This window comes from Lactuca virosa, chromosome 5, assembly GCF_052849685.1.
Source record: "Lactuca virosa cultivar CGN04683 chromosome 5, Lactuca_virosa_CGN04683_v6, whole genome shotgun sequence".
Taxonomy (NCBI): Eukaryota; Viridiplantae; Streptophyta; class Magnoliopsida; order Asterales; family Asteraceae; genus Lactuca; species Lactuca virosa.
The window spans coordinates 356,701,584-356,773,672 of record NC_136430.1 but is presented as its reverse complement, the minus strand read 5'-3'; the positions used below and the strand labels follow the sequence as shown (position 1 = coordinate 356,773,672).

At 35.3% G+C, this 72,089-nt stretch overlaps 2 protein-coding genes across 3 annotated transcripts; one reads left to right on the top strand and one right to left on the bottom strand.

Annotated features, from left to right (window-relative positions):
• Positions 1 to 30,164: 30,164 nt before the first annotated feature.
• LOC145116606 (protein ANTI-SILENCING 1-like) lies at positions 30,165 to 37,271 on the top strand. Of its 2 annotated transcripts, XR_013712218.1 has the most exons (13): positions 30,165 to 30,567; positions 30,973 to 31,055; positions 31,152 to 31,516; positions 31,603 to 31,771; positions 31,874 to 32,020; positions 32,093 to 32,199; positions 32,316 to 32,342; positions 32,494 to 32,586; positions 32,691 to 32,769; positions 32,843 to 32,933; positions 33,028 to 33,133; positions 33,258 to 33,374; positions 36,768 to 37,271. XR_013712218.1 is itself a non-coding variant. In XM_079052936.1 (11 exons), exons 3-11 carry the CDS (start codon positions 31,154 to 31,156, stop codon positions 33,050 to 33,052), a joined length of 1,101 nt encoding a protein of 366 aa, XP_078909062.1. In that variant the 5' UTR covers positions 30,165 to 30,567; positions 30,973 to 31,055; positions 31,152 to 31,153; the 3' UTR covers positions 33,053 to 33,340. The 2 variants fall into 2 exon arrangements, 1 of the variants encoding a protein (XP_078909062.1); XM_079052936.1 differs by lacking the exon at positions 36,768 to 37,271 and having other exon boundaries at positions 33,028 to 33,340.
• LOC145116607 (putative histone H2A variant 3) lies at positions 33,506 to 34,344 on the bottom strand. The gene is made up of 2 exons (XM_079052937.1): positions 34,084 to 34,344; positions 33,506 to 33,945 (listed from the first exon to the last, which is right to left on the bottom strand). Exons 1-2 carry the CDS (start codon positions 34,192 to 34,194, stop codon positions 33,649 to 33,651), a joined length of 408 nt encoding a protein of 135 aa, XP_078909063.1. The 5' UTR covers positions 34,195 to 34,344; the 3' UTR covers positions 33,506 to 33,648.
• Positions 37,272 to 72,089: the final 34,818 nt, after the last annotated feature.

Here is a 72,089-nt window from a genome sequence, read left to right as displayed (position 1 = left end):
AACTTCGACTCAATGCTCGCCTATACCTACTCATCAAATCACACACAACAATATGTTTTATAACACCAAGTTACTGATGCGTTTACATATTATCAATGTGCAACCAACTTGCAGAATACAACTCACACGTCTCGGTTTCAAGAATATAAGATATTATCGTCTCACCAATCACACGTGATAAAATCCATGAAGCGATCCAAGTGAGCGTGGGTTTAATCCAATGCTCAAATCTTAATTCATAAGCACTCATGAACGTTGTAGCAAACTTTTGCTATGTCTAATACACTTTAGACAATCTACAAACCAATTCATGACAATCTTATTTCATACCTACTCCCAAAGTATGAGCGACTGTGGAACGTTTGAATAATCTTATTATTCGGGAAGTCAAAACATGCAAAGTGAAACACAAGAATAATCGAATCCAATATGGCCCCAAACTTTTGAGTATAAATAAAACCCCTTTTATTTAGTCACCATATTGATTACACATTATTCATTGTATAATGTTTCGGATAATCAACTTATTACTTGAATTATAACAACAGTTGTCCCATGCCTTAAGCATGCACACTATGTTTACCTATGGTCCTTACTTTGTGAAACAGATCAATTGAAAACATTTCTAACGATGCTCATTTCACAATCCCTAATCCTTATCGTTAGTGTAAGAACACAAAATTCTCGCCACTACTAGAATATGTTAGATTCCAACATTTTATGCAATAATCATTTTGTAATCTTATTGCACAAAAGTCACCAAGACTTTGCCAACGAAATTACAAAGTGTTCTATCGGAGATTGTTACAAGGCAATTCCATAGATACGAAGTCTCACATTCAAAGTACATTCCTTTGAACATCCTTCTTACATAAAAGTTTCTAATCTAGACATGGATTCTCAATATCTAACTCCCAATATGGAAACATTTCCATATCTGCCATATGACAACTCATTATTAATAGAATCATATCTATTCATAATAATGTCATTATGGTTCATTCATTACTATACTTCCAACTGCTCACAAGCGACCAATCCTTAGCGAACCTTAGATTGTCCTTGACAGTTGTTTAATTATTTTAGTCAAATTCGGTTCTAGTCCTTTTTCCCTATTGATGCCCTAGGCATTTGGAAAATTTTAGAACGGTCGAATATTACAGCATATGCAATCGATCCTATACCCGAAGCGTATGGGACACGATTCATAATGAAAAACGTGATACTTTACCAGTTCCTTGCTATAATATTGTCGTATATAGAATCCTTTTAAGTTGAATATTTTTTAACATAACATCCATAAATGTCCTTTGACTAAATTTGATTAAAATTTCTCGATCCAAACTTTTAGATTTTGAAACGAAGTATAATATTCTCTCCCTTAATTATAGCAAAACAACTTTTCAACCCCTGCAACTTTGCAATGTGAACCTTTTGTTTTCTATAATTAACATTGCTAACTTGCAACACTTAAAATAATAATCATGCTCCCACTAACATGATGATTATATCCATACCAGCATAACATTTATGCTCCCACTAGCTTTGACACGTATTCAGAAAACCATTGGACTTCTAGAAGGCAATACTTATTGACTTCCAAAGTTCATATTTCTAATACGATATGCTTCGATAAGCCTTTATCTAAGCTTCTAGAAAACAACTTATACACCTTTCCTTAGATAGCTCACATGTGTGTCTAAACAATTCTAGAACTTATATCAAAAAGTCTCGAATGTTCAAACTAATTGCCAAATCTCACAATTCAAACTATGAAGAGGGATGCCGTAGTCATAATCGAATTTGAGAATGCAATTTACATAATCTCTATCTTATTAAAATCTTCATAGTAAAAGCGTTTCCTCACAATCATTTTCATGAAGGAGAGAAACCTTATGACACTTAGATTTTATGGTGTATGTGTTCCTATCCATGTGAATTTGTCATGACCATAATCATAAGATAATGTTTGTGACAAATCCAAACTCTTATGAACAGAACTTGTTCATTCTTAATTTCTTTCCATCAAGGGTCCTACCATTGCTTCCAAGTTATTTAGCAGCTCACCTATACTAGTAAATTCACTTTCATTGAACAAGGTGCTAGCCTATATGCAGTCAATTGAGAACTCGTAGAACTCATATGCATAAGTAGCTTTACTGGAATGGCATAGAAACAAAATGTGTCAACACGATAGGTTACAAACCTCAAGTCGTGTGCTAGTGATTAACAATAGGTTTACTCTTGATTAGTTCTTGAAACCTTTCAAGATCATTTATACTCCCACTGACCTCTTGACATATAAGATTCTCTTGTCAAGAAACATTTATTGACAAACAAATATTCAAGAGTTAGTGCGGATTCTTATCAAGACAAACCACTACACACAATTGGTCTTAGTTGGTCTTTGTCTTACCCAAGACATCACAACTTACCAATTTCAAACGTACAAGAGTAAGAAAAACAATTTTTTCTACTCTACATTTTATGAGTGTGTTAAAACTTCTTAAGATATGTCACTCAAGTCACAATCTTGGAGTATGACTCTAAGACTTGATTTTGGAACGAAGTATGATTCACCTATTGATTTAACCATTTCAACAATTTCCGATTCCTCTTCTTAGCCATACTAGTGCACTAAGATTTACTTAGAGGATTAGTTGTGATATGGTTTCACAATCATTAATACAATCATAAAAATAGGATACAAAAGCACTCTCCCTTCTTTCCAGATTGGAGAAACTTTTATCTTTCTGCCTAATTGATTCTTCTTATTCGTTCTACTATTATTGAAACTTTTCAATGATTCAGAATTACACTTAATCTTGTAAGCATAACCATGTTTACTAAATCATGACAAGTATTTCATCGTTCTTTGTGGTGGACTTGACCAGTGCGCAACATTGTGTACCAGCTCTCCCAGTCCTTCACTTGACTCTTTGTCAAGGAATTAGTCTCAATTTTCCAAATATGAAGGTTATCATTCATCATACAATACAAGTTGTATGATTCCAAGTTTATGTCTAATTGAAACTCGGGCGACAGGAATCTTTCCTTATTTGGAACATAACTAAGAATCATATCCATTTCAACATTGCTAAAAATAGAAACACTCAAACACCAATTTTCATAAAATCCATCGCAAGGAAACATAAATAAGACAAAATCAAAATTTATTTTATTGCGGAAAAATCTTGTCCTTACAATGCGATTTCAAATGAAAACTATGTAAATATTATTTAGCAATCTATCAGAACTCTAAAGTAGTAGCTAAAAATCCGATCTTTGAATCATGTGATCGAAATCCATTTCTTCATGACTAGATTCAACTTACTTCTTTCTTTTAGGCTTCCTTTCTTTTTTTTTTCTTCGATCCTACAAAACACCAAATGTAAACATATCACATTATGTATTAAGAATCTAAAAAGGAACTTAACAGAGTTAGATAGTGGATTTTACCTGAAGCAGAGTCATACATCTTGACTCTCCCATCTCTTAGATCTCTCAGGTAGTTAGGGAAGCTTCGGGACCAACGCCCATTCTCTTGGCAGTTGAAACACACAGATTATTTGGGAATGGCACAAGGGACTATCTCAGACTTAGCCTTTCTCTTGCGTAGAGAAAACTTTTCTGGACTTCCAATGTTGCCATTGTCCATAGAAGGTTGAGACATTGATTTACAAGACAAATTTGCTCGACTAGTACACCAAATCATTTCTGATTAAGCAGTAATAAGCAAATAAGTCAAATCAATGAGGGTCACGTCGTGGTCCATCATATAGTATTCTCTAACGAACTTACTATATGATTCGGGAAGTGACTGAAGAACCAAGTCAACAGCCAACTTCCCCGAGACATCGACACCCAACATTCCCAATCTATCAATATGCAACTTCATATCCAAGACATGAGCTCATACCGACTTTCCATCTTCGTGTCTTTTCGCCAATAGGGCTTGAGTGACCTTGAACTTTTCAAGTCTTAGAACACATGGGTCAGGGAGAATTATTGGAGGAGGTGGAGGAAGTGAAACATGATTTCCATTTCCAAAATCCAATCGTGGAACATCATCTTCATGTGAAAAACTTTTTCCTAAGGATTCGGGAAGACCATATTTGTTAGACTTTGACATCTACAAAACGGGAGAAATTCAAGTTAGTTGATTGAGTCGTTAATAAAACACCCAAATGAGATATTAAGGCTAGGACCCAACACAATATTCTACAAATTGGAAGAGGGATGCCGTAATCCAAATCGCAGAACATTTGAAGGTAGGTAAATGACGATTTACCAATTTCCACCATGAAAAACGAAAATTGAAGGTTTAATTTTTAAATGAATCGAAACTCCTAGATCTTTTGAGATTCATTGAACTTTTCAATGGCATGTTTAATCTCGATTATGCCCTTCATTTGTGACTGGGATGCCGAGGATCACAAATAAGGTGTGAATAACCATGCGAATGTACGAGGTGCCCTCAATGTTGCAGTCACCTGATCGACGTGCCGGTTAACCACACACGCTCTGTCGATCTATGACAAACATCGAGTCACCCTTTGCTACCAATGCCAATCCCAACTTAATATGCTGGTTAACCACACATGCTCCACTAACTGTCTCGGCAAGGGTACAAAGTGTAATTCCATGGAATTGCATCAAATTCACTTTTCCTAAAGTAACTAAGATTTGGGATTTTATAAAAGCGTTTAGTTACTTCGTATTTCATTATACTTATAATGGAAGGGTGTGTCCTATCCTACCCGTTCGGCTAACGACCCTCCACTAGTCAAGAGTGCGGTGGGTAAGAGTGGATACCCATTCAATCGCCATTTTATAGGCAATTTCCTTAAACACCCCTTAGAGACCAGCTTTGTGAATGAGGCCTACTAACGGTAAGACTGACTCTTTACTCATACATATATAATATGTTAAACTTTGAAATGTTATATAGTATAAGGTGTATTTTACACTTTTAAAATACTATGTGGTCTAATTTAATAAATTATACTTTTAATTTAATTAAATGTAAACCAAGTTATTATGGATTTATTAACTCTCTTTTAATTATACACTTAATTAACTTAATAAAACCGTTATGGTGTAATTTGAACTTTTCAAAAAACTAGGGTTTTAGAATTTAATATTTCAAAATTAAACTTTTTAATCAAAATTTTAAATTCCAAAACTTGAGGGCAAGTTTTAAACTTTTCAAAACATTAGGGTTTAGAATTTAAATATTTCGAACTTAAACTTTTTTAATAAAAATTTAAATTTCAAAACTTGAGGGCAAGTTTTGAAACTTTTCAAAACAATCTAGTTCAAATTACAAATAATTAAATTAATCAAATAATTGGTAATTATCTAAATTTGACCTAATTCAATTTCTTACAAGATAATTCAAAACAAAATTACAAATAATTAATATTTATCTTATAAAACAAGTAATTATTTTAATTTTGACAATTATCTTCTATTTTGGTAAGGATAATCACCAAATATTGATAAAATTCGGATTTTATTAATGAAAAACATTTTTGGTAATTATCCCACAGTAAAATAGGTCAAAATCCCACAAAATCAGCCATCTGCGACTTTGAATCGTCGAGTCAGCACTGGACTCGTCGAGTTCCCAGTGAACTCGGCGAGTTCAGACATGGACTCGGCGAGTCTAGCCCCTAGAAAGCAGAATTTTGTGATTCTAAGCTTGAATGATTATGAAATACATCAAATACATTATACAAACAACCTAGGCTCTAATACCACTGATGGGTTTTGAGCACTACATCAGTCCTATGGTGTACATGCAAACCCTAAAGCTTTGGATCTAGTTTTTCTAATGAACATGCAATAATCATCCAAAGCCATAAACCCTAGATCTAACATACAATAATCAAATTAACATATGAATTAGGGTTTAGATCTTACCTTGATTGTTATGTAGCAATAACAATATCAATTCGTCCTTGTAATTGACTTCTGAAAGCTTAGTGTCACAAGTATCACGCCTCTAATGGCTCACAAACACCAAGAGCAAGAGGATGACTTAGGAGAAGAGAAGGAGGCACCAAAAAACGTCCAAGAACCCTTAGGGATTGCTTCTACACGTTTTGGGTGCCTTAGGGGTTCCTTATATAGTAAGGCTATTAGGGTTTTGAACTAGGAAACCCTAATTTGACTGCTTAGGCTCTAAGCAACCCATGGACTCCCTCCTTAGAGGCCTTGGACGAATTCTCATGGGTTTCCCCATAGATTTCGTCCACTCCAACCTCTATGGAGTCCATTAGCCTAATATCCAGCTATCATACAATTGACAGTTCTAGTCCCATTTATTTAATTAATGTCTTTTAGCCACAAAATTTATTAATTCTTGACTAATATTAATTAAACAATATGATTTCTCTTTTAATATATTATTCATATAATATATTAATAAATCATAATTAATCTCTTTCTCCACATATCATCCTATCAAGTTGCTTTGGTGAAGGCAACCCAAAAGGACCATGCTCACAATCGGGTCAAGTACATACCAAAATAGTTTTGGGCTTAGACACCTAATCCAACAATCACAACATAAACCAAGAAAATCACACATAACATGCACTAATACATAGACCTACACATATGTACTTGTATTCCCCCCACCCAAAACAAAGTAAAACCGAAAACAAGGGGGTATGAACTCACTTTGAGGTTTGGATTCGGTTTTGATGAAGAATGAAGTGAAGATCTCGGCCCTAGCAAGCTCCTTGAGGGGGTTTTCGAACTCTATGAAGTTTAAGAGTATAGATCATGAAATATTATGGGTTAAGAAGAGATTTTTGAAGAAATCAAGAAGCTAAACCATAGATCCAAGTAAGAACTTACCAAAGATGATGATCTTGATGTAAAACCTTCTTGAAAATACCCACAAATCTCGAAAAATTTAGAAGAAGGATGAGAAGTTCTTGAGAGTGTTTGAAAGAAATAATGGAGGTGGTGTGGTGGGGGTTTCGGCTGAGGGTAATAAGAAAAGAGGGGAGAGAGATTGAGGTGATGTTTGCATGGAAAACCACCATGCAAACATGAGGTGTCACAAGCACAAAATTCCTCATTTTCCCCTTTTTTTGTCTAATAACCCTATTGGGCCGAGAATTTGGGCTAGAGGAATGAAAATGATTTGGTTTGGGCCCATTCTTGGTCTTGTTCGAATTTATGAAGCCCAAAATTATTTTTCAGCCCATTGGGCCCTTATGAGGGTTCACGGCCCAACGAAGCCTAATTAAAATGGTTTACGGCCCATTAGAAATAAGAAGGATCATTATAGGCCCACATGGCCCATAATTCTAAAATCTTAGGAATGTGGGTCAACTTAGGGCCCAATTAGGGTTCCTAGGCCCAAAATAGTCAAGTTGGAGGTTTATTGGTCCATTAGGCCCAATAGGAGAATCCTAGTTCATAATAAACTTGAACCGGAATTTCTAGGGTTTCAACCCATAGTTGACTATAAGAGATGTATCGTATAAGATTTTGAGCTTTACTGAAGAATGTTGATGAAGTTTGTTGTCATTGAATGAGCATACTATATAATATCAAATTAGGGTTACAAGTATCATAGTAGATGGTGTTTACATGAGACTAGAATTTCCTGGCCAAAATGCTAGTTGTGACAATATTCTTATAAATGAATAATTATATTCCATGTCTTTTGTCTAGGGATATCTAGCAGAACGAAGGATTATATGATCACTTATCTTAGGACACGTAACTGACTGGGTCAGAGTTCGGCAGCAGCTTTTGGAAGCTACAATTTGTTGGTCGAATTTAGAAGGCATACTAGCAATTATAGTTACAGACTTATCCAAGTGGGAGACTGTTGGATTAGGTGTCTAAGCCCATAACTATAATTGGTATGTACTTGAATTGATAGCAGCACAGTCCTTTTGGGTTGCCATCAACCTAGCAACTGGACAAGGAAATTATGAAAGGAGATATATTAATTTATAAGATTAATAAATTAATATAAATGATTTATTAATATGTTAAAAGATTAATATATTAATTAGAAATCATTATGTTTAATTAATAGTTAGCCAGAAATTAATCAGAATTAATTTTGGGGTTAAAAGTATTAATTATAAAGTGCAGGGACTAGTTTGCAATTATCAGATAGTTGACTGGAAGGCTCCAGAACCTCCTTGGAAGGAGGTGGACGAAATTTATAGGGGAAACCCTAAGGATTTCGTCCAAGGGGGCTTTGGATAAGGCCCTTGGGTTTGCTTAGGCCCTAAGCAAAGGAGCATTAGGGTTTTCCCAAAACCCTAGATCCCTCAGCTATATAAGGAGCCTCCCAGCTCTCAAAATTGGTCACCACTTATGGGAAGAAACCCTAGGCCGAAATTGCATACTCTCTCTACCCTCTCTCCTCCAAGTTTCCTTCTTGCTAGTTATTGGGTGTGATTCCATTAGAGGCATTACATTTGTGGTGCTAAGCTTCCAAGAAGATCAAGATCAAGATCAAGGGAATTATCAATTGTTTGCTATAACAATTGAAAGGTATGTAACTCCTAAACCCTAGTTTACTATTTTCGAAAATAGCCTCCTTCTCTAGGGTTCTTGTTTTGCAATTCAAAGTTGTATGTTCAATAGTTAAAACATAGATCCAAAGTAGGTTGCATGTGAACTTAGGAATTGTTTTCTGGTTTATTTGTTTTACCTAAAACCCATCAGTGGTATCAGAGCCATTGTTTGTTTTAAATTGAATTGCTATAATTGTTGAATTGCAAATTAGGGTTTATAACTATTAAACCCTAAAGGCCAAATTTTCGAAATTAGGGTTTTGGATAAAAGGGTTTTCGAAAACCCTAGCCTCCAAAGAACCCTAATCGAAATTAGGGTTAGGGTTTTGAAAACCCTAGACTCCTCCCTTGTAAATTTCGAAATATGCTAGAAGTTTTAGGGTTTCTTGTTTTGGATAATTGTTACTTGATTAGATTAATTGGATAATTATCCTTACCCTAATTTTCGAAATTTAGAGGGATAAGGATTAGGATTAAATTAATTGATTAATTTAATTAGATAATCCTTACAAGAGTTAATAAATTGATTAAAAGTTAATTAATAGATAAATATTAAATCTAGTTAATTGGTTTATTTAAATTTAAATTTAATAGTTTGAATTTCGAAATTTATATAAACCTTGAAGTTTTAAAAAAGTTTTAAAACACACCTTATATATGTATTATGATTAAATGTTTAATATTATATATGTATAAGAATATGGTCAGTCAAATCGCTAGTATGCCTCATTCACGAAGCTAGTCTATAAGGGGGTATAAGGAAACTGCCTATAAAATGGTAGTTGAATGGGTGTCCACTCTCACCCACCGCTCCCTTGATTAGTGGAGGGTCGTTAGCAGAACGGATTTGATAGGACAACTACTTCTCATTAAAAGTATAATGCTATTAAAGAAAGTACTAGAACATTATTTTTCAAAATCCCAACTCTAGTTACTTTAGGAAAAATGTGAAAAAGTATGCTAATCCATGAAATTGCACATTATGCTTTATTGGTCGTTAGTGGAGCGTGTGTGGTTAACCAGCACACTAAAAGGCACTAATAAAGAGTAGTAATGGGTATCTCATAATTGTCATTTTGATGGAGCGTGTGTGGTTTACCAGCACATCAATAGTTAATGATAAAGACAATGAGGTTACCAAGCACATTTGCATGGTTATTCACATCTTGTTTGTGATCCTCGGCATCCCAGTCACAAATAGAAGAGCATAATCTGAGATTAAAACATGCCATTGAATAGTTTCAATGTATCTCAAAAGAATTAGGAATTTCACTTCGTTTGTTTCGTCTAATGGTGGAATTGGTGAATCGTCATTCACCTACCTTTATGAAATTTACACTTGGATCTCGGCATCCCATTTCTAAGTTGTGAATCTTCATAGTTGGATCCTAACCTTGATATTTTATCTTTGGGTTATTATATTGAGGTATCTTGAAATCTAACTAAAACTTTCTTTCTTTTCAGATGTCTACTCCTGGAAACACTTCTGCTTCATCCTCCTCCAACCAAAACTTCTCTTTGCTCAATATCTGCTCCAAATTCGTTATGGATTGCTCTAACTATAACGATTGGATGCGCAACATCAAGATGGCGCTTCGTTTTGAGAACAAAGAATATGTTCTTGAAAAGGAGCTCAAAGAGCTTGATGAGTCTGAAGCTACTCCTGAAGAATATGCTGCCTACAAGAAACATTACGATGATGCTACCAAAGTGGCATGCATCATGGTGGCAACTATGTCCCCAGAATTGCAGAGGTACTATGAGGACTACTGGCCTTTTGAGATGAACAAGGACCTTATGGAAAAGTACCATAAGCGAGCTCGTCAAGAAAAGTTTGAAGTAGTCAAGTCACTCATGGCTTGCAAGATGAAAGAAGGGGAGTCGATTGTGTCACATGTGCAAAGAATGCAACGCTACATAGAGCGTTTGGTCAAGCTCAACATTCACTTTGATGAGGAATTGGCCATTGACATGGTCTTGAACTCACTTCCTGATTGTTATGGTCTGTTTATTCTAACTTACCATTTGAACAACACTGAGCAGACTCTGGCCCAATTGCACAACTTGTTGCAGACAGCTGAAGCAGGGATGAAGGGTAAAAGTATACCCTCCACACCTGCAAGTGCCCCTGTCTTGGCTATTGGACAGGGAAAGGGGAAAAAGAGGAAAGGTCCTCCCAAGCAAAACTGGAAGAGCAAGGCTCAAGCTGGGTCATCTAGCAATGACCCAAAGGCTAAGCCCAATGGTTCCACTCCCCATGTTTCTGATCCAAAAGAGGCCATTTGCTTTTACTGCAATCAAAAGGGGCATTGGAAGAGATCTTGCCCACAATATCTGCAAGATATCAAGGATGGCAAAGTGAAGCCATCTTCGGCAGGTATTTACACTATTTCTGCTAATAACTCATTATCTTCTCGTTCATGTGTCCTTGATACAGGATGTGGTTTTCATATCTGTTCTGATATGCAGGGGCTAAAGGAAAGTGAGGAGATAGAGCGAGGAAGGATAAACTTGATCATGGGAAACAGAAAGTCTTCACCAGTAACCAAGATCGGAGTTTATCAGCTTTTGCTTAGTAATGATGTTAGATTAGATTTGATAAATTGTTGCTATTCGTCTGAAATGACGAGAAACATTATTTCATTTCATGCATTGTTCAGACAAGGTTTTAAATATTCTTTTAATGATTTGAATGGTTCAATTTCTGTTTATAAGAATGGTGTTTTTATGTTTGAAGCTTTACCTTGTGATGGTGTGTATGAAACAGTGACTTGTGTTGATAGCTTAGGAAATAGTGTACTTAATATTGACTTGTCTAATAGTGTAGACAAGGCATGCTTATGGCATTGTCGTCTTGGACACATTAACAAGAAACGCATAGCCCAACTCCAAAAGGATGGAGTGTTGGAATCATTTGACCTAAAATAAGATGATATGTGTGAATCTTGTCTTTTGGGAAAGATGACAAAATCACCATTCATAGGGTCTTGTGAAAGAGGTGAAGGTATGTTGGATCTCATACACACAGATATGTGTGGGCCCTTCAGATCAACTACAAGAGATGCTAATCGATTCTATGTGACTTTCACTGACGATTATAGCAGATATGGTTATATCTACTTGATCAAGCATAAGTCAGAAACCTTTGAAAAGTTCAAAGAGTTTAAGCATGAGGTCGAAAATCAATTGGGCAGGAAGATAAAGATACTTAGATCCGATAGAGGCGGGGAGTATCTTAGTATCGAGTTTAACGACTATCTGAAAGAATGTGGGATAGTCTCACAATTGACTCCTCCTAGGACACCACAATTAAATGGTGTTGCTGAGAGGCGTAATCGGACCTTGTTAGACATGGTTCGTTCTATGATGAGTCGTGCTTCGCTTCCTATTCACTTATGGGGGTATGCCTTAGAGACAGCCGCCCACATCCTCAATCTTGTCCCTACAAAGAAGGTTGCCAAAACACCTCAAGAAATGTGGACGGGGAAAGTTCCCTCGTTGGCACATATTAAAGTCTGGGGTTGTGAAGCTTTCGTAAGACGAGAGACTCACGACAAGCTAGCAGCTAGAAGTGAGAAATGTGTTTTCATTGGTTACCCAAAGCGGTCTTTTGGATATTTGTTCTACAGGCCTAGTGAAAACGTGGTATTTGTAGCACGAAGAGGAGTCTTTCTAGAAAGGGAGCTCATATTCAAAGAGGACAGTGGGAGCACCATTGAACTTGAAGAAATTCAAGAGTTAACCAATGAAGGAACCTTAGATGATACTAGCACTCAACCAGAGGAAACAGTTCCTGTTGAACCAGTTGATAATTCATTACCTCTTCGAAGGTCCACTGGGGTGAGTGTGCCACCTGAGTTGTATGGTTTTCATATTACTTCAGATGGTGACACATTCATAAGTGACAAAACACTGGTAAACTTAGATGAACCAGTCACTTATAAGGAAGCAATGGCAGGCCCAGAGGCTTCCAAGTGGAAAGAGGCAATGGACAGCGAGATTAAGTCCATGTATGACAACCAAGTTTGGAATTTGGTTGATAGTGCACCAGGTCGTAAGACAGTTGGGTGCAAATGGATCTTCAAGAAGAATACATACATGGATGGGAATGTACATACATTCAAGGCTCGACTGGTTGCAAAAGGTTTCACTCAAACCCCAGGGGTTGACTATGATGAGACCTTTTCGCCAGTAGCTAAGATTAAATCTATTAGGATATTGCTCGCCATAGCTGCCTTTCATGACTATGAAATCTGGCAGATGGATGTCAAGACTGTTGGATTAATGTCTAAGTCCATAACTATAATTGGTAAGACTTGACCCGACCCGGCATGGTCCATTTGGGTTGCATGGCATCATGCATTTGGATAGACTATAATGAGAGAAATAACACTTAAGGTTGGTTAATATATTATAAGTTCTAATATATTAATAAGGTTATTTAATTAGTATTGATCAAGAACTAATTTGGAATTAATTAAGTGATCAAAAGGAGACTAATTAAATATATGGGTTGATTGTGTAAATCATTCATTCTTATATATGTGGGCTTGTGATCCAAGATTTCTTATGTTGGACTAAGTCCATGGGGTGACCCATGGATACTCCATGGAGGTTAAAATCCATGGAGCATAAGGAATGGGTAAAGTTATGAGTTACATGGTGTAACCCTAATAGCCACCATATAAAAGAATCCCATGGCTCAAGAAATCGTGCACTAATGTGTGAATATGAGGGCTAGACGATTTCAAGGATTGTTCCATTTCTCTCAAGTCATTCCATGTGCATTTGGTGTTGTGTGAACCATTTGAGGTGTCACACTTGGGGCACTAGGCACTCAAGCTTCATGGAGACAAGCTACATCAAACAAAGGTATGTATTCTATCCATTTGATTACCCAAGTATCAAGTATTGTATGCTAGATAGGGTAATACCTTGGAAAGTTCATAATTGCATGTATAATAGAGAAAACATAGATCCAAGGTATTTAGGGTTGTATGTGCACCATAGGATGTTGTAGTATACTAAAACCCAACAGTGGTATCAGAGACAAGGCTTGTTTTCTTGTTATACTTGCAAAATTAGCTGAAAAATCGAATTGTATTAGTTTAAAAGTTATGCTAATTACTTGAAAAAAATTTGATGTGAATTATCTTTGTTCATATGAGTTTATTAGATTAATAGAAAAGTTAATTGATTATGTGTTTTCAATCCATTTTAATCTAAGAGTTGATTCTAAAATGTGTTTTTGTAACTTGTCCTCAAGTTATATGAAAAGTCACATTTAATTTTCATAAAACTCATAAAAAGTTGGCAATGGTTACAAAAATGAAGAGTCTTGTCCTCATTAAATGGTTTTATGACTCCATAACTTGTCCTCAAGTTATGGAGGTTCAAGAGTCACTTCATTAAATGATAAAATGTGTAACCTTAATTAGTTCCATAAGTTACAAAAATAAAGAAAAGTTACATTCTTTTATTAGTTTAAAGTCTTCCATAACTTGTCCTCAAGTTATGGAACTTGAAGAGTTTTTTTTTTTAATTAAAACTACTTTAAACACATAAGTTATGGAATTAATTAGTTTTGAATATTTTCAAAACTTGCCCTCAAGTTTTGGAATTTGTAAAGTTTTCCCCATGAATACTTTAATTCCAAGTTAGCCCTTAGAATTTTAAAAGTTAAAATTCAACCCTTATACTTTATAGTATTATAAGTTAATAATAAATATATGTATAAGAGCAAGTCAGTCTTACCGTTAGTAGGCCTCATTCACGAAGCCCGTCTATAAGGGGGGTATAAGGTTACTGCCTATAAAATGACAGTTTAATGGGTGTCCACTCTCACCCACCGCTTCCTTGACTGGTGGAGGGTCGTTAGCCGAACGGGTAGGACAAGGACTATAATTCTCCCTTCATTAAAAGTATTAATAATAAATACTAAGTAACTAAACTTTTTATAAATTCCCAATCTTAGTTACTTAGGAAAAGGTGAATAAGGTGCTAATCCATGAAATTACACTTTGCACTTTGTTTAAACCGTTAGTGAAGCGTGTGTGGTTAACCGGCACACTAACCTGGATTTAACAAAGTAGGCAAAGGGTAACTTAATATTTATCATAGTATCGGTGGAGCTCGTGTGGTTAACCGGCACATCGATTGAGGGGTAAATATTAAGGGTACCAAGTATATTTGCATGGTTACTTCACACCTTGTTTTGTGATCCTCGGCATCCCAGTCACAAAACCTGAAGGGCACACTCGAGATTGAAACATGCCATTGAAAAGTTCAATGAATCTCAAAAGAATCTAGGAGTTTCAAAACCAATTAAAACCTAATAATACATTTCGTTTATCTTGGTGGAAATTGGTGAATCGTCATTCACCTACCTTCAAATATTTTATAGCTTGGATTACGGCATCCCTCTTCCAAGTTATATAATTGTTTGTTGGGTCCTAGCCTTAATATATCATATTGGGTGTTATATTAAGGACTTAAATCAACTTTACGTGAATTTCTCCCATTGTTGATGTCTGGTTTAGACAACAATGATCTTCCCAAACCAAGCATAATGAATATGACTTCCTGAGTTTGGCTCATGGAAGTCATACTTCTCTTCCTCCACCTCCTCCAATTATTCTCCCTAACCCACAAGTTCAAGGTCACTCAAGCCCTAATGGCAAGCAAGGTCTATGTGTGATCACATCTTAGAGATGAAGTCATATATTGACAAGCCGGGAGAGTTGGGTGTCAAAGTCTTGAGAAAGTTGGATGTTCAATCACTTTCTAAGTCACATAGTGAGTTCCTTTGGGACTACTATGAAACAGAATATGACATGAACCTTAATGATCATATCTATTTGCTTGGTGCTACTGAATCAGCAATGATTTGGAGGACCAGTAAAGCAAATTTGATTAGAAGATCAACTTCCTAAACTTCTATGGACTTTGAAAATGGTAACATTGGATATCCAGAAAATCTTTCGCTTCCCAATGGAAAGGGATTGGCCATAGTCAACTCGGTTGACCAAATGGTAAAGAGAAAGGCAAGTCTGTGATAGTCCAGTACACCATTCCCAAAGAGTCCATATGTTTCTCTTTCCAAAGGAAGGGGCATTGATTGCGAAGCTGCCTATTTACCTGAAAGATCATAAGGTTGATCAATTCAAGAAGTTTGACTCTTCTTCAGGTAAAAGTCCATTATCTAACTCTGTTAAGTTTCTATTATGAGATTCTCATTACATGATGTGACTGGGAAATCCAGAAAAAGCATTCTCTTCCCAATGGAAAGGGATTGGCCATAGTCAACCCGGTTGACCAAATGGTAAAGAGAAAGGCTAAGTCTGAGATAGTCCCATTACCAAAGGGTCCATATGTTTATTTTGCCGAAGGAAGCGGCGTTGATTGCAAAGCTGCCAAATTTACCTAAGGATGTTAAAGTCAATAAGTTTGACTCTACATCAGGTAGAGCCCATTATCTAACTCTGTTAAGTTCTATTCTGAGATCCTCATTACATGATGTGACTGGGCCATATGTTGATGTTTTAAGAATCAAAGAATAGAGAGAAATCTTAAAGGAAGTATATGCTGATTCTGATCGCGAAGGTGGATTTCGATCGCATCAGAATTTTGAGCAGTTGCTTAAGAAGTTATGATATATTGCTAAGGAATAGATAACAACAATTTTCCATGTGGATTGTAAGGATAAGTTTTTCCGCAAAGTTTTAAAATAAAAGAAAATTGTTTAATTTTATTTATTTGAAGTATCCTTACAATGGCATTTGTGGAAAATTGTTGCTTATATGATTCCACTGACAGCAATATTGGAAAATGGATTTGATTCTTTCATTTGTGGTAGTGTCTAAATTTACCAAATCAGGAAAGTTCCTCATCGCCCAAGTTTCAATTGGACCGAAACTTGGAATCATGCAAGTTGAATAGTATGATGAATGAGAACTTTCAAGCATTGGAAAATCAAGACTAATTACTTGTTCACATGGATGTGTGAGTCAAGTGAAGGACTAAATGGATCGAGTACACATTCTTGTGTACTGGTCATGTCCACCACAAAGCTCGTTAAGACTATTTGATTTACTAAAGTTTAGTAAATATGGTTATACTTACAAGTTTAAGTATAATTCTGAAACATTGGAAAAGTCTCAATGTATGGCAGAACGAATGGGAAGAATCAAATTAGGCAGAAAGATAAAAGTTTCTCAAATCTGAAAAGATGGGAGAGTACTTTAGTATCATGTTTGTGATCATCTTAATGATTTAGAAATCATATCACAATTAGTCCTCTAAAGGTCATCTTAGTGCATTCTTATGACTAAGAAGAGGAGTCATGAATTGTTGAAATGGTTAGATCAGGAAGATGAGTCATACTTCGTTCCAAAACAATTCTTAGAGTCATACTCCAAGATTGTAACTTGAGTGACATGTCTTAAAGAAAGGTTTAAAACACTTGTCAAATGTAAGAGTAAAAGTGTCCTACTCTTGTACATTTGAAATTGGTAAGTTGTGATGTTTTGGATAAAACAAAGACCAACTAAGGCCAATTGTGTGAAGTGTTTGTCTTGATAAAGAATCCACACTATCTCTTGAATATTTGGCAAGATAGTCTTATATGTCAAGAGGATAGTGGGAGTCTTAAAGATCCTAAAAAGAATTTCAAGAACTAATCAAGAATAAAACCTGAGGTTCTTCACTAGCACACGACTTGAGGTTTATAACCTATCGTGTTGACATATTCTGTGCCCATTCCAGTTAAAGTTGGCTTTGCATAGGAGTTCTGAAAGTTCTCAATTGGTTGCATAACAACTTGGAAGCAATGGCAGACCCTGTACTGCCAGGTGGCAAGAAGTTAAGATTGCATAAGTTCAGTCCATATGAGTTTGGATTTGTCATTATCCTTGTCTTGTGACTATGGTTTTGACGATTCACATGGATAAGAACACATACACCATAAAATCTAAGGGTCATAAGGTTTCTCTCCGATTCATGAAAATGATGGTGAGGAAACACTTCCACCAAGTAGATTTGAAGCAGATGGCAAAAGGTCTAAACAATTGAGACTATGATTACGACATCCCTTTTCATAGTTCTGAAAATGTTTAGACACACATGCATGCTATCTAAGGAAAGGTGTATGATTTTGATAAAGTTTTATCAAAGCATCTCGTATCAGAAATCTGAACTTTGGTAAGAAAGTCAATAAAGTATTGATTTCTAGAAGTCCAGCTGATTTCTGAGTACATGTCAAAGCTAGTGGGAGCATAAGTGTTATGCTAATAATCATCATGTTAGTGGGAGCATGATGATTATTGTTAGTGTTGCAAGTTAGCAATGTTAATTATAGAAAACAAAAGTTTCAATTCGTGAGGCTGCAGGGATTGAAAAAGTTGTTTTGCTATAATTAAAGGAGAGGATATACTTCAATTCAGTTGTAAAGGCTTAGATTGAGACCTTAATCATCTTTAGTCAAGAATATATATATATATATATATATATATATATATATATATATATATGAATTTCATGTTGGATTGGTTCAACTTAAGGAAATTCTATATATTGCGTTCTCAAAATTCGATTATGATTACGGCATCCCTCTTCATAGTCAAATTTTGAAAACATGGCAAATAAAAATATTGCAGCAAAAGACTGGTCTAGAATCATGTCTTTATGTGAGACATCATGAATCGTGTACCGTTTGCTTTGGGTACAGGATCGATTGCATGTGCTATAATATTTGTCATTTCTAAATTTTTCCAAATGCCCAGAGGTATTAAGAAGGGAAAAGGTCTAGAATTGGATATGACTAAAATGATTAAGCAATTGTCGACGACAATCTGAGGTTTACCAAAGATTGGTTGCTCAGGGACAGTTGGAAGTATAGTGCTAATTTTGGAAGGACCATATTGACATATTCTGAAAAGAGGCATCTCTTATTCAGAAGTGATAGTCAAAATGAGAATATGGAGTTGCCTCCATAGGTGGAAGTTATCTGTGTAAGATTAGAAAACTTAATGCAAGAAGCATGTCCAAAGCAATGTACTTTGAATATGAGACTTAGTTTCCATGGAGTTGATCTCCATTGGAATACCTTATAATGACTGTTGACAAGTCTTTGTGACTTTGTACATATTCATTACAGGAGGGTCAGTGCATATAAGTTTAAAATCTAAACAGATTTCGATAAATGATAGGAATTTGAAATTCTCACATTTTTCGATAAGGATTTGGGAGTGTGAAATTAGAATCATTGAAATTATGTTCAGTTGGTTTATTTCACAAAGTAAGGATCATAGACAAACATAGAGTGCATACTTGGTGTATGGCAAAGCTATTGTTTAAGAAAAACATAGTGTACATGCTTGGAGCATGTGACAACTAGTGTTTTTAATTCAAGTATAAAGTTGATAAAACCGAAACAATGAATAATGAGTAATCAGTATGGTGATAAATAAAAGTGTTTATTTATATTCATAGGGTTTGATACCATATTTGATTCATTTATTCTTGTGTTTCACTTTGCATGTTTTGACTTCCAGAATAACTAAGTCGCTCTTCCTGAATGATTAAGTTATTCAAACCATCCACAGTCTGTCATATGTTGGAAGTAGATATGAATCAAGACTGTCATGGGTTGGTTTGTAGAGGTCCAAGTTGGTGGACAAAGTGGTGCTACAACACTCATGAGTTCTCATAAGTTCTGAGTATTGGATTCAACCCACGCTCATTTGAATCACTTCATGGATTTTATCACGAGTGATCATGAGACGATAATATCTTATATTCTTCAAACCTAGAGATATGAGTCGTTACTATGAGTTGGCTGTACATTGATTGCACGAAAACGCATTCGGTAACTCGATGTTATAAAACGTGCCTTTGTGTATGCTTCAACAAGTAGTAGAACAAGCCATATGAGTCGAAGTTTATCCATTCCTTTTACCTTCGGGATAAAAGCGATATCTGTGGGCCCCTCGATGATTTAAAGATGATACATGTGAGTGCTTGGCCAAGCCAGGACTGATTTGATTTGTTCAATCAGTCAGTCATCATGAATCGGAAATCGGGAAACAACAAATGGACAGAGAGAATGATTGATAATCCATGTCTCAGTCCATATGATATCTAGAATGGAGGAATATATGATCCCTTATCTAATGGACAAGTCATTGACAAAGGTCAGAGTTCATCGACAAGGTCAGAGTTCGACAGAAGCTTTTGAGAGCTACGATTGCTGATCGGTTCCTGAAGTCATACGCAATAATAGTTTTAGACTTATCCAAGTGGGAGACTGTTGGATTAATGTCTAAGTCCATAACTATAATTGGTAAGACTTGACCCGACCCGGCATGGTCCATTTGGGTTGCATGGCATCATGCATTTGGATAGACTATAATGAGAGAAATAACACTTAAGGTTGGTTAATATATTATAAGTTCTAATATATTAATAAGGTTATTTAATTAGTATTGATCAAGAACTAATTTGGAATTAATTAAGTGATCAAAAGGAGACTAATCAAATATGTGGGTTGATTGTGTAAATCATTCATTCTTATATATGTGGGCTTGTGATCCAAGATTTCTTATGTTGGACTAAGTCCATGGGGTGACCCATGGATACTCCATGGAGGTTAAAATCCATGGAGCATAAGGAATGGGTAAAGTTATGAGTTACATGGTGTAACCCTAATAGCCACCATATAAAAGAATCCCATGGCTCAAGAAATCGTGCACTAATGTGTGAATATGAGGGCTAGACGATTTCAAGGAGTGTTCCATTTCTCTCAAGTCATTCCATGTGCATTTGGTGTTGTGTGAACCATTTGAGGTGTCACACTTGGGGCACTAGGCACTCAAGCTTCATGGAGACAAGCTACATCAAACAAAGGTATGTATTCTATCCATTTGATTACCCAAGTATCAAGTATTGTATGCTAGATAGGGTAATACCTTGGAAAGTTCATAATTGCATGTATAATAGAGAAAACATAGATCCAAGGTATTTAGGGTTGTATGTGCACCATAGGATGTTGTAGTATACTAAAACCCAACAAAGACTGCTTTCCTTAATGAGAAGTTGGCTGAGGATGTTTACATGAATCAGCCAGAGGGTTTTGTTGATGCAAAGTTTCCCAATAGAGTGTGCAAGCTTGAGAAATCCATTTATGGATTGAAACAAGCATCTCGCAGTTGGAATCTTTGCTTCCATGAGAAAGTCAAAGAATTTGGTTTCTCTAGAAGTGAAGATGAGTTTTGTGTGTATATCAAGGCTAGTGGGAGTATAGTAACTTTTCTGGTGTTATATGTCGATGACATATTACTCATTGGTAACGACGTTCTAACCTTGAGAGATGTTAAGTCTTGGCTTGAAAAGTGTTTTGCCATGAAAGACCTTGGAGAAGCTGCCTATATTCTTGGGATTAGAATATTGAGAGATAGAAAGAAGAGACTAATTGGACTTAGTCAGAGCACATACTTGGATAAGGTACTAAAGAGGTTTAGTATGGAAAATTCCAAGAAGGGAGAGCTACCTATCCAGAGCAATACCAAATTGAGTAAGACTCAATGCCCGAGTACAGATGTTGAAATAGATGACATGAGTCATGTACCTTATGCTTCCGCTGTCGGATCGATCATGTACGCTATGACATGTACTCGCCCTGATGTGGCATTTGCTTTGAGCATGGTCAGTCGTTATCAGGGAAACCCAGGTAGAGCTCATTGGATAGCGGTTAAGAATATACTCAAGTATTTGCGAAGGACAAAGGACTGGGTCCTTGTGCTTGGTGGCAATGATACTTTGAGAGTAGATGGTTACAGTGACGCCAGCTTTCAGACGGATAGAGATAACTTCCGTTCTCAGTCAAGCTGGGTATTTTTACTGAATGGAGGAGCAGTTACTTGGAAGAGTTCCAAGCAAGATACGGTGGCTGATTCTACTTGTGAATCAGAGTACATAGCAGCGAGTGAAGCGTCGAAAGAAGCAGCCTGGTTGAGGAACTTCATCGGAGATATCGGAGTTGTTCCAACCATCCAGGAGCCTATAGAACTGTTCTGCGATAATGAAGGAGCGGTTGCCTTGACAAAGGAACCGAGAGATCATGGTAAAACCAGACATATCGACAGAAAGTACCATTTCATCAGACATAGAGTAGAAGAAGGCCATCTTATAGTAAAGAGGGTGTCATCTGAAGATAACCCAGCAGATCCCCTCACAAAGGGTCTGAGTAGGGCTAAGCATATTCAGCATGCTCGGAGCATAGGACTGAAAGATGATATTAGTTTTAGTAGTTAGATTAATTTTGTTCTGAAACTTGTAACAAAGTAAATGTAATTGACTTTTGGTGATTAAATAATAAAGTATTATTTATAAGTTTGGTTACTGCCTTTTGTCGATTGGTTGTTATTGTGTTTCATATTTTGCATGTTTTACTTCCCGAATAATTTAATTATTCAAACTCCACAGTCGCTCGTACTTTTGGAAGTAAGTAGTGAATTAAGACTGTCATGAACTAGATTGTAGATTGTCTGAGGATAGACATGGCAATAGAATTGCTGCAATGTTCATGAGTACTCAGAAATTGAGATTTGAGTATTGGATAAACCCTTGCTCAGAGTATCACTTCATGGAATTCATCACGAGTAATACTGAGACGATAATATCTTATAATCTTGAAACGAAGATATATGAGTTGTAATTTACAAAGTCGGTTATACATTGGTAATACGAAAACGCATCAGTAACTTGGTGTTATAAAACGTATTGTCATGTATAATTTGATGAGTAAAAGATACAAGCATATGAGTCAACGTTTATTCCTTCCTTTTGCCCTAACCGGAAAAGCGATATCTGTGGGCCCCTCGATGATTTGGTGTTGACTTATATGTTGGGCCCAGCCAGGACTAAATTGATGTGTTCAATTGGAAGTCCTACATCATCACAAATCAGGAATCGGGAAACATAGATTCTGGACAAAGAGATTGATTACATTCCATGTCTTTTGTCTAGGGATATGTAGCAGAACGAAGGATTATATGATCACTTATCTTAGGACACGTAACTGACTGGGTCAGAGTTCGGCAGCAGCTTTTGGAAGCTACAATTTGCTGGTCGAATTTAGAAGGCATACTAGCAATTATAGTTACAGACTTATCCAAGTGGGAGACTGTTTGATTAGGTGTCTAAGCCCATAACTATAATTGGTATGTACTTGAATTGATAGCAGCACAGTCCTTTTGGGTTGCCCTCAACCTAGCAACTGGACAAGGAAATTATGAAAGGAGAGATATTAATTTATAAGATTAATAAATTAATATAAATGATTTATTAATATGTTAAAAGATTAATATATTAATTAGAAATCATTATGTTTAATTAATAGTTAGCCAGAAATTAATCAGAATTAATTTTGGGGTTAAAAGTATTAATTATAAAGTGCAGGGACTAGTTTGCAATTATCAGATAGTTGACTGGAAGGCTCCAGAACCTCCTTGGAAGGAGGTGGACGAAATCTATAGGGGAAACCCTAAGGATTTCGTCCAAGGGGGCTTTGGATAAGGCCCTTGGGTTTGCTTAGGCCCTAAGCAAAGGAGCATTAGGGTTTTCCCAAAACCCTAGATCCCTCAGCTATATAAGGAGCCTCCCAGCTCTCAAAATTGGTCACCACTTCTGGGAAGAAACCCTAGGCCGAAATTGCATACTCTCTCTACCCTCTCTCCTCCAAGTTTCCTTCTTGCTAGTTCTTGGGTGTGATTCCATTAGAGGCATTACATTTGTGGTGCTAAGCTTCCAAGAAGATCAAGATCAAGATCAAGGGAATTATCAATTGTTTGCTATAACAATTGAAAGGTATGTAACTCCTAAACCCTAGTTTACTATTTTCGAAAATAGCCTCCTCCTCTAGGGTTCTTGTTTTGCAATTCAAAGTTGTATGTTCAATAGTTAAAACATAGATCCAAAGTAGGTTGCATGTGAACTTAGGAATTGTTTTCTGGTTTATTTGTTTTACCTAAAACCCATCAATTTACATGAGACTAGAATTTCCTGGCCAAAATGCTAGTTGTGACAATATTCTTATAAATGAATAATTACATTCTAAAATACTTGCTTCAGCTAAAGACCTTACATCTTATTAGGATGTCTAAAAATTTCAAAGCTATTTTGACACAATAGTAAATTTGTCTTTGCTTAAGGTGAGCTTTCAAATGTTGTGATAAAATTTTGTTATATATAATAATCTGTATTATGCAGATATGAAGATCAACTTCTTAAATATTACTTTTCTTACTACTTTAGAGGAAAAACTTCCTCAAAGTCTATACGTTAGGTAAAAGGGATCGATATTGAATATAACGCAATAAGTAGTGTACTTTGTCGTCCATCCATTTCTTTTATATCAAAAGAGTTTAGTATCTTAAAATAGACTTGCAGCAAAGATAAGATCAACTAGGGTACTATATTTGGTTGTTCTTCATGGATTGCATCTATGCATTCGTGGTTATCATACTCTAATTTTGGTATATATGTATATAAAACAAATTACTATAAACATTTTAATTCAAATTCTATGAATAGAAACAATAAATTTGTATTTCTTGTTTTGATTTGGGAATTATGCTAGAATAATTAAATGCTTTGTGGTTTTACGTTGCGCTTCTACAAACCAGTGCATAAGCCGAACATGTTGTCTGCTAGTAACTATTAAAGGTGTAATATAGTTTAGTTCTTGGATTACTACATGGTCTATTAAGCTCCCACTAGCTTATTGTAAAAGAGATCTTTCTCGAGCTACTCATCGTTTCAAACGTCAAAATAGTTTTTTCATTGGTGGAGTTGCATGAGAGAGTTTCTGGTATATACTAGATAATGTAGGAATTGAAATAGCTATATGTCTAACATGGGTTTCGTAGTTCTAAATTCTCAACTAAGATAGTTTTGGGTAATCTTCCCGAACTCAATAATTTTATGGTGTCTTAATTACCTTAATTAGTTTCAAACATATAAAATATACCTCACCCTATAAGGAAAATATCTAATATTTAAGATAGACAAACTGTAATATTTAGATACATTGAACATGTACATAATATCAAGCTCTAACTTCAATGGAATCCGAGACATTATTTTGTACTATAAAGGGAACGTTTGGATCATCGTTATGTGGACATGTAGCAAGACAAATATGAGTTACATATTATATGTAACAACCCAAAAACAATACTAAATTTTTTCGTTTAAAAACCATTAGTTTTCATTCATTGATTGTATCAAAGCCATCATTCATTACAATATTCCAAAACATCAGAGTACAATACATCAAGTGCGAAAATCATGTGGGGAGGATGTTATGCCATCACACCCGACTCTTCCCTTTTGAACTGGAAGTACCTGAAACCATAAGCATAAACTGTAAGTATAAATCTTAGCGAGCTTCCCAAATTACCACATACAACATACATATCATATAATAGCACATGGCTGTGTCAGGTCCGTATTAACCCCCGGGTCCGTATCAACCCAAAATAACAACATATAGTTGTGTCGGGTCCGAATCAACCCTCGGGTCCGTATCAACCCAAAATAACAACATATAGTTGTGTCGGGTCCGAATCAACCCCCGGGTCCGTATCAACCCCGATTCTGTAATGACTCCGAGCTCATATAGCTCAATACATAAATCATGCAAGCACACAAACAAAATCATACGATAACATACAATTCTACTCATACGATACAGTGGGTCAGCCTTGGTGCCTTCGACCCACTTAAGGTGGTAGGAAGACTCACCTCACAGACAGACGAAGAGCTGAACTGACACATTGCTCTGAAATCCTCACTACCGGTCACCTTTACGAACAACAGTAACCAAAACTCTGAAAGGACAACTCAAATGCCTTGGAGTACCTTCTAATCACAAAGACTAAGTTTGGTACCAAAAGGAAACAACTTGATCAAAAACTAGATCCAAGAGATTTCTTCATCAAGTTTGAAACTTTTTACCTCCACAAGGTGCACAATGGGGACAAAATGTTGGATCCAAAGCCTTGAGTGAAGCACCACCACTTCAGTGCTCTTCCTTCTACTCCAAAAGCTCAAAATGGCACCAAAAATGGCTCAACAAGCTTCACAATGCACAAACACTCTTTAGGGTTTGGAAATGAGGAGGGAGGCTGAAGGTAAGAAGGTACATGAGGCCATAAAATGTGTTTAAATAGGGTCCAAACCCTAAAATTTAGGGTTTGCACCCTGGGTGCGTATGCCCTGCGTACATGCGTACGCACAACGTTTTAAGGTGCTCCGGAGTACACCCTGCGTAGGAGGGTGTACGCCCCGCGTACTCTAGAGGACTTTGAATTTACGAATTTGCCACCGGGAACTAAACTTGCAAGTTAAACATAACTCAAGGGTTAAAACAAATACCTAAATTCTAGGTGTTACAATTCTAGGGCCATGATGATATTTTGTGAACAATACAAGAAAAGTTCAATGATCACATGTGTACAAAAAAATATAAGTGACTAAATGTGTGTACATAAGCAAACAAATGTTGGACTTATAAGGTCGAACAATATAGGTGTGGTGGCTGCCATCAACGTCTGATGTGGCTGCAACTGTTGGCAGAAAACATCTCCCCCCACTAGCCACAAAGTTCATAGGCATGCAAAACTGATAAATTTGTGCAGTTGAATTTGTGGTTGCATCTCATCCTGATCCTTATATTTCCTCTCTTTTCCTTACCATCAACACCACACAATGATGGAGACATCAACACCACAGAGTACAACCTAAGTCATTATCCCCAAAAACTATCTAAAATAACTTTTAAATAAAAAAATTAAAAGTTTATATTTTGTTAAAAAACTATATATTTTACAAAAAGGAAGTATCTAACCACAATTTAATGTGTATTTGAATATAGTAACCAAAAAATTTTGTTCCTTTTTTTTTAAACAAAAATAACCACTTAGTCCGGAATGAGCATTCTAGATTGAAAAAATAATTTTATAGACAAAAAATTCATTTCGGACTAACGTTTCGGAATTCCGGACCAACATTCTGGATTCCGGACTGAAATTTCGGATTTTGAAAAATAAACACCAAAATTTCAATAACAGGTCTGAAATCCGATGAACAATTCCGGAATTTCGAGAAAAAATTTGTTTTTTACTTAAATCTCACAAAAAGTTAAACAAACATAATAATTATGAAATATATAAGATAGTATGACATAAAATCATGTATTTTATTGAAAAATGGTGGCATAAAATGATTAAACAATTTGAAATAGACATTTCAAACATAAATAAAGAGATTTCTTTGGAAAAAACCAAAACTGAAGTCCGAAATTTAAAGATCAAGTTCGGGATGGAACATTTGCGAGTAAATAATCATTTTTCTAAAAACTGAAAAAAAAATGTTATTTAAAATTAAATGTCATTTAAAATGGTTAATTTACTCAATTTTCTAAAAAATCAAAAAATAATCATTAAACCATTGAACATATTACATATGTTTATCGATTTATTTATGGAAAACTCTATTAAAGTCCTAATATTTTACCATAATTTACGAATAAGTTACAAACTAAAATTTATTTACAAAAAAACTTGAATTACAGGTAAAAATGACGATTTTACATTTTTTTGTCGGTTTACCGATTTCAAAGTTATCATTTTTTCATTAAAATCTCATTCTTTTACCAAAATTTACAAATAAGTCACAAACTAAAATTAAATGATGATTTGACCTTTTCCCTCCTGTAACATATATTTTACTGGTTTCATTGCTGACCTAAATGCCTAGTCATTAAATGAGCTGATGAGATGAATATGATGAGTTATATAATGTTACGTTTACCGTAAAACTTGATATCCATCTCATCAGCTCGTTTAATGACTAGGCGTCACAGTCAGCAATGAAACTGGTAAAATATGTGTCGTCGGAAAAAAAAAAGATGAGAAATGAGCTTATGAGATGAATACGTTGAATTACACAAGATTAGACAGACAATTTGATTTTTTATAAACTTCAAAAATAAGGAAGTTGTTACTAGTTTATGTAATTATTGCAGTCTTCGTTGGATCATATTCCAAAAAAATACAATGCAACATGATATCAAATTTTACGGTAAACGTAACATTATATAACCTAATATATCCATCTCATCAACCCATTTAATGACTAGACGTCCAAGTCAGCAATGAAACTAATAAAATGTATGTTACATGTAGAAAATGACCAAATCATCACTTAATTTTAGTTTGAGACTTGTTCGTAAATTAAGGTAAAATAATGAGACTTTATTGAAACCAAATTAACAGATAAACCATAAAAAAAAGAGATGAAATCGTCATTTTTTATCCATAATTCATGCAAAAACAAATTTTAGTTTAGGAGTTGTTCATAAATTTAGATAAGAGTAAATTACAGAAATGGTCCTTGTGGTTTGGTTAGATTCTCAGGTTTAGTCCAACCTTTGAAAAACTGATAGATTATGTCCTTGTGGTTTGGAAAAATAACATTGTTAGTCCTTTTAGTGGACACTGTTAAGAAGTGGATGTTAAGTCCAAGTAAAAGACCAATATACCCATGATTTTTTATTTTATGTTATTTGTTTTATTTTATAAACAACAATGACCAAATATGTAATAAACAAATAAAGGAATAAAAAACCTAAATTCTAATCCATCATCCATCGTCCCACTACAACTTAAGTATGACAAAATTCTTTCCCACCAAAAGCCTAATCATCGTCGACTCCATCCAAAAATCAACTTCAATATGGAGGAAATGGCATCACCATGCTCGCTTCCTACTTTTTCTGGCCGCCTCCCTCATCCCACCACCTCCCTCGTCTGATGGCCATCGTCCCTTCCGCCGATGGTGGTTTTCCTACAATTCTCCCCTCACCTCATTTTACTGCCATATCCATCAACGACATCATGTACCACCAATGCACACATCTTTCTGGCGCCTAACACCATCAACACTCATCTCTTCCGGTGACAACAATTCTCCCCCAACCTCTCTACTTTCGTTGTATCCTTATTCTCACGCCTCACTCTTTTGTGGTAATAATTTGATTGAACCTAAGTGAAATTTGGATGATATAGATTAATTCCTCGTTGAGAAATCCATATCAAACATAGCTTGCAAGTAATTGCACCATTAATGGAGATTACAGTTGATCAATTTTCTTTTTGGTTCTAAAAGGGTAAAACGTCCAAGATTTTTTAATTCTATGTTTCCGCATTTATTCAAGTGTTTTAGTTGGGATCAAAGTGTTACACACCTTATTTTCCACTTTTTCCCCTTTGTATGTTGATGCTTTAAGATAGATACAAGCATAATCAACTGAGAATTGTCTATTTTTCTTAAGTTTGATACATGTGACATGAAGCAATGAAGATGGTTGTGTAGCAAATCACATAAGAATATGGTTTCTTGTATCTACTTTTTAACTTTCTCCTTCTTCCCGGTCTAATTTTTGTCCTATGTTTGTACTTGAAATCACATAACATGTTTTGGCATCTAGTTCTTGGCTCGTCTTTGTGTAACAAATCTTTTAAGAATTCAGGTTTTTGGTTTGTATTTGGATTCATTGAAGTCCATAACATCCACTTCCAAAGTGTTGTGTGGATGTGGTGTTTTAATTCGATTTGATTGATTAGAGAAGCAGGTTGAAGGTTGAAGATTACCAAAGGAAGTTTTTAGATAAGTAAAACGGGGGTTAATCGGAAGAGCAACAATAAAGTAGAGGGTGATGAGAAGAAGAAATAGGGAGCAGAGTATGACCTTAAATAATAATAAAATTAAAAAGAAAATAATAAAAATAAAAAATTAGGGGTATATTAGTCATTTTACATGTTTTTAGTCTAACAGAGTTAGATTAGAGTTAGACAAAAGGACCAAAACTGTAATAATTGAAAACCACATGGATGCAACTTATCAACTTTTCAAAAGTTGGACCAAAACTGAGAAATTAAACAAACCATAGGAACCATTTCTATAATTTACTCTTTAGATTAAGTATTGAGAATTTAGAGGGTGTTTGGATAGAGAAAAAAAGGTGTTTATTGCTTATTGCTTATTCCCACCACAATAAGCTAAATTTAAATGTTTGGATAGAAATCCTTAAAAATCAGCTTATTGTGGTAGGAATAAGCTAAATAAGATGATTTTAATAAGCATTCCCCCCTTGCTTATTGTTTATTCCCACCACAAACACTTTTGCAAAAACTGTTTATTTCCAACGCAATAAGCTATAAGCTAATTTATCCAAACATTCCTTAAGGGGTGTTTAGATAGGAAAAAAATAGGATGCTTATTGCTTATTCCTAACACAATAAACTAAGTTTAAGTGTTTAGATAAAATTCTTAAAAATCAGCTTATTGTGTTAGGAATAAACTAATTTTAATAAGCATCTCCCCCCTTACTTATTGTTTATTCCCACCACAAATAAGCTAATAAACAATAAGCTAAACTAATTTATCCAAACACCCTCTCAATAACAATTATTTATTTAAGACGTAAAAGTAATTTGGATTTTATGGGGCCTCAAAGATTTTCATTTCACTAAAATCCCTTCTACATGACACGCTGACAGCACCATCCTTTCACCCTGGGAAGACAATGCAATGCATGGTCACGCAATTTTGTGAAAGAGTGTACGGCGGCGATTCTGTTCGATTCCATAGACTCGTAGCCTTTGGTTCTCATCCCTCCCTGGCGCATATTAGCAGTCATTTATCTTTTACTGTTTCCGCCATAGCCTCGTAGCCTTTGCTCCTTCCCCCCCTCAAAGTTATCCGATAACCATTTTACTTTTTGCTGTTTCCGCCATAGCAATATCACTGTGTCTGTGTTAATGATCAACATTTTCCGAGCGGCGAGTTCGGTATTTTTTTTTGACGCATTTGTGTATGATCAAGCATCTACCATCCGTTTTCTCTCACTAGATTTTAAATTTCCGAACGCCGAGTTCGAACTAGCAAGGTTATTGATCAGTCTATTTCTTATGCGTTTGTTTGTGATTACGCATCTCTAACTGTTTCCTCACACTAGATTTTAATTTTTTTAAACCGTCGATACAGATATCTAGGGTCTATAGCAGGGTCTTTCTTCTTGTTATGTTTCTTGTGTTTTCTCTCGCCAACCTGTTGTGAATGTGATTTAAGTTTTTCTCCCGATGCAGCATTTGTTTATGCTCATGCGTTTGTTATCTGTTTATTTTCTCACTGTAGATTTTGAATTTATTTCAGCGTCTAGGGTTTCTAGTAGTGGTTTTCATCGTTGTATCATATCAGTGCTGGTTTTTATCTTCTGTGTGATTTTTCTCCTGTTTTGCTTGAATAATCGTGATTTTTCATATCCAATTAACTACGCAGCGTTTTTTTGTAGATATTGAAAGCAGTTGATGATGCTAGTAAATAAGGTCGTTCGTGATTGAATTCTCATTTCAGGACTTTCTTCCATCCTAGCAGGTTGTTGATTTGTTGTTGATTCTCTTTTGGTGTTTCGCTTCTGGATATTACAGTTTCCAGATATGTAATATTCTTCCATTAATTTGTAATCTACAGATATGTCAGATCATATTAAAGGAAAGGCAAATGCATCTTCTGAGAATATCGAGTTCAAATGGGGGCGAAAGGAGCAAAATGATGGAAAGAAGCATGATAGGCAATATTATAGATCATTTACCTACGATGGTGTAGACTACTTCCTTTATGATTCTGTATACATATGGTGTGAAGGTCAACCAGAGCCCTATATTGGTAAACTTACTGAGATATATGAGACAAAACATCTTGAGAAGAAAGTGAAAGTTGTCTGGTATTTTCATCCCACACACGTTCAAAGGTATTTAAGAGGCACTCATACACTCAACAATGAATTATTCTTGGCTTCAGGTGTAGGTGAAGGTCTCTTAAATGTCAACCCCCTGGTAATCAAACATCATTTTTAAACTCTTCCAAATATGCCCTTTTGGCCTTTTTTCATCTTTACTAATTTGCAACTATCTCTTTCTAGGAAACAATAGCAGGGAAATGCGATGTTGTATGCACATCAAAGGACAAGAGGAACCCTCAAGCATCTATTGAAGAAGTGGAGATGTCTGATTATGTATTTTACAAGACATTTGATGTTGAAAGATTAATATTATCAGAAAGATTTCCCGATAAGATAGCTGGAGTTGAAGGTTTGTGTGAATTGTGATAACTTTATACTTTCTAAATTTGTTCATGTGATAACTTAATACTTTCTAAATGTCCTGAATCTTTTTGTTCCAATATGGATTCAGTTGGATTCTTCTTTAATCAGAGAAAACATTTGGAAATTGGCACTCCTCCAAAATCCAATTGGAACTCCAAAGTTGCAGGGAAATCAATTTCATCTTCCAAGTTTGAAACAGGTCACTGTTCTACTGCAGTAAAAGATGAAGAATCTGGTAATTTTAATAAATTTTGTTTTTTAGTCCAATAATTTTTTTTAATCACTTTTACTTGACCTATGTTTACAGATTTTAGGTTTCCTCGTGCAAATGCAACTGATTCTTGTCACTTGAACAAAAGGAAGCTGCAAGACTCTAAAGTTGAACCTGATAAGCCCACAAAAAGACCAAAATTGGTAAATCATTTAATATATATAAATGGTCTTATTTTCTTACTTTGGCATATGAATCATTCTTATTTTGAATTCATTAACTTTGAAGACTTAGATACTACGTATCCATGTGCATGCAGGATTCAAGCAATTGGTTCAAGGAACAAGTGAGTTATCTACTTATCTACAGTTTTTTTTATAGATTTATCATACACCATGGATTTTTTCTGCAATATGAAGTAATATAAACTGAAAAATGTTACAAAAAGACGCATAAATCTGAATTGAATAAGTTAATATTTTCATTCTTTTGAGCAGCCATGGGAGGAAAGGATGCAGATAGCCAATGAAACAGGCTCCCTTGTATTACTAGAGAATCTGGATCCATCCCTTACATCATTAGAAGTAGAGGCATGTTAATATTTTAAAACTATACTCTGTTCATACTTCATATGGTAATTTAATAATTTATCATTCCCAAATTTTCCACTTTTTTATTTTTTATTTTTTATCAGGATATAGTTTTGGATGCTTTTCATAAAAAGGCTAGTGCAAAGATGATACAACGTAACGCATATTCGAGTCCATACAATGGTATATAACCATTTGATACATGCAAGACAATATTTGTGCTTTGTTAATTGTTTTATTTATCTTTTTGTATTAGGACAAGCTCTTGTGATATTTAACTCAAAAGATGAAGCAGACTTTGCTATTTCCGAGTTAAAAACCAGATGTCTAATGCTTGGAGATCTAAGGTAGACTTTGCTCATTGTATTTTTTTTGCATCATGTTGATTTAATTATATTACATTTTCAATTTTGGTAACAAGTTTTGGGTTCACAATTTCAGACCCATTGTTGGTAGTAGACCTTAATTGAAGGAGACCGGTAAAAAATCAAGGTACTTTGGTCATTTAACAATAAAAACCATGAAACAAATGCGGTCTATGGATATGGTAATTTTAACCTTCTTTTACTTTACCCTATTATCTGAGAGCTTTTAGCTTTTTTGCTAAAGATTTCTAGTACTATCTTTCTAGATAAATCTAGAATCAACAGCCTTCCTTTTTTTGTGTGTAGAGAAATGCAGTTTCCACATCCCACTTTTCACAGCCAAATACCATTGAATTTGAGATGGCACTCGAGTGGTGCACACTGCAAATGAGGTGGAATTTCTGTTGGGATGCATTATACAAGGTAACCATCACATTTCATTCTCTATTCTCTATACATTCAAACACTAATAAATAGTAAATTTTCTTATATATATATATATATATATATATATATATATATATATATACCCTTCTATCCTTCCAGCATCAAGGTAAAGAAATTGCCGACCTTAAAAAACAACTTTCCAACCACAAGGACTAAACATGTAAAAATTCCAAATCACCACAAACACAAGAGATAGATAGAATTTCCAAGTTTTCAAGCTATTAACTATATGATATATTGTTTTAGTTTTTTACTCTTTGGAAGATTTGTTGATGAGTGACTTGTGAATGTGAGGAATAACTCCACCACCAGCAATCGTTCCTTTTATAAGTGTGTCAAGTTCTTCATCTCCTCTTATCGCAAGCTGTAAATGTCTTGGTGTTATACGTTTCACTTTCAAATCCTTGCTTGCGTTACCGGCTAACTCAAGCACCTCCGCCGTCAGATACTCTAGTATAGCCGCCGTGTAAACAGCTGCCGTTGCTCCAACTCTTCCGTTAGCAGCAACTCTCGTCTTCAGAAGCCGGTGAACTCGACCCACCGGAAACTGCACAGATCGCATAACAATCTAATTAAACAAACTCCATTCGTTTTTATCAGATCTGACTAAAGTCAACACAGTCTTCTCTCCGATTCTCCGTTTCCGTTCGCCGGTGAATCGGAGATTGAGGAAAGGAGAAGAAACCTGGAGACCGGCGCGTGAAGAGCGAGTGGTTGGCTTCTTCTTGTCTTTGTCCTTGTTGGATAATACGTTTGTTTTCCCCGTTAGCAAACCTTTTGCTCCTTTCCCAGACATTTTCCCGCCAAAATTTCAGAGAATATTTTCGGCCAATTACTGTTCCCGTTCGCCGGAGTTGATCTGAGAATTTAATCAGCGGATATGGAGAGTTGTCTTATTCAATAGGCATCGAAAAGAGGAGCCAGATCCTTTTGTCAGCCAATAGTCTTTCTTTTTTCTTTATCCTGTTGATGTTACTTGTTCATTTTAGCCCCTGAACTTTCATCAGCTTTTCATTATGGATCAGCTTCTTCTTAGATTTGTATAGTTTATCTTTTACTAGTTTGGTATGTTAATGCTTTTAGTTTGGTCATTTTTAGGAACCGATTTCATCTGATGCGAATCAAGTAAATCTATTCTGATTTTGATTTTCATATTTATTCGAATAGTTTGAAATAAGTTAAAATTCACGGTTCAATTTTTACTTAATATATAGCATTTCAAAAGTCCAGACATTTGAAGAAGATATATAGCTTTAGTAGTAACAAGTCGTATTGTCGAATGAGATATCACCAAAGTACTTTGATGTTCGTACATTTGGATATTCCAAACTCAAAAGTATAGTAACGGAGCATGTTCGGCTTGAGTAAATACAAGGGATCAAGCCCAATTTATTTATTTATTTTTTATTTTCTAATGACATAAAACTTGCCGTCATAAGATATTTGTACAAAGAAAAAAAAAACGCAAAATTATAAGTAGATAAGGATTCCTTTATACATGGGACATTCACATCCAAATTATTGGTGTATGTAATGTAAGATGTGGGATCCATATAAAGCTTCAACTCTTTCACTGTTTTTGTCTCAAAATGATGTTGGGTCACATGAAAATTGTTGGTGGAAAAACCGTCCCATAGCGTGCTTTAATTTAAAAACTGAGAAGCCAAAACAATTAAACTAACCCATTTGAAAGTAACAAATTAAAAGATATAATATGAAGTTTTAAATTTCATATGTTTACATTAGGGATGAGGTCGGTTCCGGAATTTAACTGAACCGACTCTAACTGAAAAATAAAAATTCAAAGAACTGAGAACCAAAAAATGGAAATTCAAGGGCGAAGCTGGAGTCGCTCTAGAATTACATGTATTAAGACATTGGTGGATATATAATGCTTGAAGTTATGTATATAGCTTAGTGGTACACAAAGTGAATAGGAAGAAATAAGCTTAACCGGACTAGTTAAAACCTAACTGAATTGGCAGTTAGGAACTAGTTTTTTATTAAATCGAAAAACTTTACCGACTTTTCTAAAGGACTGAACCGAACCGGTTTTATAATTCGAAAAGCCGATTTTTTTATTAAAATTTCATTTCAAAAAGACCGAACCGATTATAATCGAAACCAGTTTTCCTATACCAGTTTAAAGAAGACATTTTTTTTATCGGAACCGGTTTAAAACAGGTTTTTGTGCACTTTTAGTTTAGCTCAAAATGATAAAATCCATTTGGGGATCAAAGGTTATGAAAACTCAAAATTCTTTCATGGAATTTCAACAATAAAAATAAGACACGATACCATTTGTAATATTATGGGAGATGGAAAGTGGGGGACGAAGCATCTGTGAAATATGATTTTTTTTTCTCTAACTTTGTTATTAGAGCCCTCGGTATGCCACCTACCGCACACCGTCGTATGTGACGTGTCACCGCGGTGTGCAATAAAGACCGCTCTACCCCTAAAAAAGAAGTGGTATGAGTCCCGCACGAGATGGTTTGACCGCACCCAAATTCAAAGTTTTTTACCCTTTTTTTGACCATTGGCAAACGACTAGAAATCTATATTTTTTTTTTCAAAAAACACTATAAATTCACAACTATTAATCATATATTTCATACCTAAACCTTTTTCAATTCATACCACATTTCAAACCCGTGCATTCTAAAAATGAATCCAGACAACTCTCAATTTACCGCTCGTAGCAAATCGCATGCAAATGTTCCTCCATTGGAATCATCCGTTTACCGACCACAAATTGATACGTCTACGATTTCGCCCCGACCCCAACCCCAAACCCAACAAATTTAATACCAACAAATACCACAACAATATTACACGATGCAACCTCTTAACCCACCCATGTTTCAAAAAAATTCCCCTCTCCTCGAATACGTTCCTGAATTGGAAGTCAAATTTATTCGGGAAACCAAACCGGAGCCCGAACCCCAAATTGTTTGGGAAACCCAACCCGAACCATGCAACCCCAAAAGACGAGGTAAAGGAAAAAGCATCGGGTCGAAAAGAGAAGACGATGTCTCAACAATGGCAACCGGACGAAGAGATGATTTTAGCGCAATCATGGATCGACATTTCAAAGGATTTTAAAACTGGAAATGGGCAAAAAAATGACCATTTTTGGTGACACATTATGCAACGATTTCCTAAATTTATGGGTCGTGACGATTACCACACTAAAGATGAACGTACTAGCAAGTTTCGCGAGATGAACAAATATGTCATAAAATTCAACAATATTTACAACAATTTGGTAATTCAACGGAAAACGGAGAAGGCGATAAACAATTTTTAGAGACGAACCTTAAAATTTTTCTTATTGATAATAATAAAAAGCGTTCAAGTTTCTAATAGATGTTTGGAGGTTTTTATCCACATTCCGAAAATGGGTAGAAGATTTTGGTAGCAAAGAAGATGGTTCGAAAAAACCAAAGTTTTCGAGACGAGTTACACTACTTCATCTGATGCGCGTTTTGGGGTTGATTTGAACGAAATGGATGAACTCGAGCTTGAAAAGGCAGTTTGACCGATGGGCCGAGATAAGGCGAAAAAGAGAGTCTCTTTGTCAAATACATCGGGAACGGGAAGAGGAGATGACATTCACAGAGTTGCTAGTAATTTCAAAATTTACAATTTGAATTTTGAAAAGGAGAAATTGAAGGAGAAAAAGAAAGCTAGAGAGGAGAAGCAAAAAAGTTGGGATATGAAATTTTTAACAAAACAATTGGATTACCTCACCGGAAACGAGCTCGATATGTTTTTCAGGGCTAGAGCGGACATCTTGAAAAAATATTACAAGTAGTGTTTTTATTTAATTGTCGTTTTTTATGTAATGTATTTATTTATTTAATTAAATTAATGAAGTTTTTTTCGTTTTATTAAATTATATTTTTTATTCAATTAAAAAAAGAAGAAATAAAATGGTAAAGTGAGGTATGACACCTTTCAGTTTTGTGAGACGAGGGAAAAATAAAGTGTCGATTACGTGACAGTGCAATAGTATGGTATGGTGTGGTATGATATCCACATATCTCAAGAAAATCTTGTGACATGTTATCGAAGAATCATTTTTGGCGGTTGGAAAACTAAAACCGGTGTGGGATTCTAGCCTTCTTGGATGAAATATCATTGGAACACGATGGTTTAACTTTTAATTTCATTAAAAGATTTTGGGAAATTGTCAACGAGGATGTCATTAATTTGGTTTGCAATTTCAAGAAAATCAAGCGTCTTAATGAATGGTTACAATCCTCCGTTTACAACTCTCATCCTTAAAGTTCAAGACTAGAAGTGCGTTTACAACTCTCATCCTTTAAGTTCAAGACTAGAAGTGTGTTAAAGATTATCAACCTATAAGCCTTTACTGATTGTCAATATATAATTATTTGCAAACTTTTGACTAACTAGTTATGTGAGGTTATTGGAGAAGTCATAAGCATCGAGCAATCAACCTTCATTAAAGGACGTCAAATTTTAGACAAACCCTTAATCTTAAATGAAATCATCGCATGACATAAAGATAATCAGAAAGAAGCATATGGTCTTAAAAGTAGATTTTGAGAAAGCTTATGATTCTTTAAGCTATGGTTACTTGGACACTGTCTTTCAAAAGATGGTGCTTGGGGTCAAATGTCGGGTATGGATTCATCTCTGTCTTAGCTCTTCGATGCCTTCTATTTTGGTAATGGTTTCCGGACTTGCCGTTTTTGTTGAAGAAATCTTCTTGCGTTCTTTCTTTGTAGAATCTTTCATCTACCATAATGATTTGATCCATATGAAAAAAAAAACTAGAAAGTATCTTTTGTTTGGAGAGTTTAGGATGTCCGAATCAAATTATGCTGTGAGAGGAGGTTCAAAAGTTTCTAAAGGAATATTATCTAGGTCGTTGAGTTTTTGGATCATTATATACCATGGATCTTGTAGATGAAATGTTTTAGTAATCGATTCTGCAATATTTTCTTTGACATAAAAAATAATGTTATTAAACACATTTTTATGTGAAAGCTCAGTAGAAGGAGACGATCAAGATCTTCATGTTTTTCTATTTGTGTTTCTAAATTCCTCATATAAATCTAGACTTCGGGGAGGAGTCTTGGGATGTTATTCTTCTGTAACAAGCTTCTTGCTCAAATCTTTTTAAGGGGCATCTTGAACTCCCTTGAGGGATCGTTTGCTCTGGAATGACGGATGATGGTTGATCATTTTTGTAGTAAGGGAGGAGGATGTCTTTCTTCTTCTTCTTCTTCTTATATTTTCTCTTATCCAATTTCTCTTTGAGAGATCTTCAATGTGAATATGTTTTTCGATATCTTCTCCTCCTTTTGTGGAAGAAGGCCAGCCTTATTTGCAAACCTAGAATATCATCAAGATTATCAAATATTTTGAGGAAAGATGCAATCATAGTTTTGCATAACCTGTCTAACCCTAAGTCAAGAGTTGGTTTCTTCAGGACGTCTTCAACAACTTCAATGTCATTGTTCATTTTTTCGATTTCGTCTAAGGGGAACATCCATAATCCGAATTGCATTGTTTAGAATTTTGACATTTATTTTAGACATAACTAGGTAGTTTGTGCGATGGTACAACAATTCGTCTAGTAGTATTTGATTTCCTGTGGCACGATTTTTGACAAGTCTTCGTTATTTTTGATATTTGCGGAGGTAAGAGATACATTTGAAAGTGCCATCTCCGTAGTCACTTTCTTTTCCAATACATGTATCTCCTCTAATATTTTCATTTATGCTTATGAAATTCAATTTTGAACCTGTTGTAGAATTTTGTCGAGGTCCGTAATAGTGACAAAGTTTGACCCATAAATCTTTGATTCTTGAATGGATAACAAGATTGAATCAAGTTGTCTTCCAACTTCTTGAACTGATCGCTTGAAAAACTTTATTCCCCACTCTTCTTTTTACTGTGTGGTGATTGTTTAGTGGACACAAATGATGATTCCGTAGGCTTTTGAATCTTAGGTTCGAAGTGTTGAGTTTTTGCTAGTTAAGGCTATCGGCAAATGGACAATCATGGTTGAGGTTCTGTTGGGATCGATAATTTGACTGGAGAGTCATTTCTCATAAGATTGTCCTCCGAAGGAAAATGAATTTCATCTATGATGTGTTCCGCAGAGTTTTTCGATAACTCTGAAGTGAGTTTATTTCGCTTATTTCTCTTTCCCTTTCTCTTCTTCTTATCTCTAGCTCGGCTTCAATGGGAGGTCGAATATTTAGAATTGACCTCAAAACTAGTTATTTTTATCACCGGAGGCCATTCTTTTTTTGGTCGAAAACAACTCGATATAAACTAAATGGTTTTTTGAGTTTGTCTTTAATACAACCAACCCCTCTTTAATTAATGTTAATTTATTTTACTCCATAATTATAGTTAAACTTTAAATATTTGTTATTTATTAACAAATTAATTTCTTTTAATGAATATTAATAATATTTTGTTTTAATGTTTGATATTAAATGTTAAATTATTATTTTTGATATAATATTATGGTGTTTTTCATGATTATATGTGTAAAATTTATTTTCTTTGGTGTTTCCGGAAGAAACCGAAAAAAATTATATTTTTAGTTTTGCCTTTTGCATTCAATGTGTTGTAATATTTTTTTCCATTTAATTTAATTGTCAAAATTTCTGTGAAATATGTATATATTTTTTTAATTAAATGTTTTTTTCATGTAATATTTCATTTAAAAAAATTGATGTTTGTATTAAAAATGACAAATTTAAATGCGTGTTTATAATACATATAATATAAATATGGATAAATTAGTTAATTATGGAAAAAAAGTTTTTCAAAGTGATCGATGATTGGAGATCGTTTAGATTAATAGGTGTTTGTTTGATAAAGTTAATGAAAAGCTGATGTAACAAAATTTAAAAGCTAAAAAGATATCATCTGCACAATAGGTTTTTGCTAATGATTACTAGACAAGAATATGAAGTTGCATATAAATATTACTACATGAAAATGAGGTCAAAAACAAGATATTTGTGTTTTTTTTTTTAATCTTAGGAGATTAAATTTTATATGCATCGAGTATTTAAAATCTTCATTTACTTAAAAGACGGCCCATGCTAATCTGGTTCCAGGTGGTTATATCATGTGGGTAAACCAAATAATACTAACGATATTTTGGATATGTTAACGTTTGAATCATGTATTTTCTTTATATAATTACACACCTCAACCATTAGATTTTTTTTATCGCAAAACTAATATTTATTTACTTATATATCATCGTACAACGAATAAGAAGACAAACAGACGACAAGTTGCGCCGCTAATCCTTTTTGTATGGTAAAACCAATTCTTTTGAAAACTACATCCATAGATCTAGGAGATATAACATTGCTATGCATGATCCGTTGTACTCTACTAAGAAGCTCAACCGCATCCGACACAAGAAAATTAAACGTATCAAATGCAAATGGTACGAACACGTGTTGATTTTTCATGCACAATTTTTCATGTTTGGTGACCTTGCATGTAACAACTTTTAATATAGTTTGTCCCACCGTGAAACCCCCGGGCCTCAAGCCTACGAGAGGGGATACCCCTGTAAGGTCCACACATGTGTGTTTCCCTCCAACCCATCTAAAAATCAAAACGTCAGCAGGTCTAAAGGTTGACCTTCGTTCTGCTGGGTCAGTCAGGAAATTCACATGAGCTTCTTTCTTGGCGGAAACCCCGACACACTTAAATATGTCGACCAAAACATCCCTAACCATATCGTGCCTTTATTTAAACCCCGAGAGTTCTTTGCAATGAACTGCATGCTCTCCAAAAGAGTCCAAACATGCCTTGTGGCACACCGGACATATCTCGTTGACCGAGAATATTGGAATCATGAGTCGATATTTAAGAATGATACGATACTCCACAGGAGACATATGTTGACCAAGCTCATCTATAGGGATAACTAAAAGAAAATCTTAAGCATGTGGTGCACGTAAACATTGGAAAACTGCTTTCTGCCGAGCCGTCATGTGGAAATACAATTTCATATCTTGGACAATTTTACTAAAAATGGCACTCGCCAATGTATTCTGGGATTTAGGGGGGCGGTGTCCTTAGTAGAAAAACTGCTAAGGTCAATGTCCGGAAGCTTGTTACGAAGAGAAACTAAGGCACAAACATAATCAGAATCCATACCATAAATGTCACTATCTCGTAAGATGTGGTTGATAAATAAACACTAAAATCTTTATGAAAAATTAAACTCATAATTTAATTGAAAACATTATAGGAAAAAGAAATATATTAAGACGATTTTGACGACAACAAATAAACTAACAAACTAGTCGGACATCTTAAGATGGATAAAAGGAGAAACCTCCAAATAAGTTATAAGCAGTTGGACTTCCGTTTTCATAACAATGTTATTCGACATATACCATGAACTACCTTTTAGAGTCTAGACCACTTCAAAAGGTATGCGATCCATTAGCCATGATCCATATTGTCATATTGAGGACGTCTCACATTGGCCAACGCCCCTAAATCTCTCCAACAGCTCGTGATTCTTGCATACAGTTACGCCCACCAAGTGATAAATTGTCCTATCGTTGTTTTTTTTTTTTTTTTTTTTTTTTTTTTTTTTTTTGTGTGTGTGTGTGTAAATGATATCTAAGAGAATTGCTTGATAAGATTCAAATTCTCCATCAGGTACCTTAGAGTGAAATTGGTATCGTTATGGTCAAAATCATCTACTGATATAATTAAACTTTAGATCATAAGTGATTTAAGTCACAATCGTTATTATTAAAGACGAAAAACACGTGACAATTAAATCGTAAGTACAGGTTAACGGATTCACAAAAAGCATGTCGGGCCAAATACTGTGGAACTTTAGAAAGCCACGTATTTACCGAAAAACAAAAGTTAAATACGTCAAATCACAACTTTCTGCAAATTATAATATTTGTTGGGCCAAACGCAAATATAGATGCAATGATCTTATACCAATCTTATAAACCTATCAAACATATTTCCATTCAATAGAAGAATATTACAAATTTTATATTAATATATCTTGTAATTCATCTGATAAATTCACTTTAGAGTTATTTATATTTACCAAAAATACGTCAATATAACATAATTAATAATTAAAAGAAAGAATAAGTATACAATTTTAAAAGGGAATCATAATAAATGGTAGGATTATATGAACGTATCCAAGTATAATACATTTCACGTGTCAAGTTTGAGTTGCATGAATAAGCTAAAGCTAAATTATCAAGTAAAGTGGTTAATATACCATTTGATTATAATTGTGTTTTTGGGTATAAAATATAAATTGTTCAATTTATGATCTTATAGTAAAAAATAAACTAAAAACTTCTATCAAATAAAACGACATACGTTCTGGATGAGTACTTAATAAGTTAATATGTCAAAAAACACTACATGTGAAACCTTCTACAACTTCTGCTATGGTATTTTTAAGTTCCATGGAGACGAGTTTGAGATTTTATTATAGACGTTATCTTTACAGATCTTACGTCGATTTTGTTGTTGTATTATAGAAGATAACGATAAATTTAATGATATAACTTTTTTTGTATTTAATTATTATTAGATATATCTAAAAAACAGGCTGATCTTTTATTTTGGACTATTAAGTTTACTTGTCGATATCATAACAAAATTACCTCCAAAGTATAATGAGTTGGATTTGAATCATCTTCAAAAGTATTGCTTTCGGGTTTGTAGGCTTGACAAAGACGTCTGGATTTGACAAATCGGTCCCACACTGATAAATGATAACAATTAACAAGTACGAAATTTAAATAATTCATAAGCCTATTTTATTTTAGAACGATGAATCATTCCAAAGTTGAAGTTCATAATATTTCAATCAGGATTTTTTTTTAATACCGGTATAAATATTTTATGAGCCTTAAGTCGTGAACTAATGCATTTAGATTGATTTTAAAAATCTTTTATGAACTATATTTTAATGCGTTATAATAAGTTAGTTAAATATGCTGGAGCTCAAAAGAATTATTAAACACCAACAACATGTTAAATCAACACATATGATTGAAGTCCAAGAACATGGTTTATGCATATACAAACCAAAATACTTGTGAGTGATTGCACAACAAGATCTTTGTATTATTATTACCGACCAAATAGAATAAAAACAAAGAAATATTTTCATAATTTTAAATTCATAAACAAAATTTGTCATACTTTGAAAGACCGATCACATTGAATTTTTTTTTTTTTAATCGTTATAATTTTTGATTGATTAAATTAATAAGATCAAACCCCACTACTTCACCCACACATTCATTCTCTTTTTCTATAGCATTTTACAACATTTGTGGTAATACTTTGGATATGTTTGACAAGAGCTTTCGAGAGTTTTTAAGCAATTTTATTCTTTAACAAAATCTCGATTTATATGAAATGGAGGTGAGCCTGCCCGAAACCACTTTGGATCCGGGACTATAATTGATGATTCGAGAGGACAAATAATCAGACTGGTAAACCAAGACCGATGTCGGTGTCAGTCTCGATTTTTTGGTCAAATACCTGGTTGGAACCGGTACATGGTGCTAATGCAATTGGTATTGGAAATAATTTCAAGTCATTACAACTTCAAACGAAAGATTTATGGCAGTTTATAAGAGATGACAAATTCAGTTTAATACCGAAATAGAAAACAATTCATCTTTGATATCCTATATATGTTTCAGGTCTTGTAATTCAATTAATATGTAACCATATAATATGCTTATATAGTCTAAAATGAAGTAGAAACTATAAACTATATATTGGAAAATTTTCATGTCATTTCGATTTCAAACGAAAGAGTTATGACAATTTTAAAAAGATAACAAATTGTGTACAATGCTGAAACAGTAAACAAAATTTAGCTGGCATGTAACTCAATCAATATGTAATAAAATAATGTGTTTCAAATAGTCTAAAATGAAATAAAAGTAGTAAACTACATACTGGAAAAAAAATTCATGTCATTTTGGACAGGTCCTGGTTTTTTAGCCGGATCCGAAGGCAACGAACCGGAACCGATATAAGACAATATTAAGAACCAAAAACTAATCTGCTTGATGAAAACCGGTCCAGGTTCGATTGAACATACAAGCTTAAATATTTTATTTAACACAAAAATTTCATAATCTGCAAGCTACTTCAAGTTCATATTGGGATCTTTTAGTTTTAGTTTTTTATGTAATTTTATAAATATAAACAAATACAATTATTTTTACCAAATATATCTACACAAATAAAAAGGCATAATTTTAACCTTTAGGCTTCGCAACCAACATAGCGTTGTCAGCTATGAGCTTCGAACTAGTATTTAATATGATAAAAGCGTTCACCTTACAAACCAAAATTAATATCACAAAAAATCATGTTAAGATTGCTAAGAGATAAATAAGTAAATTTGGTTCTTAATGTTACTAAAAGAATATTTTTTAGGACTAACTCAAAACGAAAAATATTGTATTATTTTAACGCTGTGTGGCAAAATGGGTCGGATTGGTCCAAACATTTATTTCAATACATTTTCTTATTTATAATAAATAGTTAATGTAGTAAAGTAAGATAAAAACTTTAATCTAACTATTATAATAGGAGAATAGTTTTATCCATAAGAGGTGTAAATTAAAAATCATTTAAATGGCTTTTTATTTTTCTCATTTTATCTTTACTTTTTTAGTTATATTTTCTAATTATATTTTACTTGTCCCGTTTAATATCAAATATAACATACATTAATCTTTTTTCAAAAGTAGATTAACTGAATAATCTAAGATATAATAATTTGGTAAAACTAAAAAAAAGTAAATCGTGCTTTAAGTGTTGTATCCTTATTTAAAATGCCTAAGATCACATGGAGGGTTGGTCAGAAATCAGATCTTGAGGGAGTTATTTAAAGGGTAAGAAATGAATTATTCTCAATCTTTGATGAATGTCCACCTTCCATCCATTCATTATAACTAACATGATCTCCATATTTATTTATTTATGTTGGATGGCTACCCCCACCAGATATACATCTTATGTGTGCTTCATCTACCCAACAATCGTTTCAATGTCCATGTGCCCTTTTCCATAAGGGCAATTACGTCATTTGCTTTTTCGTAGGTTACCTTTATTCCAATAAACGGCAAATGGTTACTGGATATCCCAACGGTGTACTCATTTATATACATATTAAAGGCATAAAAGTCTTATGAATAATAAACTACTAGATTATGACCCGCATAAAACACGGAGAAACATATAAAAATGTACATATAAAGGTATAAAAAAATTGGCACTATAAAAATAATAAAGTAACAGAAACAGACTTAGCATTATTGGTAACATTGAAATGTCTGGAAAAAAAAACAATGAAACACCTAAATATCTATAATCGTTGAAGGATCTCTTTGTAGACATAACTTTTTGTTTTATTAGTTGGATGACCTTCCTCGTTATATATGAGTAACTTCAATCTTTTTTCACTTGTGACGCGAGAAACAAAAAACATATAACTGACAATGAGTGAAGACGGGCATACGCAAGTATAATCCAACATTTGATAATTATTGTCATTGACTTTTGTTAATGGCCATAACAAAATAAACAACTATGAGGAATTGCCTCCCGCTAAAAACGGAATGAGATTCTTTTATTAGACGGAGTTAACTTCCTGCAAGGTATATAAGTAGTCTCATTGAAGAATCTAGCATATATGATTCAGGCTTCAATGACGTGTCTTCCAATCCTAACAATATGTAATCTAGTACCATTGCATAGTCCTTTGGTTTGCTCGATATTACGAAGTAGCATGAATGGAACACCTATTTTTAGTGTAAGTTTATGGTTGAGAATTCTAGATGTCTTAAAACCATTCAACACAACTGAAGAGTAGATTGATTCCTCAAAAAAATCTGGTAACTCTATCTCACATAAAGAATTTGAACTCATATATGTTTTCCCTTCATCTTTCATCAATCCTAAAATGTAGTCATTGGTAGCATCAAATTCTTCATTTGTAGGTATCAAAATAGCTTTATCCTGAAAATATGATGGATCATTAAGATGGTTTTCAAATGATGGATAAATGGTGGATACAATTGAATGAATATGGTCACATGTACAGCGAACAACAACGTCTTCTGGAAATTCAACTTCAGCTTCACCATCATTAGGGCCACCAATATTACCTTCACTAATTTTAAGAATCCACTCATCAAATGCTTTTGTCTCATCCAAATCATTAGTTAGACAACCAAACTAAAGCCTCATGTTTACGGTGAAACGTAAAACTTTACATTCACGCCATAATTCAATAGGGGAAGCTAAACAATTTACGATATACCTAAATAATCAAATGCATATCAACTCGATAACATTAATTGAAAATGTTCAAGGTTTAATGTTAGAAGTTTGATGTACAATTTATGAATTGATTTTAGATTTACTACAATTCAAAGTTCATTGCCTGTTTTGGATGATTACTCAAATTACATTGCTAATCTCATTGTGTGACATCCCCAATTTCACGGCCAGAAAAGACCGATTTGTTTATGCTTTGTTTTTAAAATCAGAGTAATCTTTTAAAAGAAACAGTTGCGGAACTTGTTCCCAAAACAAAAATATGATAAGAATTTATCAAAGCATTCCTTTAAAGAAATGTATTTTCATTATATAACAAAATCTCGGGATGTCATGTTCAATACAGACCAAAAGCATAAACGGAACAAAATAGACCTTACAACAGTTATTCATAACTACTGGCCTATAATCCAAAATCTCTCGTTATGTCAGCCAACTTATGCTCTCGTGCCATAACCTGTAATACAAAGAAAACTGAGAGGGTCAGGCTTGGGAGCCTGGTGAGCATATAGGGTTTTCAACCCACAATAATATAATTATTATATTTAATTATCAAACAATCAATCCAATTACCCACCCCCATTATCTTCTTTTATTTCTTAAAGATTTACCTTAAGAACCTATTACCCTTCTCCCATTCATTCCTAAGGATTGCCCTAAGGAATTGGCACAAAGTCTAGTGCTGCCATGGTTCTTAGATTACCTCTGGTGAATACGCAATTCAAAATAATTAATGAACACCTAGTTCGAGAACACCCATTGAACACACTCCGTTCAATAATACCTAATGAACACCTAGTTCAAAAACACCTAATGAACACTTAGTTCAAATATCCCTGGCGAACACATAGTTCAAAACATCTAGTGAACACTTAGTTCAAATATCCCTGGTGAACTCAATCACCTAAGGAACACAGAGTACGAAAGCTCTTAGTTCAAACCATGTGATAATAATGTATATCTCGATCCTGCAAAACCACTAATATTATTAACACATATAAATCATATTTCTAAAACAATCTATCCCATCCCGTCGATCCCCACATACTGACCCTATACAATGATCTTACGAGATCTAGCCTAAGGAATCGATATGAACCACAAACTGACGAGGCTGCTTCGGAAATTCCCTAGCAGCAAACGATGATCAATAAAGACATCAAATGAGGGGAATGGAATAAGTTTCACCACGAACCTTCATTCGTAAAAGAAAGAACCACAAGACAATTAAGTCAGGGGTAGTTATCTAGATAACAATGCCTAGGCATGGTCCGACTATCATGAGGTATTATACCCCCAGACTCTCCCTATCCAGCATCGAACTTTGCCTAGCAGTGGCCTGAATACATGAGGTATTTCACCCCCAGACGCACCCTATCCAGCAATATAACACCAGACATACCTAACAGTGGTCTATTACCGACACACTTTATTAGGCAGTCTACGAAGTTCCCTTAATTACTTCGTGAAAGAAAACGCTGACATATGAAGCTCGGTCGATCACTTCATAAAAGAAACGCTGACTCCAAAGCTCTCTCGAAATAAAAGTATGGGGAAAATACTACTAGAGTACTCCCGTACGCTCCCGTAACCAACACACAAAATTGTCAAAAAGACTTTGTACATGATAGTACTTCTGGCACATTATAGTACTCTGGTATGCGAAAGACTCGTACCCGAGAACATAATAGTACCCTGGCACAAGCAGCAACCAAGACACAGAGCTTTGAAAAGGACTTCGTACATAAAATGTACTTCTGTACGTAGGACGTACTCCACCTATCATCAATCTCGCAACGCACGTACTCTTAAATAGTGACTACCCAATGTCCAAACTTAATTGAACTAAACATCCCATTTAAGTCTTAACCCATCACTAGGCAAACCTACAATACTTATAATCAATTTCCGATACTATCTCCGTTTAGGAAACGCTAACTAGTGTATACTTAACACAAAGTTTTAAGTAATAATATCCTATATACACATCTTAACACATATTGGACCATAACTGGTTCGCACGTTGTATATCATTAATTATATATAACGCACGTTTTGAGCAATAGCAAATATTTCACACACATATATATGATGGGTTTTGAGCATTCTAACACTTCCTAAGTGTACATGCAACCCTAATAACCTTGGATCTATGTTTGTCTAATTATCATGCAAAGTTGAATTCCAAGGTTATATTCCTATCTAGCATACATGGGGAACAAATTTTAACTTGCATGAAAGATAGAATAACTTACCTTGTTGTTGCTTATGATCCTTGAAACTTTGTGAGCCTAGCACCCCAAGTGTGATGCCTCAAATGCTTCACACAACACCAAATGCTTTTGGAATGACTTTAGAGAGAATACACACTTCTAAAATCGGCCTAGCCCTCTTGTTTCTTATGTGTAGCCGATTTTGGTGGAGAATGGGTTTCTTATATAGTGTTGACACATCTAGGGTTACACCATGTAAACCCTAATGTGTCATGACTCTTCATTTCCATGACCCATGGGTTTGTAACTCCCATGGAGCATCCTATGGGTGGAACCCAACTTGATAATCCATGGAGCCTCTTAGCCCACTATATAAGATATGGAAGATTTACATAATCTACCCATATATTTAATTAGTTATCTTTTGATCACTTAATTAATTCTAAATTAATTCTTGATCAAACTAATTAAATAATATTATTAATATATTAGAACTTATAATATATTAATAAACCATAAGTGTTATTTCTCTTATTTTAGTTTATCCAATTGCATGGTGCCATGCAACCCAAATGGACCATGCCGGGTCGGGTCAAGTACATACCAGAAATAGTTATGGACTTAGACACCTTATCCAACAGTCTCCCACTTGGATAAGTCTAATAACTATAACTGCAATACTTCAGGAACCGATCGGCAATCGTAGCTCTTTCAAGGTCTCTCGGAACTGAGAAGATGATGATACACCATTTAAGATAAGTGATCATATAATCCTCCGTTCTAGATATCAGCTGGACAAATACATGGAACAATGTCTTACTTATTGTCCAGCAGTTTGTTTCCCGATTTCCGATTTGTTTGACAAAGAACTTAATTGAACACATCAACTTAGTTCTGACCGGGCCCGGTACATAGGTCAAAACAAAATCATCGAGGGGCCCAGATATCAGCTTTTAATCCAAGAAGGAACAGATAAACTTCGACTCATATGTTTGTTCTACCACTCATTGAATTATACACAAAAGCACGTTTTATAACATCGAGTTACCAATGCGTTAACGTACAATCAATGCATAACCAACTCATAAGTAACAAATCATATCTCTAGGTTTGAAGACTTATATGATATTACCGTCTCACGATCACTCGAGATAAATTCCATGAAGTGATTCCAGTGAGCGTGGGTTGAGTCCAATGCTCAGAACTTATGAGTACTCATGAGTGTTGTAGCCATGTCCAACAACTTAGACCTCTGCAACCAATCATGACAATCTTGATTCATACCTACTTCCGACATATGACCGACTGTGGAGGTTCGAATAATATGATATACCAAACATAATTATTCTGGAAGTCAAAACATGCAAAAGAAATATAGTAAACGATCGACAAGAGATAGCAACACTTTACTCATAAATAAAACACCTTTTATTCATCATCTAATGTCAATTACACTTTACAAATTTCAAGGTTATCTAACTACTAAATCTAATATCATCCTTCAGCCCTATGCTCCGAGCATGCTGGAGATGCTTAACCCGAGTCAGTCCCTTCGTGAGGGGATCTGCTGGATTCTCATCCGATGATACCCTCTTTGCCACGAGGAGTCCTTCTTCTATTCGATGTCTGATGAAATGGTATTTTCTGTCGATGTGTCTGGATCTCCCGTGATCCCTTGGTTCCTTGGCTAAGGCAACTGCACTTTCACTATCACAGAAAATTTCCATTGGCTCTTTAATAGTGGTACAACTCCAAGGTCTCCAATGAAGTTCTTCAGCCATATCGCCTCCTTTGCTGCCTCGCTAGCTGCTATATACTCTGATTCGCAAGTTGAATCAGCCACTGTCTCTTGCTTGGAACTCTTCCAAGAAATTGCTCCTCCATTTAAGGTAAAGACCCAGCCTGACTGAGAGCGGAAATTATCCCTATCAGTCTGAAAGCTAGCATCACTATACCTTACAACTCTCAAGTCTTCACTCCCACCGAGGGTAAGGACCCAGTCCTTAGTCCTCCGTAGGTACTTGAGGATATTCTTTACCGCAGTCCAGTGTGCCTTGCCAGGGTTCCCCTGATACCTGCTAACCATGCTCAAAGCAAAGGCTACATCAGGTCGAGTACACGTCATAGCATACATGATCGATCCTACAGCCGAAGCATAAGGTATTCGACTCATTTCTGCTATCTCAGCCTCAATACTAGGGCTTTGTGTCTTACTCAATCTGGCATTACTCTGGATGGGTAACTCTCCTTTCTTGGAGTCCTGCATGCCGAATCTCTTCAACACCTTATCCAAGTAAGTACTCTGACTAAGTCCAATTAGTCTTTTACTCCGGTCTCTCAAGATCCTTATCCCTAGAATATAGGCAGCTTCTCCTAGGTCCTTCATAGAGAAACACTTCCCAAGCCAGGACTTAACTTCCTGCAGAGTTGGGATGTCATTTCCTATGAGTAGTATGTCATCCACATACAATACCAAAAAGCTAACTATACTCCCACTAGCCTTGACATATACACAAGATTCATCTTCACTCCTAGAAAAACCAAATTCCTTGACTTTCTCATCAAAGCAAAGATTCCATCTGCGAGGTGCTTGCTTTAACCCATAAATGGATTTCTCAAGCTTACACACTCTATTAGGGTACTCTGTGTTGACAAAACCCTCTGGCTGACTCATGTAAACATCCTCAGCCAACTTTCCATTAAGGAAAGCGGTTTTGACATCCATTTGCCATATTTCATAGTCATGAAATGCGGCTATGGCTAACAGAACCCTAATAGACTTAATCTTGGCCACTGGAGAAAAGGTCTCATCATAATCAACTCCCGGAGTTTGTGAGAAACCCTTTGCAACCAGTCGTGCCTTATAAGTGTGTACATTACCATCCATGTCGGTCTTCTTCTTGAAGATCCATTTGCACCCTACAGTCTTACGACCTGGTACATTCTCAACCAAGTTCCAAACTTGATTGCCATACATGGACTGTATCTCGCTGTCCATTGCCTCTTTCCACTTGGCTGACTCAGGGCCTGCCATGGCTTCCGCGTAACTGTTAGGTTCATCCAGACCTATCAGTGTCTCATCACTGATAAGTGTATCACCTTCCGCAGTAATATGGAATCCATAGTAATGCTCAGGTGCATTCCTAACCCTTGTGGAACGCCTCAGAGGTACAGACTTGTCAATTGGCTCAACAAAAGTTTCCTCCTCAAGTTGAGTGCTAGGGTTTGAAGTTCCTTCACCACTTGACTCTTGAATTTCTTCAAGGTCAACTTGCCTCCCATTGTCTCCTTGGCTTATGAACTCTCTCTCTTGAAAGAAAGCCCTCCTAGCTACAAAGACCACATTCTCACTAGGTCTGTAGAAGAGGTAACCAAAGGATTTCTGTGGGTAGCCGATGAAAATACACCTCTCACTTCGAGGTTCGAGCTTATCATGAGTCTCGCGTCTCACAAAAGCCTCGCAACCCCAAATCTTAATGTGGTCTAGTTTGGGTACTTTACCAGTCCACATCTCATGAGGAGTTTTGGCAACTTTCTTTGTGGGAACTAGATTAAGGATATGGGCGGCAGTCTCTAAGGCATACCCCCAAAATGAGATTGGTAGCGAAGCTCGACTCATCATGGAACGAACCATATCCAACAAGGTTCGATTACGCCTCTCAGCTACACCATTCAACTGCGGTGTCCTGGGAGGTGTCAATTGTGAGACAATCCCACATTCCCTAAGATAGTCGAGGAACTCTGAACTAAGATACTCACCACCTCGATCGGATCGAAGCATCTTAATGTTCCCGCCCAATTGATTCTCGACTTCCTGTTTAAACTCTTTAAACCTCTCAAAAGTCTCTGACTTATGCTTGATTAAGTAGACATATCCATATCTACTGTAATCATCAGTAAAAGTCAAATAATAACGATTAGCATCCCTTGTGGCATGTTTGAAGGGCCCACACACATCCGTGTGTATAAGATCCAACAAACCTTCACCCCTCTCACAAGAGCCTGTGAAGGGTGACTTTGTCATTTTTCCAAGTAAGCATGATTCGCAACTATCATCTGACTTTAGGTCAAATGACTCCAATACTCCATCCTTTTGGAGTTGGCCTATGCGTTTCTTGCTTATATGTCCAAGACGAAAATGCCATAATGATGCTTTATCCAAGTTATTATCATTAACAGAATCAATACACAATACATTATTTCCTAAGTTATCAACCACATATACAGTTTCATACACACCATCACAAGGTAATGCTTTAAAATAAAGAACATTATTAAAGAAAGCATTAATCGAACCAACTTCATTATCAAATGAAAAGGTGAAACCTTGTTTATACAATGCATGAAAGGAAATAATATTTCTTGCAATTTCTGGCGAATAACAACATTTATTCAAATCTAAACTAAACCCACTACTTAGCGATAAAGTATAAACTCCAATCTTGGTGACAGGTAAAGCTTTCCTATTCCCCATGATTAAGTTTATTCTTCCATGCTCCACATTCTCACTTCTTCTTAGTCCCTGCATGGTTGGGTTTACCTTTCCCATCCTTCACATCTTGTTGGTACTTTGGGCAGTTCCGCTTCCAATGTGACTTTTCATGGCAATAGAAGCATTCAGCCTCTTTAGGGTCAGAAGAAGGAGTGACAAAACCTTTCTTGGTTCCACTTGAAGAAGAGCCATCAAGAGTCCTAGCCTTGGTACCCTTCGAAGAGCTCTTCCTCTTCTTCCCTCTACCTTTCCCGATTGCCAAAACCGGGGCAGAGTTTGGAGTAGGAGTGTTAACAACCGACTTACCCTTAAGACCTGTTTCTGCGGTCTTGAGGAGTCCCTGAAGTTTGCTGAGTGTGACCTCTTCCTTATTCATGTGATATGTCATGCGGAATTGATCATAGCACGATGGTAAGGAGTGCAAAATGATATCTATTGCAAGCTCCTCAGGGAAGTTCACATTAAGCTTCAGCAACCGATCCACATACCTTTGCATTTTCTGCATGTGGCTCGTGACGGATTCCCCGTCCTTCATCATGGTTGTTATGATGGAGCATATGATTTCATACCTCTCTTGTCGTGCACTTTGATGGTATCTTTCCATCAGATCTTGGTGCATTTCAAAAGGGTAGAAGTCCTCATAGGACTTTTGGAGTTCCGCTGTCATGGTGGCCAACATGATGCATGCCACTTTTGTAGCATCCCTTTCATGTGCCCGGAAGTCAGCGATCTCCTGGGGAGTTGCAGTGGTCTCATCAATCTCCTTAAGCTCCTTGTCAAGGACATATTCTTTGTCCTCGTAGCGGGTAATCATCCTGATGTTTCTGATCCATTCATTGAAGTTGGATCCATCAAAAGTGACTTTCCCACACAAGTTCATAAGGGTAAAGGAGCCATTAGGATTAGAGCCAGAAACAACATTGTTTGAAGACATCTGAAAGAAGAGAACAAGATTAGTTTAGATATTAAGAGAGTCCTTAATAAAACACCCAAATGTAATATTAAGGCTAGGATCCAATCACAATATATTATAACTTAGATGAGGTATGCCGTAATCCAAGCTATAACATATTTGAAAGGTAAGTGAATGACGATTCACCAATTTCCACCATGAAAAACGAAATATAAATATTAGGTTTTTAATTGGTTCTTAGAAATTCCTAGATTCTTTTGAGATTCAATGAACTTTTCAAAGGCATGTTTCAATCTCGAGTGTGCCCTCCAAATTTTGTGACTGGGATACCGAGGATCACAAAACGAGGTGTGAAGTGACCATGCAAATCACTTGGTACCCTCAAGGTTTATCACTCAATCGATGTGCCGGTAAACCACACACGCTCCACCGATGCTATGGTAAACCTTAAGTCACCCTTTACCTACCTTGTTAAGTCCAAGTTAGTGTGCCGGTTAACCACACACGCTCCACCAACGACTTAAACAAAGTGTAAAGTGTAATTTCATGGATTAGCACCTTATTCACATTTCATGGTGATAGTGGACACTCATTAAGTTGCCATTTTATAGGCAACAACCTTATACCCCCCTTATAGACCGGCTTCGTGAATGAGGCGTACTAGCGGTAAGACGACTTGACGTTATACATATATATATTAGTAACTTATAATATTATAAAGTATAAGGGTTGAATTTTAACTTTTAAAATTCTAAGGGTTGGAACTAAAGTTTTAATCAAGACTTTACATGTTCCAAAACTTGAGGGCAAGTTTTGTAAACTTCTAAAACTTTTCATTTCTTATAACTTATGAATTAATTGAGTAATAATAATGAAGACTCTTCATTTTTATAACTCTTGTGTTCTTTTAATGGCTTTAATAAAAGTGAGACTTTTGGTTTTCCATAACTTGAGGACAAGTTATGGACTCCATTAAAACACATTATGATCATGAATTAAACTACCATGAAGGTTACAAACAATTCCTATAATCATCTAATCTTCATAAGTTCAAGAACATGAATATGAACACTTTCAAGAATCAAAAATTACACTTAAAAAAAACTTGTAATTTTAATAATTGCCATTGTAAATGGATTAGCATAAACATTACACCATCTAAAACAAGCTTTAAAACATCAAAACAGTTTAGGGTAATGTTTCTAGTCCATTTCCAGCAACAAATGTGCAAACTTTCATACGAGCAGAAAACAGAAAAACGATTTTTTTTTCAAGCTGTTTGCACAAAAAAAAAAAAAAAACAACAAACAAATCTAGGCTCTGACACCACTGATGGGTTTTGAGCATTCTAACACTTCCTAAGTGTACATGCAACCCTAATAACCTTGGATCTATGTTTGTCTAATTATCATGCAAAGTTGAATTCCAAGGTTATATTCCTATCTAGCATACATGGGGAACAAATTTTAACTTGCATGAAAGATAGAATAACTTACCTTGTTGTTGCTTATGATCCTTGAAACTTTGTGAGCCTAGCACCCCAAGTGTGATGCCTCAAATGCTTCACACAACACCAAATGCTTTTGGAATGACTTTAGAGAGAATACACACTTCTAAAATCGGCCTAGCCCTCTTGTTTCTTATGTGTAGCCGATTTTGGTGGAGAATGAGTTTCTTATATAGTGTTGACACATCTAGGGTTACACCATGTAAACCCTAATGTGTCATGACTCTTCATTTCCATGACCCATGGGTTTGTAACTCCCATGGAGCATCCATGGAGCATCCTATGGGTGGAACCCAACTTGATAATCCATGGAGCCTCTTAGCCCACTATATAAGATATGGAAGATTTATATAATCTACCCATATATTTAATTAGTTATCTTTTGATCACTTAATTAATTCTAAATTAATTCTTGATCAAACTAATTAAATAATATTATTAATATATTAGAACTTATAATATATTAATAAACCATAAGTGTTATTTCTCTTATTTTAGTTTATCCAATTGCATGGTGCCATGCAACCCAAATGGACCATGCCGGGTCGGGTCAAGTACATACCAGAAACAGTTATTGACTTAGACACCTTATCCAACAGTCTCCCAAAACCGGGGCTTCACGCGGGCAGAGCTTCGGCTCGCAAACTATTTTTCTCGGGATCTTCGGGGCTTCGGGACTTGCTTCGGGTCTCGGGATTGATACCGGGGCTTCGGGATATTTCTGGCACGAAAAACGATGCAAAAACGAGAGAGAAAGAAGAGAAAAGGAGCAACGAACTCGGCAGCCTCGACTTCCTTTTATAGGGGACTGGATCCTCGATTTACGCTGGGCGTAAATCCAGGTACGCTGGGCGTAACCCGGATAAGCCCGGTGACTCCCCCCCTTCGGATAATATCGGACATTTATAATTAAATTTAATATTTTAATTATTTAATAAACTTCAAAAATTCATATCTTCCTCATACGAACTCTATTTTCGACGTTCTTTATATCCACGCGTAGGTGAGACTACGCTCTACAACTTTCGTCTAGACTCCGTTCGCTAATTTTGACTTTATTTTTATTATTTATTTTTAGTAGGTCGGGACAGGAAAACTCCGTTATAAATTCATAACTTCTTCATCTGACGTCCGTTTTCGTATGTCTTTTTATCGTTGGACTACTATCAACGAGATCTTCGATTCTCGTTTAGATTGTTTCGGCTAGAAATCACTCGATCTCGAATTCGAGTTTCGGGCTGCATACTGCTAAGTTGAAACTTAGAAAAATCATAACTTCCTCATACGAAGTCAGATTTGGGCATTCTTTTTATGCATGCTCTCGGTTTAACGAACTCTACGACATTCGTTTATATCACTAAGGCTAATATCGCTCTAACGTAAATTCACTTTTTACGTCATTCAGCGTCGTGCCGGTTCTGTCGCGAAACTTCGACAGGTCATAACTTCTTCGTTATAACTCGGATTTCGGCGTTCTTTATATGTACGGAATCCTTGTAACATATACTACAACTTAGTTAAGATTATTCATCCTACATAATCTTCTATCAAAAAGTCATTTTTGACGCTTATCGTCTCTAAATTGACTAGCCCTGATCTACGGGCGTTACACATTGGGGGTCACTAATATGGTTGATGGTCTGGTCTTGGTCGATGTGATGTGATGTGTTCGTCTCAATCATGAAATCAATGTGAATAGTTCGCAGACCATGTGCTGAGTAACACCTAAGTGAAGCATTTTAACACATTTAGAACAACATAAATCCATTACCTTGCATGGGATAATTGGGTAGGGTCAATCAGTTATTACAGGAAGACCTTATTACAATAAATTAAGAACATTAGGTTCTGAATATGCAACATTGTTTTGTATATTGATCACATTCTTTCTGGTAAAAAATCCTTCAAAGGTTTCCTGGTAATGATCATTAGAAAGTACAAAACATGTCAAATAACATTTTAGCATTATTAAATAAGTTATTTCATATGCTATTTCGAGAGCATCTAAATGGTGTGTAAGCTACTAAAATGAATAAAGATTTTGAATAAATTGGGTTAGTCAAAACTGAGTTTTTCTTTTTCTTGTTCGGGTTGTCATATTAGAATTTTATCCTTTTCCAAAAAGAATTCTCCACATATGTTCATCAAGGTAGGCATTCAAGGAATCTACTTACAGTTAAAGAATTCCAAAAAAGTTATATTTTAAAAGTACGATGCTATTAATGAATTTTTTTTGCAAAGTTCAACGCTATTAATGAAATTCGCTTCCAGAACACTGTCCTACAAATGAGCTTCAATGTAGAAAAAATTGAAATGTTTCAATATCATCTAAAAATAATCGAAAATAATATTTTTTTAAAAGTACAATGCCGTTAATGAACTTTTGTTTTTTGCAAATTTCAATACTAAAAACAAATTTTCCCTAGAAAATTGTCATATTAATGACCTACTAATTAACATTTAAATTTATATATTACATAAATGGTTCACTTGTGAACAAAAGTACATAAATGGTCCATATTTGAAATGTTTTTTTTACATAAATGGTCTATATGCGAAAGAAAATGAAAATGTACTTTCCATTAACAAAATGTTTTCAAAAAAATCCTATTAATGAGCTCTAATGTACATAAAAAATAAAACTTTTCTAGGTTAGCCAAAAAGAATACAAAAATGTCCTTTTTTGAAATTACGATGCTATTAATGAAATTTTTTGCAAAGTTTAATGCTATTAATGAATATTTTTTTTTCCAGAAAACAATCCTATAAATGATCTTCAATATACAAAAAATGTAACTTTCCATATCAACTAAAAATAATCCAAAAAAGTCATTTTTTTAAGAGTATGATGTACGAACTTTTTTTTTCTTTCAAAGTTCAATACTAAAAGCAATTTTTTTTTCAGAAAATGTCCTAATATAAGCTTAAAAGAGCATATTGTAAAATACTTATCGATCTACATGAGTAAGAATTAAACATTTCCATCAATGCCCAATAAGGCATATAAATCATGCCTCATTTTGTAATGAATTCCAACGTCCCACAATGTGGAATCCTCTCAGTGGCAACATTCCAGAACTTAGACCACATTGGATAATCAATATGAAGAGAAGCTGCAATAAAAAATAATAATTGTCACCATTTTATACAAATATTATAGATTATTGGGGTGTTAGATAGTATAATAACTTGCCAACAAAAAAATACCAACACCTTGTAGACATCACCTGTACAACATTTAATAAAAATACAAAAAACGTTATAAAAAATAAAATATACTTATGATATCTCTTCTAAGGTACATATGATTATTGAAATTAATGCCAACAAAAATCTTCAATATTTAAGTGGCTCTAAATACAACTACCCTCCAGTTTTAGGGCCCTTGAATTTACCCCACTCCCAAGCCGAAACGGTCCCTCAAATACTCTAAAAAACCTGAAAGATTAAAATAGGGTTAATGACCTAGAAAGGTAACAAACTTTTGTGTTTGTCCACATTTAGGTAATCATGTTTTTTTCGTTCACATTTGACCATTGAACTTGTTTGACCTGTTCAAAATAGGGTAATATGACCGGTAATTACGGTAATATTACCCTATTATGAACAGGTCAAACAAATTTATTGGTCAAATGTGTACGAAAAAACATGGTTACCTAAATACGGACAAAAACCAAAGTTTCTTACCCGTTTTGGTAATACTGGACAAGAACCGTCTTAGGGATTGTGTGCCCTGGGATCAGGCTCCGACAGTCAATGAACAATTAGGTTAGACTTGGTCTAACCTAGTTTAGTCCTGGCTAGTCATGGGCTAAGCTGTGTTGCTCGGTCTTTAAAACACATACAACCTAGCCCCTTAAGCATATACAACCTAACCCCTAACTAGTTGGGCCTAAACTGGGTTGGCCCAAGACTTAACCATATCCTCATACACAAGACCGGACAACCCAATTTCATTCCACATCAATGGATCTTATGACTACTTGCACCAAACATAAAGAACCCAATATTACCAAAATAGGTAAGGAACTTTGGTTTTTGTCCAAATTTAGGTAACCATGTTTTTTTCGTACACATTTGATCAGTAAACTTGTTTGACCTGTTCATAATAGGGTAATGTTATCGCTAATTACCGGTCATATTACCCTATTTGAACAGGTCAAACAAGTTCAATGGTCAAATGTGAACGAAAAAACATGGTTACCTAAATGTGGACAAAGACCAAAGTTTGTTACCTTTCTAGGTCATTAACCCATTAATATATACACACAAAAGATGAAAAGGGTAAAATGAACTTTCAAATATAACAACAATATTTTATAGACAATACTACAAACAAGCTAGAAACATGCAAATAGAGATGAAAGAACATCATAATTAGATTAATACCATACACTCATTTAGTCTTATCTTTCTTCTTCCCTTATAGGAGTTTATAAAACATTTTCTATTGTATGATGGATTTCTGAATTACTTTTTTGAGATATGTGAGGTTGGAAAGAATGGAACAACAAAGAAATGGAATGGATAGGTAATCGTAAAAGCAAGATAATAGAATAAGTAATTTCATTCCAGAAACATGTTTGTGAGGCATGGAATGGAACATAATGAAAATTTCATACGATTTTTATGTTATATATTGCAATTTAAATTATAAAGATAATCCTTCACATATCTTTGTTTAGTTATTATTATGTAATTAAAAATGATTTATATTGCAAGTTTTATACTAATATCTTCTCTTATTGCTGAGAAAACCTTGATACTCACAATGTTCCCAACCCTATTTTCAAGAGTGTATGGTGTACCCATTTATCCTTGAGAAAGTAAACTCAATAAGAAGATTTAAACCAGTTAAACGAAAGAATAAGGTTGTGAAAGGTTCTTACTATGCTTCTCGGAATGCCCAGGCAACGCAAGTTAACAAAAAAACATGCTAATTAACCAAAATTAATCAATCCCAAACATTTTCCAATAAGATTTATCGATGTAATCTATTTACATGGTATACTAAAACTTTGTCTTTTCTTTGCTATTGAGTCTAAAAGATGTTTTTTTTATAATATTAAAAAATGATAGGTGAATAACTTATTTCTGAGAGCCCAATTTGTATCTTTAAAAGATAATTTTTAAATAAATGAAAACACATATCACCATTGGGTTTTGCTGAGTTGTAGAATATGTGGATCACTCACTGGTAAAAGGGTTTAAATTCCATCTCCAAATCCAAGAAGGGATCGAATGGGTAAAGCATTATAGATATTGACTTGAGTATATCTTCCATTCATGACTTGGTAAGCCACAACGAAATCATTGACTAAATGCATATACAAAAATGTAAAAAGAAAAAAGAAAATCGACATATACAAATTCACTACCCAGTGGACATATCTTCCAAATCGAAACAATGGATGAGAGGTAGCGGTGCTGCTGTGTCCATCCTTTTGCTCTCCAGATATCCTTAAAAAATCAAAATCAACAATACAAATCATAAGAACAAAAATAGAAGCAGATTCAGAAAATGTAACTATTATGGATTTTTTTTGGAAAGGGAACTTCCCTAACGAGGGTTTCCGGGCCAGCTTTCGCGCACCGACTAATCCCCCGCTGCAAACATGAGACTTTGCCTCATGCCCTGGAGTCACTGCAGGCGAACCTCCATGGCCACAAAGGCTGAGTGGTGCCAGGATTTGAACGTGGGTCAATAGGTTATCCACCATATCTTCCACATGCCTTACCAAGTCACCACAACCCAAGTGGTTATAAACTATTATCGATTTAAACTTAAATCGAAAGGTTTTATAGATTGGAACTTCATAGTTCAAACATAATAAAAGAAACATAATCTAAAACGTACCCAAAATCGATCTAAACTACGATCAAATTAAAGTAGAATCCAAAGAAATTTATCTGTATATCATTCTTCCTTCTTTCATGATGATCGAACACAAGACTAATCTACACAGATCGAAGCCCACATATATTTTATTTCTTCTTTCCCCCATTTTCTTTCCCACTACAAAACTTAGGTTAGATAAATTATGTAAAGAAAAAAGGGAGAGAGGGTAGGGGTACTGGTAAAGAGGGATGGGGCGAGACATTTTTTCATTTTATTTTTGGTGAGATTTAATTGTAATTAATAAAATTCCTAATTTAATTCATTCTATTTTTGGTGAGATTTAATTGTCATTAATAGAATTCATAATTTAATTCATTTTCTTTTTGGTAAGATTTAATTGTCATTAATAGACTTCCTAATTTAAAACGTAGTATATGTTTTATAAAATTTGTGGACAAAAATAAAGGGTTTGACAAATATGATGTCAGCAAATAATCAAATGGTGGAAAATATAGGATTGAAATACAATCAATGACCCTGATTTCTTCAATTTAGAATTAAAGGTTATCTTTTAATAATATTTAGAGATGTGAGGGGAGCTGCTTTTTTGACATAAATGGTCCCTGAATTTTATTAAGGTTGTCAGTTTGGCCTGCTTTTTAATTTTTATTCAGTTTTAGTCCATTATTTTTAAGTCAAAACCCATTTTTGGACCTTCTAATTTTTTTTAGTTAAAAAAAAGTTTTAGGCAAAGCCTGAATCACTACTAGTTTTCTTTCACTTATTTTCTACTTTTGCAAGATTAAGATAGATCAAATTCCGAGTATTGCAATTTCACATTAGTGAACACTTTTGTAGTGTAGATAAATACTTATCGCTTCGATATTGTTCATTGGTACAATTTTGCACTATATGAACAATTTCGTAGAGCTTAAAAGGGAAAATGACGCAACGACCCTATTATGTATTTTGACTTTACCCGTTCAGTCCCTAAAGTTTTTTTCGTGCCTTTTATGGGAACAAACTGTTTTTTGTCGGGTCGATTTGGTCACTTTTGACAAAATGAAGGGATAACCCGGTTACCACATTGCCACATAGACATTGACTTTTTTACTTTTGGTTCATATGCATCTCTCACACACAAACACACATAAAAACCCTTTTGATTGAATCAACCGCCGCTTCTGCTTCCTCTCTAAATGAATCCATTGTAATTACACATAATTAGGGTTCTTAAGGAGGGAATCGACCAACATCTACAATCGGCATCTTTGTCATCTAATGTCAGTCATGTATTGTATACATACAACTGGATGTTTTGAGATCATCGATTGAACACAACTGTTCGTTGATTCACACAGCTTCATAACGAAAATTGAATATGGGCTTTGTAACTTCGTTCTCAAACAGAAAATGTTCGTTGATTCAACCAGGGTTTATGCTATGAGGATTACAACAGCTTCATAACAAAATCGAACAAAGTCTTCAAATACCTTTCTTCTTATTCCAGGTAAGTTACAATTCACGATTCACAATTTCAATTGTGATATCACATCTGTTATTGAATCGAGAGACGATGTAGGGAGAAGCAATAAAGTCGATTCTGAGCTTTGTAGAAGAATGTGGACCATCGCTTTTACTTATAGATTTTTCACCTTTAAGACAAATTCATGGCCGGAAAGAATATATTAGGAAGAGAGTATCTAAGTTTGGGTTATGTAACTTCGTTCTCCAACTGAAACTGTGAAATGTGTGTGGATTTAAAGAAGATAAGAATTAATGAATTAGGTGTGCTTTTGCTGGTTAACTGTGTCTGGGTCGTTGTCATCCCTCTCCATCACTTTCATGATTGCGTAATTGTTTACATATAGTGAGGCCATTGAGCTCTGATCCTCATCAAGAACAATTTAGGTTGATTTGTAGAGTTTTCTTAAGAGTTTTAATATTGTTATGAACACAACTGATTTTAGTCGATAATGGTGATGAAGAGGAAAGGAAGAAGAAGATTGGTGGTCAACATTTTGGGTTTAGAAACGCAGCAAGCACCAACAACAATAGGTGGCGATGATTGTTCATAGTTGGCTATGTGAAGCAAGCCTCACAGTTGCTCGGTGGTTTGCGAGACAGATGAAGCATTTGGAGAGAGAGGGAGAGAGAGGGGTGAGGTGGATTTAATTTAATTTTTTAATAAACTAAAAAACCAACTGGATACATGAAACTGGCTACTAAATGTAGAGGGTCTAAAAACACAGGTCACTAATAATTTTGTTCCCTTAAAAGGCACGAAAAAAACTTTAGTGACCGAAAAGGCAAAGTCGAAATACATAGTAGGGTCAATGTGTCATTTTCCCAGCTTACAAATATTGCAATGCCAAAACTTGCAAAAAATGAGTGATGATGAAATGCATATTATTTGAGCTCGAGTTTCCATCCAACCAAGAAAGAAAACAATCTAGCGATGATGAATTGTTTTGTATTCGCAATCATCATCATCTTATTTAATATATACAACATTGTGGATTGAAACTATAAGACTTTATTGATAAAACATCAAAGGGTAAAATAATATTTACAAGTATATATAGTACAACATAACAACATATGTTGATAACTAGGAATACATATAGATAAATACATTATCTATGAATTATCGCTAACACTCCCCCTCAAGAGAAGAGGTGGCAAACCAACGCGAGCTTGGCATGAAATTGTTCGAATAACGGGCGTGGAAGAATCTTGGTAAATATGTAAGCCAACTATAAAGAAGTAGGAACAAAACATGTGTGCAATTGTCCAGAAGGAACTAATTCGCGAAAGAAGTGATAGTCAATGTCGATATGCTTCGATCGTTTATGAGAGATAGGGTTCTGACTAAGAAATATAACACTTTTATTGTCACATAAGAGACTAGGATGTAACGCCCGCAGTTTCGGGCTAGTCACTTTAAGGACAATGAGCGTCAAAAATGACTTTTTGATGGAAGATTATTTAGAAGGAGTAATCTTAACTAAGTTGTAGTATATGTTACAAGGATTCCGGATATATAAAGAATGCCGAAATCCGAGTTATAACGAAGGAGTTATGACTTGTCGAAGTTTCGCGACAGAACCGACACGACACTGCGTGACGTAAATAGTGAATTTACGATAGAACGATTTTTAGCCTTACTGATCTAAACGAAAGTCGTAGAGTTCATTAAACCGAGAGCATGCATAAAAAGAACGCACAAATCTGACTTCGTATGAGGAAGTTATGATTTTTCTAAGTTTTGACTAAGCAGTATGCAGCCCAAAACTTGAAATTTAGATCGAGTGATTTTTAGCCGAAAGAATCTAAACGAGAATCGAAGATCTTGTTGATAGTAGTTCAACGGTAAAAAGACAGACGAAAACGGACGTCGGATGAAGAAGTTATGAAATTTTAACGGACTTTTCCTGTCCCGGCCCGTTAAAAATATAATATTAAAAATAAAGTCAAAATTAGCCAATGGAGTCTAAACAAAAAGTGTAGAGCATAATTTCACCTACGCATGGATATAAATAACGTCAAAAACGGAGTTCGTATGCGAAAGATATGAATTTCTGAAGTTCGGAGTACAAACTTCGAGACCTGACTGCGTTCAGGGCGTGAACACAGTGTTCACGACGTGAACTCAGTGAACGACACGTTTCAAGCCTAGAAGAAACACAGCAAGCCTAGGGGATGACCAGGATCAAACTCACGACGTGAATATACCTGGTTCACGACGTGAAAGTCGAATTTTCAGCCTATAAATAAAAGTCGAGCCCTCCGGGTTTATGTTACCAATTCTCATTTCTCTTTCACTTTAAACACTCTTTTAGCCTACTTTTAACCCCCCGAAGTCCCGGTATTGTCCCTAACACCCGAAGCAAGCCCGACACCCCGAAGTTTCCGAGAAAAAGAGTTTTTCGAGCCGAAGCTCTGCCCGCGTGAAGCCCGGTTTTTCAGAAAACATCCCGGTTTCATCGAAGAATATTGTTTTAAGGGACGAAGTGTTGTCCAATCTTCGTCTTATCAAGTGAGTGTGTAGTTACTTTCATCTTACACATAGATATGAAGTATTTTTCTATAAAATATGTGTTATGTGTAATTATATTGTTTGTTTATTTGAGATGAATGTTGAATGAATGTTTTATACAGGTTTTAAAATGTATATGTATTTTTATCTACAAAAATGTTGAGTAAAACATGGGTAGATAGTTGATGTGTGATGAAATAAAATGACGAGAGGCCTCGATGTTATTGTGATCCAGTCATCTAGCGGAGTATGGATGACGACCACAGACTTTTCTAGATAGTCCTGTGGAACGCTGGCAGGCTCGCAACCTGTAGGTGTTAATGAGCTTGGGTGTTCATTTGTTGTACTCCATCCCCCACATGGTTGCCTTATTTGACATAAATTGCTGGGAAACCCCAAAAGCAGTGTTGTCGCCCCGATGAAAATCCTTAGACTAGGTCCCTTGTGATAGTTGTTTTAGGGACGTAAAGTGAGGATAACGGGAATGGGTAATCGGGTTATTGTTGTTTGATGAAATTAATAAATTTATTTATTGTGGGTTGAAAACCCTATATGCTCACCAGGCTCCCAAGCCTGACCCACTCAGATTTCTTTGTATTACAGGTAGTGGCGCGAGAGCATAAGTTGAATGACTTATCAAGATATTTTGATTATAGCCTTGTAGTGTATATAACTGTTGTAAGGCTTATAATGTGCCCTTTATGCTTTTGGTCTGTATCAGAACATGACATCCTGAGTTTTGTTATATAATGAAAATACATTTCTATAAGAAATGCTTTGGTAAATCTTATTTTATCATATTTCTTTTTGGGAACAAATTCCACAACTCTTTTAATCATAGGATTACTCTGAAATTATTTTAAAAACATAAATTAAACCGGTCTTTTCTGGCCGTGAATTTGGGGATGTCACCGTGGGTATCAGAGCATCAGTTTAAGTGAACTAGGAATTTGTAGGATTTCTAGACTTAAACTTAGGATGCTAAGTAAAGATTGTGAGATGAGTGTCTGTTGTATTTTAGACACGAGCACTACTATATTTTAGGAAAGATGCCTAAAATGCTTTTATGTGCTAAATGTTATATGTTTGCCATATATGATGTTATTTGTTCGGATCTACGGTTTGTTGCCAACCGGATCTGGAAACCTTATGTGTTTAGGATTCTAAGCGTAGGATTACGGTATTATAACTAGCATGTAAACGTTCCGGAGTGATAAGGAGATTTATACGTCTATCGTAAATAAAACTTTCATATCTTAAAATTCTCGCCTAAGTACACCGAGCGTCTTCTTGGGTGTACAAAACGTTATGGTGAAGACTCGTAGAGAATTGAGTATATGGAGGAAATGAAAGGCTTATGATAGTGAATGCCACATATCAGAAGATATCGTAAGAGTGGTATCTTGCCTTTAGAATGTGTCTGATAAAATAACGGAACGTTTAGAGGAGTACGGTACGTCTGAAGTACACCTTCGATTGGCAGGATGATGGAACGATTAGTGTAATTCTTGAAGTTGTCCCATCGTCAGGAATTTCCATCACCAACCGAGTTGAAGTAGAATTGATGATTGAAGATACGCATAGAAGAAGTCCTAGTAGAGTCTAGGAAAATTTTTATGATTAATTGGACGCATTCGTATGTGTTAAATTGTTTTGTGATTTTAGGACTTGGGGACTGCGAGACAATACTTGGGACGAGTATGAGTAGGTGTGAATAGTAGTAGAGATCTATACTACTGGAAGCACATGACTCATGCTTGGATAAGGGAAAGTCACAAGGTTACCAAGAAGCTAGTAATTGATCTCGTTTTATTCGAGTATGTCGTTACCATTGTTTCGGTAATGACTAATAAGATGATTGTTATTCCGACCCTAGTGGTCATATCAAATTGAGTCCGACTACGATGAGTTTGTTACGTGGTTCAGAGAACCAAGTTCGATGTAGCATCTGACTTAAGCTAGAAGATTGAAATCAAAGCGATCAATAGTATCGCGCTCGTTGTTAAAGAAGTTGATAGCTAGAAATGCTACATGTAAAATGTGATTATATCACATTAGAACATGAAGGAAAGTATAGTCTGTTCTGGAGTTTGGCTCTAAGAGACATGAGTCTAAGCGTTGTGACATATGATGAAAGGTCATTAGAATATGACACATCGATCCATGGTAGTAAGAAAAGAACTTGCCTTAAGTTTGTTAAGAAGAAGAAGGAGTCTCCAGTAAGGATCGAGATTGTGACTTGAAGGTCATAATTTGGAGTTTAACATAAGATAGAAAGCAGGTGCAAGATTTGAGCACCGCGTGCAATCAAGAAGTCCAAGAGTTAGATACTCGTTTGAAGTAATATAGATTACGGTTATTACTTAGTATGGAAAGATAACGTACGGAATCATTATACAAGACCTATTTTGTTGATGATTTCGGGACGTAATCATCCTAAGGGGGAGATAATTGTAACGCCCGCAGATTCGGGCTAGTCAATTTAAGGATAATGAGCGTCAAAAATGACTTTTTTATGGAAGATTATTTAGAAGGAGTAATCTTAACTAAGTTGTAGTATATGTTACAAGGATTCCGGATATATAAAGAATGCCGAAATCCGAGTTATAACGAAGGAGTTATGACTTGTCGAAGTTTCGCGACAGAACCGGCACGACACTGCGTGACGTAAATAGTGAATTTACGATAGAACGATTTTTAGCCTTAGTGATCTAAACGAAAGTCGTAGAGTTCGTTAAACCGAGAGCATGCATAAAAAGAACGCCCAAATCTGACTTCGTATGAGGAAGTTATGATTTTTCTAAGTTTCGACTTAACAGTATGCAGCCCAAAACTCGAAATTTAGATCGAGTGATTTTTAACCGAAACAATCTAAACGAGAATCGAAGATCTTGTTGATAGTAGTTCAACGGTAAAAATACAGACGAAAACGGACGTCGGATGAAGAAGTTATGAATTTTTAACGTAATTTTCCTGTCCCGGCCCGTTAAAAATATAATATTAAAAATAAAGTCAAAATTAGCCGATGGAGTCTAAACGAAAATTTTAGAGCATAATTTCACCTACGCGTGGATATAAAGAACGTCAAAAACGGAGTTCGTATGCGAAAGATATGAATTTATGAAGTTCGGAGCACAAACTTCGAGACCTGACTGCGTTCACGACGTGAACACAGTGTTCACGACGTGAACTCAGTGAACGACACGTTTCAAGCCTAGAAGACACACAACAAGTCTAGGGGATGACCAAGATCAAACTCACAACGTGAATATACCTGGTTCACGACGTGAAAGTCGAATTTTCAGCCTATAAATAGAAGTCGAGCCCTCCGGGTTTATTTTACCAATTCTCATTTCTCTTTCACTTTAAACACTCTTTTTGCCTACTTTTAACCCCCCGAAGTCCTGGTATCGTCCCTAACATCCGAAGCAAGTCCCGACGCCCCGAAGTTTCCGAGAAAAAGAGTTTTTCGAGTCGAAGCACTGCCCGCGTGAAGCCCAGTTTTTCAGAAAACATCCCGGTTTCATCGAAGAATATTGTTTTAAGGGACGAAGTGCTGTCCAATCGTCGTCTTATCAAGTGAGTGTGTAGTCACTTTCATCTTACACATAGATATGAAATATTTTATATAAATTACGTGCTATGTGTACATATTATCTGTATACTTGCTATCTATGATGGATGAACAATTTTATACATGTTTTAATTGATTTAAACTGTATATGTATTTTATATCTACAAATATGTTGGGTAAAACATGGGTAGATGAATTAGATGATGTGTGATGAAATAAAAATTGATGAGAGGTCTTGATGTTTAAAATGATCTAGTCATCTAAGACAACGACCACAGACTATTCTAAACAGTCAATTAGAACGTTAGCAGGTTCGTAACCTGTAGGTGTTTTTGAACTAAGTGTTCATTAGGTGTTTTTGAACTATGTGTTCATTAGGTGTTTTTTAACTATGTGTTCATCCGATAAGTATCATGTACAAAGTTCTTCTTTTTTACACTATTACGTATCGGGGTACGGGAGCGTACGGGAGTACTTTATTAGTATTTTCCCTATACTTTTTTATTTTGAAGAGCTTTGGAGTCTTCGTTTCTTTTATGAAGTGATCGGACGAGCTTCATGTGTTAGCGTTTCCTTTCACGAAGTAATTGAGGGAACTTCGTAGATTGCCTAATGAAGTGTGTCGGTAATAGACCACTACTAGGTATGTCTGGTGTTATGATGCCGAATAGGGTGAGTCTGGGGGTAAAATACCTCACGATGTCAGACCACTGCTAGGCAAAGTTCGATGCTGGATAGGGTGAGTCTGGGGGTAAAATACCTCACGATATTCAGACCACTGCTAGGCAAAGTTCGATGTTGGATAAGGTGAGTCTGGGGGTAAAATACCTCACGATATTCAGACCACGGCTAGGCATTGTTATCTAGATAACTACCCCTGACTTAATTGTCTTGTGGTTCTTTCTTTTACGAACGAAGGTTCGTGGTGAAACTTATTCCATTCCCCTCATTTGATGTCTTTATCGATCCTCGTTTGCTGCTAGGGAATTTCCGAAGCAGCTTCGTCAATTTGTTGTTCATATCGATCCTTTAGGCTAGATCTTGTAAGATCATTGTATAGGATCAATACGTGGGGATCGACGTTCGTTAGTGCTTGTAGTATAAATCTCGGGCAACGATGGACTTCGTGCCTATTCCTTAGGTCAATCCTTAGGAATGAAGGATAGATGATTCTTAGGGTAGATCCTTAAGATTAAAGAAGATAATGGGGATAGCTAATTGGGTTGATTGTTTGATGATTAAATATAATAATTATATTATTGTGGGTTGAAAACCTATGTACTCACCAGGTTTCCCAACCTGACCCACTCAAGCTTATTTGAATCACAGGTGCCGATACGAAGTTACATTACACTGAGAGATTAAAGAGGTGTAGATCACTAGTGTGAATGAATGTAAGTTCTGTTTATGCTTATGTTTCTGTATTGACAATGACATTCCAAATGTTTAAATGAATAAAATACATTTCTTCGGAAATGCTTTGATAAAGTATTTATCATGTATTTTCTGGGAACAAATTCCGCAACATTTTTATTAAAAGGGTACCCTGATTTTTATAAAGCATAAACAAAAATCGGTCTTTTCTGGCCGTGAAATTGGGGATGTCACATAGGATGATCCGGAGGTAATGCATGTAACTCACGCAAGAGATGAGTGATCCAAATAGTTTCAGCAGCAGTATTGGCCATTGCCCGATATTCAAATAAACAGTTCGAACGAGAAACGGTAGGTTGCTTTTTAGCGCTCCAAGAGATTAGATTACCGCCTAAAAAAATAGAATAACCATAAGTTCAACGACGAGTCTCGATACATCTAGCACAATCTGCAGCAGCATATCCTACCAGCGATGAGGATCGTAGATAAGTGAAATGAAGTCTATAGGATAAAGTACCTTTGACATATCTTAAAATCCTTTTAAATGCTTGAAAATGATTAGTGGTAGGAGCATGTAAAAACTAGCTAACCTTATTTACTGCATAGGAAAAATTAGTATGAGTGATTGTCAAGTGTTGAAAGGCACCAACTAAATATCCATAGAGAGTCGAATCTGAACATGGTGAACAAGGATTCACAAGATAGTCTGATGTGGATAAAGGTGTGGAGGCAGGTTTTGCGTCAAGAAGGCCAACTTGAGAAAGCATATTCCCTCCACTATAGAAAGCATATTCACAAGATTTAGGGGGAGATTGTTGAAGCATGAAAATGCTCTACAAGGATGAGTGTTTATTAGGTTAGAATATTCCCTTGTATGGAAAGCATATTCCCTTCAGTGGTATATAAAGTGGAGGTGAGTGTCATTTTATTTAAGGTGTTCACTATGTAGACATAGATTGTAGAGAGAGTTTTGGGTGGGGATTCTCCCCATCCATGAGTGTTGTTCATGTATCATGTTGTATCTCTCTATCTATCCATTATAGTTTACTCACATATTATGTTCTTCATTGTTCATACGATTATCTTCTTGATATTATTATTCCGCATCAATCCAATCGATAAAATGGGTTCCGACAAGTGGTATCAGAGCGTAACCTTAAAGATCTCACGATTAGTTCAAGGGAGCGGTCCCGATTGGTTTATTATCTTGAAGATTTTATTCATTTTTGAAGCATTTCTCAGCCTTCGCAACTAAAAAATCTTTTGTGAGTTATTTACTATTTAGTTGGTGATGTTGCTAGAAAATAAAAATCTTGCTGCTACTGTTCATTCATTTTGCTGCTGTTAAATC

What these genes read in the sequence shown, in the direction of transcription:
- LOC145116606 (XM_079052936.1), top strand. Translation starts at nt 31,154, where the DNA reads ATGTCAGATCATATTAAAGGAAAGGCAAATGCATCTTCTGAGAATATC. An exon ending in CCACAAAAAGACCAAAATTG is followed by an intron (nt 32,200 to 32,315) that starts GTAAATCATTTA and finishes ATGTGCATGCAG; the next exon opens with GATTCAAGCAATTGGTTCAA. An exon ending in ATATTCGAGTCCATACAATG is followed by an intron (nt 32,770 to 32,842) that starts GTATATAACCAT and finishes TTTTTGTATTAG; the next exon opens with GACAAGCTCTTGTGATATTT.
- LOC145116607 (XM_079052937.1), bottom strand. Translation starts at nt 34,194, where the DNA reads ATGTCTGGGAAAGGAGCAAAAGGTTTGCTAACGGGGAAAACAAACGTA. An exon ending in CTTCACGCGCCGGTCTCCAG is followed by an intron (nt 33,946 to 34,083) that starts GTTTCTTCTCCT and finishes CGATCTGTGCAG; the next exon opens with TTTCCGGTGGGTCGAGTTCA.